Below are 62,433 nucleotides of genomic sequence, written 5' to 3'. Positions count from 1 at the left end.
TGATCTTGGAGAGAGCCAACGCTAAAATACCTCCCCAAGCCAAAGCCTGTGAACAAGGCGTTTGTTTACCTGCCTAAGTTTTGAGGGCCAAACGCTTAAGAACAAAAAGAAATCGTCTAACCAAACTGAACATCTCAAACTAGAAGTGTACACAATGGAATCATACAAAATATTTCTAAATCATTTGTGGAATTTTAAGAGTTTAATACCCTAATATCTTAATATTTTGAGAACCCAAGAGTGCAGAGACTGTAGAAACAGTCTTGGACCTGTCTTCATTCAGCTGGTTTGGACTTTAGTGCCAGTAGCTGTGTAATAACTTTTCGTCTAGTCCATGGAGGCCACTTTTCACTTTTCCGAGGATGTGAAATGAGAACACCTCATGTGCAATATAAGCTGGTACTCTAATAAATTTATTTGTCAATGTCATATACAAGTTGTTCTTATTAAACCTTCAAACTTGTTATTGAAAGTAAGAAATGAGCACACACACACACACACACCTGTGCACAGACATTTTTATTTACCAAAGAACTAAGGTGAGATGAAGAGGACCTTCGTGTCTGGGAGGGCCAGCCTCTTGGCACCTACAGAGGCGGGGCTGGAAGGGCCATGATACACATTCTTCGTGTTTGGCCGCCTCCCTCCGGGGGTGCCCAGCCTTTGGCGTCTCTGGGTTACCCTGGAAGAAGAGTTGTCTTGGGCCACACATTAAATACATTGTGATACATGATCACAAAAAAAATCTCATAATGTTTTAATTAACAATTTTGTTTGGCCACATTCATAGGCACTCTCTGCCACACGTGGCCCACAGGCTGTGGGTTGGACACCCTACGCCTTCGTCTCCTCAAAGCATGTGTGTGCGTACACATGTGACCTGAAAGCAGTGACGGAGCTCTTCGCCTGCCATCCTTGGGAGTGGCACAGAATAAGGCCACTGAGAACCCCAAATCAGTGCCCTGATTTCCAGGAGATAGAATTTGGCCCTGAAACTTTCACTTAATAATTTTAATAACTTTCACTTAATAAATCATATCTACTCAGGCTTAGAGCGGCATCTAGGATTTAGACCTCGTTGAAACCTAAAGACTACTACAAATCTCATGAAACTGGTTGCTTGTTTCTCATAACCCCTTTCCTGTGTAGGATGCCGTCCCCCCAGCAGCTCCCAGTTCCACCTGGGCAATCCCATCAGAAACCCCTGGAGAACCTTGGAGCCTCTACACTGTTCCCCACCATCCACTCACACAGGTGGTTGCAGCTGGCATCTTTATATTTTAAGTAACAGGCACACAAATTTTTTTTCGGAAGTTCATGTATTTGAAAAAATCTGTTGGCAACCTCTTTTTTCCGTTTCTAAATTATTTGGCTTTATTTTCTTCCCTGGATTTTGCTAGGTAGCAGGGCGGCCTCATGTCCCGGGGTAAGAGAAATAGCACAGAGGCGTGCTGATGCTAACCTGAGGACCCGCTGGGCACACTGGCTGGCAGTAGCCACACGCTCTCTACTGATTCATCTAAAGGCAGCTGGGAAGACAGCATGGATGTGCTTCATTCGGTTTGGCTGTGTCTGAAGACGTTTTGACAGGAAATTATGTCTCCTGTCTTGGGCATTCTGCGTCTCAGCATGGGCCCCAGTTCTCTTTCCACTGCAAGATTTCGGGGCAGCCAGATCTGTACCACTCATTAGCCAACCAATGGGGTCTCCTTAGTGGAGAAGGAGAGTGGCTGTGAAAATGCTGAACCATCGGTGTGACTGCTGAGAGTCACAGCCTGCCTGTACAAGGGTGGCTTTGTACCCACCTTTTCCTCCAAATGTTTGCTTCTTGCCTGATTGATGGAAGACCCTAGGATTCATGACTGGTGCTCGCTGAGCTGTCACTCTGCTTGGCAGTGTGGGCAGACAGCACGGAAGCAGGGAATGGAGCTCCCAGGCACTGGCATCAGTTACCTGGTGGAGAGCCAGCCTGCACATTTCTCTGACATGTATCAAGTAAATAGTACAGAAAAATCTCAAAAGGCATTAATGAAATGAAAATAATTTTATTAAAGTTCACGAAAGCTCAAATGTCTTCATTTTACCATTGATTCGAGCACATCCTTAGAAAACAAAATTTGACTAAATAAAACTGAATGCGGACTATATAGTGGGGGTATTATATCAATGTTGAATTCTCTGAACTTGATATTTGTATTGTAATTGTTGGAGAACATCCTTGACCTTAGGAGACACACACTGAGGTTTATAGATATGTAGGAGTAAGGGCGATGATGCCTACCATGCACTCTTGAGTAATTCAGCAAAACAATAACCACGATGATATGAGAGAGCGCGCACACAAATTTGGGCAGGCGTTAACAAGCAGAGAGCTCAGGTGAAGGATATGTAGGTATTTGTTCATTGTACAATTCTCGTAATTTTTCTGCAAGTTTGCAAGTTTTCAAAATATAAAGTTTAAAAAGAAAACAAGTACAGTGACCCCTCATCAAAGTCAAACTTTTGACTGAGAACAGGCACACCAACAGGAGCAGTCAACTGAAGGAGGCCCCCCACCAGGGTGCTTGGTGCATGCTCCATGGGCCTCCTTCTGCTCAGGGCTGTCTTGGAAAGTCCAAAGTACCTGTGGATAGAGGCACAGTGTTAACAGTTGAGTTCCATTAAAGGACTAAGCATTCTCATCCTGACTGGCATGGCTCACTTGGTTCAGCATCATTCGACTCCAGGTCCTGGCCCCAGTTGGGGTGTGTGTGAGAGGCAACCGATCAGTCCATCGATGTTTCTCTCATACATTGGTGTTTCTCCCCCTTTCTTTCCCCCTCTCTTCCCCTCCCTCTAAAAATAAATAAATAATCTTTAAAAACCAAAACCAACCACTCAACCCATGAAGTGCAGTCACAACACCTGCCCAAGGGGCCACCTGGGGCTGAACACACCACCCACTCTGGGAGAGGCTCTGCCTTTTCTCCTCTCCATGGGGAAGCCTCTCAAAAGCCTGCTGTGCTGGGCTTGTCTCCAGTTTGTATGCTATTCTTTGAAGGTTTTTAACCCACCAGTGGAGAATAAATTGTGCAGCAAAGGGGTCGCTGGCTGCCAATTGTCAAGTTCCTGAACTTCTCTTATCTCGTTCTTCAGCCTGTTGGCCTTCTCCTTCACCCAGAAGGGCAAGCTGCAGGAAGAAAATACCCTGAGTTTGCGTCTGTCGGATGCAAAATTTATAAACATGGTCAGTAAGAAGGCCTCCAATTTAGATCAGTGTCAAAATAAAACTCCATGTTAACTGTTCACCACTTGTCCCTGCCCAAACCCAGGTCTATTTTCTGCCCTTTTCTGTCCAGGAAGCTGCCCCTGCAGCCATCATCACCCAGGCTCCTCCCTGCCCCCCCGGTGCACTGGGCACTGGGCTGGGTGAGTGACAGGCACCAGGCACCAGCAGGAGCCCAGAAGGTGAGAAAAGTGGGCTTGGGATATTTCTACCTAGTTCCTGCCCTGCAGCCAGAGGTACCCCAGTTCTGGCAGGGCTGCATTCTCCATGGCCACAACCTCCGTCTCCCACTGCTCTGCGGACCCCGATCCCTCCTCTTGCTGCTCATACCTAGGACTAGTAAGAACTTCCCACTGTCGGGAGCCCCTGGGTATTTTGCCCACCCATGTGAGCTCTCACAACCTGGTCCTCCCGGGCCTGCTGAGATTTCAAATGGCATATGCTGGGCTGCACTGTGTGCAGACATCAGGCAATGTGACTCCTGGGGTAAGTCGAAGCAGGGAGATGAAAAATGCTTTTATGTTTTAGCAGCTAGAACTTTCATCCTTTAAAGCAAAAATGTACTGTGATTGAGGAAAAGCCCTGATAAATTTGCTGAGGGTAGGGAGGTCCTTGCAAGGAGGAAGAGGAGACTTAACATATAGACAATGGGTGAGAGTCAAGGTTATAATTCAAGGCCATCATTGAAGACAAACCAATAGAAGAAGCCCAAATAAAAATAGCGATAATAGCAGGACAAAGAGCAATACATTGACACATCTTTTTCTAGGTTAGAACTTCACTTGGGTAAATAAGTCAAGTTCAGAGTGGAACTAAGGGGAAATATGAGATCAGAGAGGACTGGTACTTCCTTCAAATACAGAATATTCCCATGTCTTTCTCTCCGCCTTTTCAAACTCTAACCATCCTCACTGGCTGCACTCCTCTAAGTATGTGTCTTTCTTTGCCAGCAAACCCTTGTGTTTCAGAAATCAGGGACCCTGTTTCTTAGCTCCACATAACCCGCCCCCAGACAGCGCACACCTAACATACCACACAGCATCTGGTAGTCTGTCAGCTGCATCTTCTGGGCAGCCCAGCCGTTAGGTTCCACAGACACCTGCCTCCAACTGTCTCACCGAGACCCTCATACAAACTGCCCATCCACCTGCCAGGACTCAAAACGTCCCTGTGTGGAGGGTGTCTGTGAGTTCCTCCACAGGAGAAAATAATAAATAACTGATATTTTCATAAAGATAGGATAAGAAAACAATGATGAAAACGCTCACTTGGGAATTTGTGGAGGAGGCTCAAGTGGAATAAATGTATCAAATTTCTTTTCATATGGCACTCTGAAAACAGAAAAGGTGATCATAAAATTGGTTTTCTTCTATGGCAGAGATTGATACATCACTGTGTTCAATAAATGTCTTATCTTCTGTTTTAATCGTCATATATGGGCTTTAAAACTCTAATGGCCATAACTCTTATTAGCTTTACCATTTTTAGTGAACATCATTAAGTCAAACATGCTTAATTTTTTAATTAGTATTTTTAATGTAATACACCAACTATTTTTCTTTTAATTTAATGACCCTCCCTTTCTCCTCAATCACTTTGGTCTGAGTTCAGTTCCAAGTGTAAACAAACCCAACTAGCAGCCACTAACCAACAACCTGACACGGCATGAAACTTAAAGTCTTCAGATTTGTGGTAATAACGATAGGAATAAAATTAACAACCACTCTTTTGTAGTAAAGGTCCTGTGTATAAATTTAATTAAACATATATGTATGTATACACTAACAAAGTAAATATGGATGTTTTCAGGAATTTTCACCAACCAGATTTTGTTGAGCTCTTCCCCTTATAAAATATAATTTACTTGTAGTACAGAAAAATACAATTCCTTTAAATTTAACTAAATAACCCTAGCATTAGCATATACTTACATTGAAAAATTCACTGGTGGGAGAGTTGACCCTATTTTGTGGAAATCTTTACTCTGTTCTGGGTACATATATAGATTATCTCCTGGAGTTAACTTCGGGATTCCATTCCTGGGGTCAATATCTATGAAAGATGTTTTTTTAAAATCACAAAAATGGCTAAAGATATGAACAGATTTGCTCTGTTGACATGACAATGGAAATAAGATAATTTAGGGCTTTATTATGAGGTACAGATAGGTATCTTAAAGTTCTGTTTACAATTGTCTTACCTTGAGAAGAAGAAGATAAAAGTATGAGCCTATGTTTGGGACATTTTCTAAAAGGTGTTGTTATGATTACCTCACCCTGGGAAAGAAGGATACCGAAGGCGTGGATTAAAATGAATGATGAACCAGAGGTATCGCTGCAGCAATGAGCAAGAACTCCGATTTAAATCTTTTCATCCCTGAGCATTAGTGCTCTTTGAATCCCTGAGTCCTATGAAGCTCTAGAAGCTACTGTCATTAAAGCTCTGCCTCTCTGGTTCTCAGGAGGAAACCAGCTCAGGAGAGTCGTCTCCTCCTTCTGCTTCAAGGCCTGGGGCAGTGCAGCGGCAGAGGCGGCCTTCCCGGTGCAGAGGAGCCAGGAGAAAGCCCACCGCTGCTGAGCACACAACGCTTATTCAGCAGCTGCTCCGACACCCGACTGGGGACAAGTAATGAACAAGTAATCACTTACACTTGAAAGGAAGCAGCTGGTACAAGTTAGTCATTTAAACCCACACATCTGACACCAGATGCCCCTCCTAAGAGAAAAAGCCTGGACTGCAAAACTAACCAGCCTTGGGATCACATTACTGGACCAAACGGGTCCGTTTGCCTGTGCTCATCAAAGTGCAATAAGACACAAACAGAAGTTTGCAATCAAGAAAGTGAGGATTTATTCAGGAGATGGTATCATGCCCAGAGTCGCAAGTGAACTAATCCTCGAAGACCTGGCTCCCTGACGGGCTTCCAAGGAATGGATTCTATAGGGAAAAAATCATTAATCGTGGTGGGTGAAGGAGTTAGGATCGTGGTCTCTACTGATTGGTTGCTGTAGGGCAGGGGGTAATTGATCACTGCATCTGGTCCTGATGTCAGCCATGGAGTTCGTCTTTCTGAATCTGCAAGGATTTGTCTGGTGGGATCATTCTGTTTTTCTGGACGTGGAGCAAAACAAAACTGAGGCCAAGATACTATATTTAGTTTGATTGAAAGCTCTGTCTCTATAATCAATAGACCCAAGACCTAAGACGACTGCGTGCTGACCAGAGCTTCGTTGTCCTGAGGGCTTAATGATTAAACAAGGGAGTGGGAGGTGGAGAAATCACAGTGCTGGGTGAGGTGGTCTGAGTCAAAAGAAGGGGAGGGGAGGGGCAAGGAGGGGAGGAGGGGACCAGATTAAAAAAATAAAGTTTCTGAGTGGTGGCAATTAGAAGCAGGATGCATGGCTGGAGGCAAGTCCTCCATCTTAGCCCACGCACCCAATGCACAGGCCTCACTGTCTTCTTTTTAGATGTTCGTTTTGCTGTTACTTAATTCAATCATACCCATGAGGCAAGGCAAAGGGAGAGCTAGGGAAGGTTTTTGATAAGCTATTTTCCTCCAGCTAACTCAGAGAAGCTACCTCACAATAGGTGGAAGTACTGAAGAACTTGTTTTTTAACCATTTTCTTTCAAAAGCCTTTTCGGTTGCTAACACTCTTCATCTGAACTTCTTGCTAGCTCTGAAGTGTGGTGAAATAGCATCGCCTACACCCAAGATGGAGTGCCTGCCGGGTATGAGTGCGGAGGGTGTGAAGCAAGGAGAGTGGAGTGGCCCTGTCTTTTGAATCCCAAACCAGGGCACTGGCAAGTAAAGGTTGGTGACAGCAAGAGGTGGTGAGAAGGGCTGGGACTTTGGATTTAGTCATGCCTGAGTGCAGATTCAGTTCTGCAGTTTCTAGTTCTGTGCTCTTTAGCTATTTAACTTCTCTAAGCCTTGTTTATAAACGGTTTAAACTGTTTCTTTTGAATGTCTACTTTGCAGGGTTATCATGAATACTCCATTAGCATAATCTGGACCATAATCAGCACTCAGGTAACATTTGTTCATTATTATTTGAAGTCAGGCCTAGACTAATACCACCCCCATTCCAAATTTGTTTTTCACTCTGGAAAATACAATTGCCATCTAGTGAAGGTATAAACCAGGGGTGTCCAACCCATGGCCTGCGGGCCACATGCAGCCCAGGAAGGCTAGTAATGTGGCTCAACACAAAATTGTAAATTTACTTAAAATATTACTTAGTGTTATCACTAAGTTTCATACTAAGTTTTATTACTTAGATACGTACATTTTCTATATTAGTGATCACAAACTTGGGACCTGCTCCATGATTTTAAAAGATCATCGAAAGGGCCAATGCATCATTAGGGTTATTACATGAGGACTTTTTCAATTATCTGTGGTGGCAGATATTACGACAATTATGCACAGACCTTTTTTTGCTCATCAATTTTCGTTAGTGTTTGTGTATTTAATGTGTGGCCCAAAAGAATTCTTTCTCCAGTATGACCCAAAGACACGGAGAGGCTGGACACCCCTGGGAATCTTTTCCTAGGGAATCTTATCTAGATGGGGAGATAAGACATGTTTATAAGGAGATTAAATAATATTACACTAGGTGGTAAATGCCATACACTACAGAACAGCAGTCCTAAAATTTCAGCATAGCTCAGAATCCTCTAGGGAATGTGTTAGCAACGCCGCTTCCTGGGTCCTGACCTAAGACATTCTGTTTCGGAAAGTCTGGAGTAGTTCCCAGAACCGGCATTTTGCGTGAACTCTCCAGCTGATTGTGATGCCAGTGGTCTGAGGACAATGCAGGACCTAGGACCCCGCTGGAGTCCACAGGATGAGGTCGTGAGTAGGGAAGAACAAATAGCTGGTGTTCGAGTACAAGGCGTCACCCTTAGGGGAAAACCTCCCGGATGACACTGCTGAGATAACATGTGAGTTTAAGCCATGAGGGATCTTGTATGATTTCTGAATATTCAAAAAAACAGGTATCAGCCCTAAGTGCTGGCCACTGCATATCAAAAGCTGATAGATTCATAATGCATCATGCCTGCTTACACTTTTGGATGCACCATCCAATCTCCTAGCTATGAAGACATTCAGGCAATAGAAAATGGGACAAACATTAAAATCAAAGAAACGGATGAAGGAGCAAACTGTTCACCAAAAGAGCATATTCTGTCCCACGTCTCTCCACCCCGGTGCAGTCAGATGAAGCCATACCCTCACCAACAGGCTGTGAGCAGAGATGATGTGTGCCACATCCAGAAAGAAGCATTTAAGAGCTGACACGTGACCCCCCAGCACTTTCTCTTTCTCCTGCTAGGGCAGCCTTGGGAGCCACATGTTGAGATGGAGAAGTCACAGGGTGAAAGCAAAAGAGATCCTTGAGTCACTGCTGAGAAGGGAGCTGCCCTGGAGAGCCGCTGGATCACAGTGGACTTTACGAGAGGAAGAGTAAACTTTGACTAAGCTGCTGCAGTTTCAGAGGTGGTGTGCTACTGCAGCAGAATCCATCCCATGCTGACTACTACAGTGTGCTCTACCATAGGAAGACCTATACAAGAGAAAAAATATTTTTTCAGGTCTACTTCCCTACAACCTATAATCATAGAAAACGTTTTGTTCTTCCACCTATGACAACAAATTAAGCCTTTAGAGAACTCCCCTCACAGCCTGATCATAGCTGCTGGGAGTCAACTATTAATTAAATATATTTTTTTCTATAATGTATTGATTCCAATTCAAAATGACAGTCCCTGAAGCTGCCTCTCCATCTTGTTCAAGAACTAATGAGAGTTAAATACAGAGAAAAATTGATGGTTGCCACATGAGAAAAAGGTTGGGAGGCTGGGTGAAAAGGGTGAAGGTATTACGAATACAAATTAGCAGTTACAAAACAGTCATGGGGATGTAAAGTACAGCATAGGGAATATGGTCAATAATATTGTAATAATTATGCACAGCACCAGGTGGGGACTAGACTTATTGGGGGAATCACTTCATAAATTATATAAATCTCTAATCATTATGCTGTACACCTGAAACTAATATAATATTGAATGTCAACTTAACTGAAAAAATTTTAAGATTTTTTTTAAAAGAAAATAATGAGAGAGGAGAGAATTTCACAAAGCAATAAGTGTTCAGTGTCAAGCTTAATAATATTAAGTGCTACAGAAAACCAAGGAAAAGAAGAAGTGGGAAAAGACCACTGCATCTGATGTTTAAAGAAGTCGCTGCACCACAGCACCTATGAAGAAGTCACCACCCTACAACAAATCCAGTATCGGTTTACAAGAAATACCCAGGACGAAGGAGCCTGTCACATGGTATCTAGGAATGCAGTCAGCTAAATCCTGACTGTGGCAAACTGCAGACTATGGACACATGACCTAGTCTTTCACCAAATAAACTGCAAGGGAAAAAAGGAGGCGAGAACCTATATATTAAAAGAGACTGAAGATATAGTAAAAGACACTGAAGATATAGTAAAAGAGACTGAAGAGACTTTTCAATTAATTGCTAAGTGTGAACCTTCTTTAGACCTTAATTTAAACAAATTATAAGTATTTTTAATTGGCATTTGTGAAGCGATTGGGTATTTGAACACCAACTATTTGGTGACACTAATGAAATATGAGAAAGGCATGTGATCATGTTGATAAAAATAATCCTTATCTATTAGAGGGACACACTGATATGTTTACAGATGACACTATATGATGTCTGAAACTTGCTTTAAAACAGCCCATGGGGGAGAGGGGCGAAGTGAAACAAGATTAGTGAAACAGGTTGATTCCTGCTGAAGCTAAGTGACGGGTACGTCTGGTTACATTATGCTCTTCTCTCTACCTTTGCACATGTTTGAAAATGTCCTTAATAAAAGGATTTTCTTTTTAACAAAGGTAGAAAGAGGGGCTATCACTGGAGTAGGGGGAGGAAAGGTGCTGTATTTTGGGAGAGGCCTGTTGGAGGCTTCAGATAGAAAGATAATATACCATTTCTTAAACAGAGTGAGAAGCATGTAAGTGTGAAATTTTATTCTATATAGTCAATAAACATACCTCAGCATTTATTTTTAAACACGTAAAAGGAAGGAAGGAAAAGGAACAATCACAAACTTTAGGATGATTTTACTGCTGAGTTAACGAGGGAGTGATGAGTTAGGGTTAGGACTTGGACCATCACGACAATCCCACTCACTTCTTGGTTTTTGCTCCTCATCCAAAGATATGTTCACTGATTTTGAGAGGAGGGGGAGAGGGAGAGAAAAATATCAGTGTGAGAGGAAAGCATCAGTCAACTGCCTCTCGTATGCACCTGGATCAGGGATCAGTCCGCAGCCTTCTGGTAGACGGGAGGACGCTCCAACTGACGGAGCCACCTGGCCAGGGCATAATGCCACTCCCTTTTGATACATACTTGTCATTAGCCCAGTTCTGGTCAGTGAGAAATGAGTGGAAGGAAGTCTCCTAAGGACCATAGGGTAAAACTCTTTCTTCCTTCTAAAAGGGGAAGGCAACAACAGAATTTCCTCTTTTCCTGGTCTTAAAGAGAGACATGATGCTTGGAGTTGTGCATGCAGCAGTTATCTTGTGACCATGATAAGCATTTTTGATAAGACAAAAAGCCAACACTACTGAGAATGACAGCGCATGAGACAGAAAGAGTCTTTCCTTTGATGACATTACTGGGCAACCAGACCATACAGGCTGCCTAGATTTCAAGGCTTATTAGGTGCATAATAAATGTCTTATGATTTAAGCCTCTGATAATTTGGTTTTTCTCTTGAGGCCAAAAGCATTTGTAAGTAATATCCAGCTAAACTTAGTTTCTTCTTGCTTTTTCTCAGTTGTTTCAGATTTAAACCAGTTAAATAAATCCTCCCTGTTCTACCCTATTGCTGCATCTCAGTTGGGAGTGGGAAGGAGGGGTGTGCGCAGCAGGCTTACATGACATCAGGGCTTTAGTGGAAGGCTTTGGGGCCTCAGTTAATGTCTGCAAACCACACTGGTATCTTCTGCTTGCCCTATCTCTGCTATTCTCTGAGAGGTGGCATCTATTTCTGTTGTCTGCTAAAACGTGGCATCCAGTCTGAGCCTCAGGAAGCCATCCCCTTCCACAGTGCATCACGTGAAGCATAAATTTATTCTCATAGATCCCTGGCTTGATGACCCACAGTGCATCATACTGTGGTTTTCCAGTGTGAGACCTGGGCAGCTCCCCTGGCTTGCTCCCTCTTTCTCTCACTGTTTCTCTCTGCCCCAACCTCCATGGCCTCCACAGGGCACAGAAATGCAGTTATTCTTCCACACCTCCCAGGCGAGTGACACTCTGAGGCTGGCTTTCTGCCCACCCGCTGCCCACAGCTATCACTGCTCTCCAGCTCAGAGTAAGGGCAGGCGCCACCTCCCTCTGAGGCTCGAGCTCGTCCACCAGCCAAAAGCCCCAGCTAGATTCACATCCAATCACCCACCAGATTTTGATCTCAGGAGTTGGGCTCCTCAAAGTCCCCGTATCAGTGACTACCCTCCTACCTCCTCCAGTCTGGCATTTCATGTATTCTCTATCTAAACAAAATCCTTCGTTTTCAAAACTACTTGTCACTGATATGAGTTTAAAAGCCTATTTTAAAACTAAAAATGAAAACTTTCTATTTTTTTTCTCTTTGTATTCCTGCTACAGCAATTCTATTCATTCCTGAGGCAGTGGCTGCCTCCTACACAGGTATTTCTATAGAAGAGGGTGCCATAAACAGTCTGCAGTACTCAGCAACCTTTAGGCCTTCAATAAATTATGGATAGGCTGAGACAGAGAACTCACCAAGTTACAAACCAAGGAAATGAACAGATAGGTAAATAGGTAGGTAGGTAAGTAGATAGATACAAATGCTCGTGTCAATTACCTCTCATTAAATAAGCTATGAAATAACAATGTACACTTAAGCTGAGGTTTATGGGAATGCTTTCCTTGTAAAGAATATAAAATACAATTTAAATGCATAAGATAGGCAGCATCTAACTGAAACATAAATGATTTGCTTCAAACTTCACTGAGGTTTCTATTAATAAGTATCTGAGAGAACTTATCTGATGACTTAAATGTCACATTAGCATTTCATGAATTCAGAGAAAAACGAAAATGTGGATCAGCGTATGCTGTGAGTTCTTTGCCAAGAAGTGCAGCCTGCCAACCATCACTTTCATGTTCCTATCCTCCTGGCTGCACTAGGCTGACACAGTGACCCACAGGGCAGCCCCCAGCTGCGGAATGCTGGGGCTGTGGAATCACGACTCAAGGGTATTTGCAGGCATTGCACAGTCAGGGGCCAGGAGGAAAACATTACCATGTTTCTTCCTCCCAAGGCACTTGTCCACTGTCCTCTCCACTAGAGACCTCTTGTTGCTGAGAAAGACCCCCTCAAAGAAGCACTGCTTTCCAATGTGGTAGGTGTGGATGCTGTTACTAAACCTTGGATAAAAGGTCCACTCAGGACGCTGCCCATCTCCTGCAAGACATCAGAAATCCTTCCATTAGCATTGCTCCCAACTTCATGATGCAATGGGATGTGAAAAAGTTGCAGACACTCCCAGGCACTCTCTGGCTGTACAGCCTTTGTCAGTGTGGATAATGCCTTGGTTCTCCACCAAAGCAGTATTAGTCTCTGTGGGGCTAGACACCAAAGGAAGGGAAGTGGGGAGAAAGCTATCTAAGAGGCCTCTTTTCTTTTCCCTTTTTATCCCCTCCTCCAAAAATAAAGAAATTTTTATGGTTGAAAGCGATGTATGGGTTGGGAAGCTCAGAGACAGTTTTACAAGCACCTGTGATCCAACCTTTACTCCGTCACTAAGTGAGTAGGAAGAAGAAAATGCCCATCAACCAGGGAAGGGTGGGGCCAACCATGGCAGCTTACCTGGTTGGCAGCAACAATAGCACATGCATGAACTACAATGACACCAGAGTATGTACACGTGTGATTGAGGCAAACGAGAAAGGCTGCTCTGAGGCCTGGGGCAAGTTACTGGACCCCTCAGTATCCTTGTCTCCCCATTCTATACTTTTCCTATAAAATTACTGAAATAATTTTAAACAATAAGAGATCCACTAACAGCTATATGGTCGCTTAAAAAACACTTGGGTTCTGTGGTGGCTAAGAAAGAACACAGGCTTTGGAGGCAGGCAAGTGTGGTTCTAACCCCATCACTCCATGTCCTAGCTATGTGTGTACTTGCATCGGTCACTGAACCGCTCCAAGCCTCAGTCTCCTTCTGTGTAAAATGGGTAGGTTTCTACTGGCCACATAGATCTATATGAATTGACACAGAAAGAGGTCCAGGATCTATTTAAGTAAGTGAAAATAGTTTGTATACTATTTTCTACTAGTGAAAACATGGTTGAATACTATAACCCACCCATCTATACATACAAACACATGCATTTCAAATTTTTGGAAGAATGTTTTATATATTAAACTCTTCACAGCTCTTGGGCAGAATGGGGATATTGTTGGAGAATACTGGGGAAGGGGTTTCTTTATACACTTTACATGCTTCTTTATTATTTTAGCATTTTGATAGCTCTTTTGTGGTTTTCATATAAAGGCACTTCGTTTTTGAAAAACACATAATGGTGTCTTCCCCAGCGGAGTTGTTACAACAGTCAGTGGTGAAGTTGTTGAATGCCTGGCACTTAGTGGGTCTTCAGTGCATGGCGCCTAACAGTGTGACAGGCTTGTGGGAAGACCCTGAGCATGAAGGCAAGTGGAGGAGGATCTCTGACTTACTCACTTGTCTGTAACTTTAGCATGCTAAACTCCTCGAGATATTTATCCTTTTGGACTTCAGACAATGAGGTTTCAGAGGAGTGATTGGAATGTGAGGAAGAGGATTTCAGATCCAAATCTGCCACAGGGCTGGAAAGGAAGCAGAAGGATTAGATTTTTCCATGTGCTTAAACTGGTATTTAGGACCTGATCATACATATCTTACACTAGAATTACCCTCAACCATGATAACTACGCCTACTCTTCCATACACATCCATGGGCACATAATTTGTTTATTTACAATTTGCAAGACTAAAACACATTCAAAAGATGCATGCTAAAAAGTTTGGTGGGTCCTCAAAAATTTAAATATTGAATTACCACACAACCCAGCAATTTCACTCCTAGGCACTTAAAGTATGCCAAAAGAATTGAAAACAGAGACTCAAACTGATACATGTATGCAAATAGTCATTGCAGCATTATTCATAAGAGCCCCAAAGTAGAAACAACCTAAATGTCCATCAACAGATGAATGGACAAACAAAATGTCTCCTATACATACAATGGAATATTATTCAGACACAAAGTGGAATGAAGTTCTGATATATACTAAACATGGATGAACCTTAAAAACATTATGTTGCTCTGGCCAAGTGGCTCAGTTGGTTGGAGCATCATCCCACACACCAAAAGGTTGTGTGCTCAATTCCTGGTCAGGGCACATACCGAGGTTGCAGGTTCGATCCCCACTTGGGGCACATACAGGAGGCAACCAATCAATGTTTCTCCCTCACATCAATGTTTCTCTCTCTCCCCCTTCCTATCTCTAAAATCAATAGAAACATATCCTCAAGTGAGAATTAAAAAAAAAAAAAAAGACTTGTTAAGAAACATTATGTTAAGTGAAATAAGCCAAAATACAAAAGGACAAATATTGTATGATCTCACTTATATGAAATATCTAGAATAGGAAATTCTAGAATAGGAGACAGAAAATATATAAGGTTAGTAGATTAGAGTACCAGGGGCTGGGGAGACAAGATAATTTGTAACTATTGCTTATTAGATACAGAGTTCCAGTTTGGGGTGAAGAAAATATTTTTAAAATAGTAGTGATAATTGCACAACATTGTAAGTATAATTAACCACCCTGAATTGTGGACTTAAAATAGATAAAATGGCAAATGTCTGGCTATATATATTTTACCACAATTTTTAAAAAAGTCATGATGTACTAATACATGTTACTACATTGGTGAACCTTGAAAACATTATGCTAAATTAAAGAGGCAGACACTAATAACTACATACTGATGATTCCATTTACATGAAATGCCCAGAATAGGCAAATCTATAGAGAGAAAAAGGAGATCAGTGGTTGTCAAAGGCTGGGGGAGTGACGAACATGGGATGGGTGACAACTAGAGGGGATGGGCTTCTTTGGGGGGTAATGAAAATGTCCTAAAATTGTGGTAATGGTTGCACAACTCTGTGAATACACTGAAAACCACAGAGTTGAGCCCTGGCTGGTGTGGCTCATTGGACTGAGCACTGGCCTGCAAACTGGATGGTTACCGGTTCAATTCCCAGTCAGGGCACATGCCTGGGTTATGGGCCAGGTCCCCAGTTGGGGGCATGTGAGAGGCAAATGATCAATGTCTCTCTCACACATCGATGTTTCTCTCCCTCTCTTTCTCCCTCCCTTTCCTTCTCTAAAATAAATAAAGTCTTTTTTTAAAAAAAACATTGAGTTGAACACATTAAATGGGTGAATTATATGATATGTGAATTATGCTTCAAGAAAACTCTTACAAAACAGATGCATGTTCAACAAAATCATTAAATGGAAATTAAAAACCAGTAAGCATATAAAGAAATAATCAAAAACAAACCTAGGCTGAAATGGTTATAATAATGGAGCATTATGTTTGGTGCTGAACTTCCTGGCAGTCAAAAGGGCTGCCTACAACAAAGCACATTGAGTGTCAGCAGCCCTTCTGGTTTAAGCAGCTTTGCATGAGATAGAAGGTCATGGCCAAGGTTTTCAGGTATAAGTTATCTGTTATCAAATCATAGGCTCTTTTTCCATAAGATTACATTACCCCTATATTTGAGTAGTTTCAGAACAACTTCATACTGTTTGCATTTGCTCCCTACTAACAATCTTGTGATAAGTAGGGCCTAATAGAATCATTTCCACTTGAAAAGGAAATGGACCTTCAGAGAAGTTAAGGATAAAACACGCACAGGCAGGACCTGAACTTGATGTGCCATCTCATTTTAGACTATGTTGCCCCAAAATCATAAAGAACCCCAGTTCAACAACTCACAAGTCTTGTATAGCTAGATCTCCAGTTTTAAATGAACATGTATACTAATATCTTCGAACTTTGGTAGTGTGCAGATAGAGCAAAAAAATGCTATGACTCAGACTCCCCCAGTTCAGAACTGATAATTTTGACATTGGGATAAAATAAATCTCCCCTAAATATTTTTGAAAAGGCTTTGTTGAACAAACTGTATAAAAAAGATGGCAAGGATAAAGGAAACTTTCCAAAAGAACTGTAGAGAATTCAACTGCTTTGCTTACTCAACAAATATTTATCTGAGCACATTTTGTGGTGGGCACTGTACTAGATACTGGGGATCCAAACACAGTCCCTGCTTTCAAGGAGCTTAAAGTCGAGGACCAGCGGACATGGACAGATACATAGGTGACTGTGGAAGAGTGAGTAAATGCAGGTTGGTAAAAGGCAGGTTTTAAAAACAGTAGTATAGGGCTTTCAGTCAAGATGGAGGCACAGGCAAACACAGCTCACCTCCTCACACAACCACATACCAAAACTACAAATATAGAACAACCCTCACTCAGAACCATCAGAAATTAAGTTGAATGGAAGTCCAACAACTACAGATTTAAAGAAACCACATCCATCCAGACTGGTAGGAGGGGCGGAGATGTGGAGGTGGCCTGGTACCACACCCACATGTGGTGGATAAAAACTCGGGAGGGATATCTTGGGAGCAGGAAGCCCCACACCAAGCCTCCCAGCCCAGGGTTCCAGTGCCACTAAGATAAATCCCCATTGTTTCTGATTGCAAAAAGCAGTGGAGATTGAGTCAGTGAAAGAAACTTCTGGAGTCCCAAGTAGTTCCTCTTAAAGAACCCACACACCAACTTACTCAGACTCACTCCCTCTGAGCTCCAGCAACAGGGTAGCAGCTTGAAAGGCACCAGTGGCATAGAGGGAGGAACTGAATTGTCTGGCATCAGGGCAAGAGCTGGGGGACAGCTTTCTCCCACACAGAAATGTGGGCACAGGTCATTGTTCCTTTTCTGAGCCCTCCACTCACAGAGCAACAGAGCCAGAAGGTGGGTGCTATATCTGAGACTCCATCAACCTGGCTACCACTGTCTGCCCTGCCCTGGAGATTTCCTGAGGCTCCCACCCAACTTATAAGCCCACCCAAGCTGTTAACAGGGGCTTTTCCATATGAATAGATGGTTATGGGACATGCTTCACAACTTCCTAAATCCTATCAAACAAGCAACAGCAGGCCTCAGTAAGCCCCCAGTGCCCATATGTCTTGCTAAGTGGCCCCAGGCCTGGCATTAGCAATAACCAGCCTAAGTTCACAGCTTGGCTTCCCCTGGGAACCTACAGCCCAGCACAAGTACTGGCCATCTTCAGATTGCTTTGTAGTTCATGCAGGGTGGGCCCCAGGCAGAACACAGGTGGGAGTTGACCTTGGCCTGCACCACCCAAGAAACCCCAGAGCCTATGCACCCAGTGGACAGTTGCAGACCATTTCAGAGCACCACCACCCTGTCCCTGTATAGATGATCCTCCATGAAGGGCAGAGGCTGGTGGTCTATGGTCACAGCCAGTTCTTGCAGCTGACTGGTCTGGGTAAATCCCTCCCATTGATCTGCCAACAGCAATCAAAGCTCAAGTACAAAAGGAGCATGTACTCAGCTCATATGAAGGGTGCACCTCCAGTACCCTGCCTGGGTGATAGGGGAGGCTGTGCATCTGGACCCTATGGGTCACCTACTACATTAGGCCACACTACCGAGACACAGAGTCAAAGCAGCTTTATCTAATACATAGAAACAAACACAAGGAGGCTGCCAAAACAAGGAGACAAAGAAACATGGCCTAAATGAAAGAACAGATCAAAACACCAGAAAAAGAGCTAAGTGAAATGGAGATAAGCAATCTATTAGATGCAGACTTCAAAACACTGGTCATAAGGATGCTCAAGGACTTAGTGAGGACCTCAACAGCATAAAAAAGACCAGTCAGAAATGAAGTTTATACTAATTGAAATAAAGAACAATTTACAGAAATTCAACAGTAGAGTGGATGAAGCCAAGAATCAAATCAATGATTTGGAACATAAGGAAGCAAAAAACAATCAATCAGAACAAGAAAAAAAAAGAATCCAAAAAAATGAGAAAATGAGGATAGTGTAAGAAGCCTCTGAGATAACTTCAAGCATTCCAATATCTGCATCATAGAGGTACCAGAAATAAAAGAGAAAGAACAAGAAATTGGAAGTCTATTTGAAAAAATAATGAAAGAAAACTTCCCTAATTTGGTGAAGGAAATAGACATGCAAGTCAAGGAAGCACAGAGTCTCAAACAAGATGGATGCAAAGAGGCCCACTCCAAGACACATCATAATTAAAATGCCAAAGGTTAAAGATACAGAGAGAATCTTAAAAGCAGCAAGAGAAAAGCAGAGTTACCTGCAAAGGAGTTCCCATAAGACTGTCAACTGATTTCTCAAAAGAAACTTTGCAGGCTAGAAGGGACTGGCAAGAAGTATTCCAAGTCATGAAAAGCAGGTACCTACAGCCAAGATTGCTCTACCCAGCAAAGCTGTCATTTAGAATCAAAGGGCAAATAAAGTGCTTCCCAGATAAGGAGTTCCTCATCACCAAACCATTATTATATGAAATGCTAAAGGGACTTATTTAAGAAAAAGAAGACCAAAACTATGAACAATAAAATTGCAATAAATACATATCTATCAAAAATTGAATCTAAAAAACAAACTAAGCAAACAAGAAGAACAGAGATAGAGCCCTAGCTGGTGTGGCTCAGTGTTGAGTGCCAGCCTGCGAATCAAGGGTCATTAATTCGATTCCCAGTCTAGGACACATGCCTAGGTTGTGGGCCAGGTCCCCAGTAGAGGGCGTGAAAAGGCAACCACACATTGATGTTTCTCTCCCTCTTTCTCCTACCATCTCCCTCTCTAAAAAATAAATAAACAATATCTTTTTTTAAAAAAAAAAGAACAGAGATAGAATCATGGATACAGAGAATGTTTTGATGGTTACCAGATGGGAGCGGGGGGTGGGGAATGGGTGAAGAGGTGAGGGGATTAAGAGGTACAAATAGGTAGTTACAGAATAGCCATGGGCATGTAAAGTACAGTACAGGAAGTGGAGTAGCCACAGGACTTATATGCATGACCCATGGACATGAACAATGGGTTGGAGATTGCCTGAGGGTGTGAGAGGTGCTGGGTGGTTGGGGGTAAATGGGGAAAATTTGGGACAACCTTAAAAGCATAATCAATAAAATATAATCTAAAAAAATTAATATCACCAAAAGATCTTATTTCAAATAAATATATATTTATATGCATAAGAAATTTCTTTTTATGCATATTAAAAACATTAAAATGTTAACACTGATTCTCTAAAGAGGTGAAGTTATTGTGTTTTTTTAATACTGCTTTTATATTTTCAAAATTTTTACAATGAATTGAAATTACTGTCATTATAACAAAATTTGTTAGAATAATATTTTCAAAAATTTTGCTGTAAAAAAAATATAAACAGAATGGCACACAAAACATGTAATATAAATACAGCTTTACAGCTAAGTATAAAGCCAACATCCAGGACAAGAAACAAACACGAGGCCAGCCCCACCCTCCCCAGAGCCCTTTCCCGGGAGGTGGCCACTTCCCCGACTCTGACCCTCACAGCAGTCATTTCTTGTCGTTAAGACTCACCACCTACATACATGTGCATGTATGTATTCCTAAAAATATAGAGTTTAGTTTATTTTCACCAGCTTTTTAAATTTCTTTTTTTTTATACATTCTGAATCTTTCTGTGATTATTTTTATTTATTTATTTATTTATTTATTTATTTAGAGAGGGAAGGGAGGGAGATAGAGAGAGAGAGAGAGAAACATCAATGTGCAGTTGCTGGGGGTTATGGCCTGCAACCCAGGAATGTACCCTAGCTGGGAATCAAACCTGGGACACTTTGGTTCCCAGCCCACGCTCAATCCACTGAGCTATGCCAGCCAGGGCTAAATTTCTTTTTTAAATTAATTTATTGTTGTTCAGTTACAGTTGTCTGCATTTACCCCCCACTATTACATTGCTTTTGAACTTCACAATAGCAAGCACTTGCACAGCACATATGATATGCCAGCGAGTCACCTAATCTGACAGAACGGATTCTCTTTCATGAAGCAGTAATTATGTGGCAAAGTGAAGACAATGGGTAAACTTCTCTGTCGGTCATGGCCCTCCCTGACTTGTAATTGTGGTGCCCGGGGAGTTATAATTTTTTTCATATATTGAACATATAAACTTTGCCCAAGTTCACACAGAGGCTAAGTGGTAGAGCTGGGCTTTAAACCCAGACTGGCTCCAGAATCCATGTTCTTGGCAAAGACGTCTAACTACATCTCAGACCGTTGGCTCCTGGTCAGAATTTCCCCACCGTTTATGGCCTTTTGCTGGACCCTTACTTACTCTGGGAGAGCAGACACTCTGCAGGGGGCTGGAGGTGTGCTGACGTTTCCACCTATTACTGCAGAACATGAGGAGCTGCCCCTTTGGTCAGAGGATGTTGTATTGACGAAAAATCCCTCCGATTCCAGGAAATCCTTGTCTTTAGTACCTACAACACAAAGACACCGCAATTTGATTATGTTAATGAAAATACTTTCCACTCCATCTTGTTCCCTAGGCTACAATTTTTTAAATTAACATTTTTGAGCAGTTATTGTATGTACTGGGGATTGTGTTGACATCTTACACATATTTTCCCTTTTTATTCTCATAACTACCCACAGACATAGGTATTTATCCTTCCATTTTACAGATGAGGAAACTGTGGCTCAGAAGACTAAGCAACTTGCTTAAATCACACAGACACAGACATCTTGGCCTAGATTTGACCACAGTTCTTATGACACTACAGTCTAAAACCCCAACTGCCGCGCGAGACTGCTTGTGCCTCCACAGAGTGTGCTCTGAACTAAGTGAAAGAATTAAGAGCTGACTCGAACTATATATCACTGTCTGTTTACTGAGCATCTCAATACAATTTTCCAGAGGATTTGTTCATAAAAGACTAATGAATGTAGCTGGTGATCAAAACCCAAAGAACTGTGTCTCCAGAAACTTCCATGGGTTCCCCTCACAACATAGTGTCGTCATTCATTTCCGTACACAACTTCCTCACCAGGCTGTGTCTCGGTTATTTTAGTAGCACCCAGAACAGGGCCTGGCACAAAACAGATGTTCACTAAGTGAAAAAATTATAACTCCCCAGGCACCCCAGTGACAAGTCAGGGAGGCCTATGACTGACAGAGAAGTGTACCCATTGTCTTCACTTTGCTATACAATTACTGCTTCATGAAAGACAATCTGTTCTGCCATCATTGTACATGAGTGTGTGCCTTGTCCATCCACTTTTTTAAAAAGGCAGGTAAATGGATAGTGTATTTCTTCATGCATAACTTCACAGAGCACAGAAGTCAATAGACTTCTATCACAATGTAACTTCTGGTTATAAGAATACCACAAGCATTAAGATTCAGACTTCTCTGACTCCTGAGTGAACTTTTAGGTTGACTGCTATTCCAGCTCCGGAGTATCATGCTGCACGTGAACGTATATACAGGGGTCATCTGTAAATTCCCATCCTCTGTCGGTGGGATTGGTAGTCATCTGGCTCCCTCTCAAATGCATACAGCAAGTGGATCATACCTTCTACATTCTCAAGTCTCAACTCCATCACCAAACCCTTTATTCTTTTTTAAATCCTCACCCAAGGGCATTGTTTTGTGGTTTTTTTTTTTCTCATTGCTTTTAGAGAGGAAGGGAGAGAGAGAAACATAGATGAGACAGAGAAGCAGCCATCGGTTGCCTCCCGTACGTGCCCAGACTGGGGATTATATGTGCCTGGATTCGAGATCGAACCTGCAACCTAGGTACGTGCCCTGATCAGGAATTGAACATGCAACCTTTTAATTACAGGACAACACTGCAAACAACTGAGCCACACTGGCCAGGGCCAAACCCTTTACTTTTAAGAGGACTGTCTGTGAGTCTACAACATTTGAAGGCCAGCTGAGCTACCTCCTCCCCTCACACTATCCTGATTCTAGGACTGTCTGCATTAGAATGAAAAGTACAGATTCCAAAATTCCATCACAGAGCCTCTGAGTTAGAATCTATCCAAGTTGACACCTGGGAACCCACATTTTGAAAAAATGCCCCTCTCCCGGTAGCTCCTGGGCTCCCGTCTCCCACTGATTTTCCTCCTCTGCAAGCCTAGCTCCACCAGAGCGCTGCATTCCATCCCGTCCCACTTCCTGACTCCCAGCTGCGCAGTGTTCCCTGTATTTGCCTGGTCAGGAGAACCACCTTGGAGCACTCGTTCAATAACATGCAGATTTCAGAGCTCTGACCCAGACCTACCAGGGAAGATCTAGGAATCACTGTGTTTAAAAAGCACCTCAGGTTACTGATCCTCAGGAGCAGCCAAGTGTGGGAAGAACTGTTCTGGAACATGCTGGAAGTCCTAGAGCAGCCTCAGGTATAGTGAAGGTCAACTGGTTCCTTCAGGTGTGAGTAGTTGGGATGGAGTGGAGCCCAGTGGAGGGGTGAGAAAGGAGCAGAGTTGTAAAGAGGGGAACACAGGTCCCTGGCAGCCAAAGAAGAAACCACCCATATACTGAGTCACAAAAGCAGTGTCAAATACAACACATTCCACACTCTCTGACCACAATGCAATACAATTAGAAATCAACAATAAAAAGACAGCCAAAGTATCCATGAGCATGGAAACAGATCACACTTGTAAATATTTCATATTAAAAAAGAAACTATAATGGGAAACATGAAGTACTTAACAACCAACAATATAAGTACTATATATCAAAACTTGTGGGATTCAACTAAAGCAGTGCTTAGAAACCTGTGCCTTAAATGTATGTACTGTTTTCCACCGAATATAAGACACTATCCATTGTGGTAACATTATTATTTTATGCACCTTAAAAAAAAAAAAAGGCTGCCAATTACACTGTGGCACAGGGGTCCTGGCCGGTGTGTTCCGGTCTGGTCGGAACATCATCTCACAACTAAAGGTCCCCTGTCCTGGCACCTACAGGAAGCAACCAATTGACATTTCTCTCTCACATGGAGGCATCTCTTGCTCCCTTCCTTTCTCTCTTCTTGTCTCTCTAAAGTAATGAAAATAAAACGTCCTCTGGTGAGGATAAAAAATTAAAAAATAAACTATGGCACAATCTTTTATCACTTAGAATTTTTACTTTATACTTACTGAAGCAGTCTTTTAGAGATTTTAATCACATATTGCACTCATGTGCATATTTAAAGAAGAAAAATATAAGCAAAATAAATTGGTTAAGGCATTCTTCAAACCATACTCACATCTGAAAATCTGATACTAACTCACTTCTCAGCTCAGTCACTGATGTGCACATTTTCCACCTCAACTGGCCTCAGTGCACCAACATGGGTGATGCAGCATTTCTAAACGAGTGCTCCTCTACTGCCTCTGGAATTTTCCGAAGCCACAGATACTTCCTGCATTGTTCAGTCTCACACAGCAAAGTGTATGACAACTACTTCACACCTGCTTCTGGGCCCTCAGCACGGCTGGACCAATCCAAATTCAGAGACGCAAACTGTGAAAAATGTTCTTCTTGGAACTGATGGGTTAAAGTGCAAAAAAAAAAACATTCCAAAATTAATTAACTAAGCTTTCAGTTCAAGAAGTGAGAGGGAAAAAGAATAAATCCTCCAAAATGACAAGGAAGTAAATCATAAAAGAAAAGCAGAAATGAATGAAATGAAGATCATCAGTTTTGTCATGGGGAAAAAACTAATAATGTAGATAAGCAAAGTTCAAGAAAAAATCTGAACACAAGTATACAGTGTTAGGAAGAAAAATGAGGTCATAATTATTGGTAAAATGGAAATGATTTTACCTATAAAGAAATTGAGAATCCAAAATGTCAAACAACATGTTCAAGATTACAGAGCTATGAAGTGTAACTTATAAAATGTAGTTTAATGTTACAAGTTATGTCCAGAAGGTAACCAGCCATGTAATATGAAAAATAGAGACATTTATTGAAAAAGGAACAAGATACAAGAAACACTGTAAATAAGACAATGACTCCTCAGTCCCCTTCAAGTAGGCACCTTGGGACCTCACACACTTCTCCCAGTCTCCATCAGCTGCCCCATCATATTTTCCTGAATCTCATCGATGGTCTGAAATCTCTTCCCTTTCTAAGGTGATTTTAGTTTTGGGAAAAGCCAGAAGTTGCAGGGTGCCAAATCTGGGCTGTAGCAGGGCTGAGTTACCTGGGTGATTTGATGTTTTGCCAAAATCTCTGCACCAGGCTCTGGCAGGTGTGGCTCAGTGAATTGAGTGCCGACCTGTAAACCGAAGGATTGCTGCTTTGATTCCCAGTCAGGGTACATGCCTGGGTTGTGGGCTGGGTCCCAGTAGGGGGTGCGTGAGAGGAAAGCACACACTGATGTTTCTCTCCCTCTCTTTCTCCCTCCGTTCCCCTCTCTCTAAAAATAAGTAAAATCTTAAAAAAAAAATCTCCGCACAAGATATGAAGCTGCCAATCACCATTTGTCCATAGCTGTAGTCTTCTGAATCATCTGAATAGTTTCTGTGGAGGAACGTTCAAACTTTACACAAAATCTGACACAGATTCATTTCTCTACTCACTCAGTCATTTTGAATGCCATGGCCACAGAGTGCACATGCTCACTCAACAGCATCTATCACCCCCACTGACTAGTACAGTGAAGTCGTCATTGTTCACACATGCACATTCCAGTGCACTCTCCTTCACTGCCAGGTTACATGGATGTTGTGCAAACTGTTGTCATTATATTAACAATGGCTGGACTTTTTCTGGACAGACCTCACACATTTAAAACTTCCAAAGCAAGTTATAAGCTAAAGGGAAACTTGTAACATACATGATAAGAAAGAGTTAATCATGACAAATTATAAATTTGTATAAATTTATAAGGTGAAAATAAATACTCAAAGAGGAAAAAATGGGCACAATACTCAACTAGGTAAATCATTAAATAAAATACACACACATACATACAAATAGCCAATATACATTTGGGGGAAAGTTTGTCTTTCCTAATACCCAAAGAGCTGAATTTAAAATGAGATACTATTATTTGCTATCAGTTTGCACAGCCCTAAATTGGTCCAGCTTGGAGGAATGGCATCCTTGCACACTGCTGGTAGGAATGTCTCCATCTCACTAAAGAGCAACTTGGCCGTGTGTCTCCTCCAAAGTCTATGAGAAGTGTACTTTTGATCCCATGGTTCTACTTCTAGGAACATATCTATGTAAAAGGTACACATTTTATCTGTGTGAACGCAGAAAGGACCCACACATGTAGAGAAGAAATAAGATCAAGGGCAGATATGTCATCTAGGTTCTTATATATAGTTCTGAGTTATTTATTATAGCACTGACTTATGATAATTTTTGCACATAGGTTTTAATTGCTGTTGCCTTTTCATAGCATGAAAACATTTAATTGTATATTTCCCACTAAAGGACTTGAAAGTTGACCAAAGCAAGAATTGAGTGTTACAGATGGTATCAGAGGAACCTCTTCAAAAGATTTTTGATTTTGTTTCATTTTGTTTTTTCATTTTTAGGGGCAAAATTTGAATATATTACATAACCCTGAGCAGTGAGCAGTGAAATCACACCTATAGATTTAGCCTATTTCCTTGTTTGCTGAAGAAGTCTTGTGTGGCAACACTCTAGAAAGTGGCCTGTGGCTGCTGCAGCAGGGAAGACATGTGACAGGCAAGGACAAAAAGGGCAGCCTGTGTTAAACTGGCAAACAGCGTATCCTCCAGATGGAAGTGACTACAAGATCTTTCTAGAGGTAACTCAGCCTCAAACACAACATGGGAACACTTAAATGAAGCTCAAGCTGCCCCCCCACACCTGCTCAGGTAGAAGAGTCTGTGCCTTCCACTCTGGTACCAGTGCTCCCACGCCTAGAGTGAAAACAAGGAACTTCAAGCAGGTCCATTGCCTCCCCATGCTCAGCTCCCAGTGCCAGACCCTCCTCTCTGTCCAGCTCTCTAGTTGTGGTGAGGAGCCAATAAGCGAAGGTACCTCTTCTTGAAAGGGTCACCACTTATCATGATAATTGTTATTCCAATGCAAAAATGTTCGGTAAGCCATAACATAGGAAATTCTAACAAGCCGCTACAGCACTATGAGATGAGGAAAGATGATGCAACCGAAAGGACAAAGTGAAGGTTCTGGTGACTAGAAAGAAATTCAGGGGAAAAGGAGAGTTTACAGAAAATCCTGCTTCTTTGGTACCATCTGTAGAATCCAGGATAATTACTGCTATCTCTTCAGGTAGGAATAACATCTTACACAATCAAGGCTCTTTCACACACTTGTCATCTGAGCTTGTTCAGACAATGGCATTGTCTGGAAAGGAGAAAATAATACATCAGTCCAAGTTTGCTTAATATGGATACTCTTTAACTAGACGTTCAGTTTCCCACTCCTGTCTATCTGTCTGGCAAATAACCTAAGGATCTGGGACAGCAGTTTTTAACTCCATTTTGGGTCACAGGCTCCCCGATAAGGAATGTCAGCAATGGGCCCTCTCTGCTAGAAAGCTGTGTGTATACCCACCGTTGTGCACTCATCTTCGACTGGTTTTTGGAGCCCTTCTTTCCTGAACCCCATGAGCTCAGGTGTGGTCTCCTGAGTGACACATCTACAGAGCAGAAAAGGCAGCCACCGATCTTTGGCTAAATGTGGTTTGGCGATCTCAGGGGCTGGTGCCCCTAATACAGAAACATGGAGCCTCTTGACCCCACCCTTAAAACAGCAGCTCCCTCCTGAACCCAGATTCACCTGCAGAGAAGTCTGGGGCTTCAAGTTAGAATTCCAGAACCTTTTTGTCCTGCTGACCTAGGCATATTGGGCAATTCACAATTCTACCTCCTAGTGCTCTGAAGGCCCCACTTGTAAGTGGCTGTTGTGAGTCATAGCTCTCTCCTCTCCCTGCACTTGTCAAGAAAAATGAGGGGGTTGCAGACCTGGATACAGAAGACCAGGGACCAAGCTAAGATCTGATGGAGAAGAGATAAAGGATTTTACAAACCCTTTTTGCAGCATACAGGACACTCACTTATAACAGGTAAATGCCAACCTGGGCATATACTCTGAGGTTTTCTGAGACACTGTGGTTGTTCTGCTCCATGACACTGTTCTCTCAAGGTAAATGTGCCCCAAACATCTTCCACAGGCTTAAGAACCAATTACAGAACTACCATCCATTATTTAATTTACATCTTTCCTTAAAGTGGTCATAATTTCTACCTGACCCATCCCATCCAATACAGTACTACAAACCTACTAATATATAAGCAAAGGGGAAAAATGAAAGAGCATGGACTTTGGAGACCAGAAGATTCCTGTCAAATCTCAGCTTTGCCATTTATTGACTGAAGCACGGGGCAGGTCAAACTTCTGGCTCCCTTTACTCATTTGTAATATATAGGGCAGGGTGGGGGCGGGAAAGCCATGGGAATGTTATGAGGTCCAGGAAGGTCATTTGTGAGACTCTGCTTTGAATCTGCTCTTTACCTTGTTAGATCTTGGTTTAATATGACACAAGTAGTTGTTTGGTTTTTTCCAGTATGTCCCAAGCTAGCCCCCTTTTAAACTTGAAATGGTGTCTCCTGGCTTTAGTATACTTGGATAGGAAGATCAAATCCCATCCAGCCCTCCTGATTTCTTCAATTTAACTGTATCTCCTCTCTCCTATGGTCATACCGGAGTCTACTTTCTCTGGAACCTTCTCCACCTCTCTGCTGCAGGTCGTTCTGGCGATGCAGGAGCTCTGACGGCCTTGTGGCCCGTTTCCGGTGTATAGACTCATCTGTGCACGTGTTAACTTTAAATATTAAAAGCAACCTGGAGACAAAGAAAAGACCTTTTTAAGAAAGGCAGCAATCAAAACAAACAAACTCCACAGCCACGGAAAGTCAAGAGGGCAGGTCTGGCCTCTTCATCAGTTTCCCTGGCTCCCTCTACCCGGTGTTTCTCGTTCGGAGGGCCCCAGAGCTCTGGTGAGTTCTCACCCAGCCCCCGCAGGGCTCACTGCCCCACGCACCTTCCCTTTTCCACCTATGAGTCTTCCCTCCCCTTCGCCTAAGGATGGCCCAGCTTAATTAACGCTGGGAGGACTACAGGAAAGACGCGGTGAGATCAACGCACCAACTGGCAGCCGAACTGCCTCAGATGCGGGGAGGAACCCACAGCCAAACGCGAGAGGAACGCGGCCGCCGCCCGCTCCTCTCACCCCAGAAGCGCGTCGGCGTTGCCAGGACACCGACCCAGCTACGCGCAGCCTCGCGGGTTAGCACCAGGCGGGGCTTCCAGGTCTTCCGCCCTCTTGGTCTCAGGGCCCAAGGGTCCTTGGCTTGTGGTGGAGTCTTCTGAGATGGGCAGAACTAGAGCTCCAGCCATGGTAGGGAGTCGTGGGCAAGGACCACTGGAGAGTTTGCTCAGTGTTTTGGGTTTTGGTGTGTGTGTGTGTGTGTGTGTGTGTGTTTAAACAATTGTGGCTCTTATGGCAATTTCATTATTGGAACTATAGTCTCTGGTGGCAGTGAAGGATGAGCCCTCCACGAAGTTTGCAGATGCCCGCTTATAATTGGCATTGATTAGACAGGATCACCTACCGCATCCAGAGCGGCTTTTCTGGGCCAGGCCCCCTGGTGGATGTTATCTATTCCTTAGGCAGCCAGCTGCATTTTTCAAAATAGAAAGCTGAATCTGAGCAAGGCTTGCTCAAGGTCACTCAGAAAACTGACATTATTTCCAAGTTTCCTCAGTCCAAATCTACCACTCTTCCCATCAAATCTTACTTCTCCCTAGGTGAAGTGAACAAATTTAGACTATGTTTTTATTTTTAACATTTTTTTTTACAGATTATAAAATCAGTGGTCACTATAGAAATCTTGGAAAACATAGAAAAATAGTGTTAATACCCACAGTCCCACAATCCAGATCAACCACTTTTTCTGGGTACCTAATGCTATATGAAAAATCACCCCCAAACCCTGTCGCTTTAAACAACTGTCCTCATTATCTCATGATTCTAGGGGCTGGCTAGGCTCAGCTAGGCTGTTCGTGCTGGGGGTCTCGGACATGGTTGCAGTCAGAAGGCTCAAGTCTCTTCATTCATGTCCAATGAGCTGTGCTGGCCCTCAGCGGGGTCCTTGGCTGGAGCTTTGGCCAAATCACAGACAGATGGCTTTTCCGTGTGCTTCCTCACAGCATCTGGCATTCCAAAAAGGAGCATCCCAGGGCCACTGGGCAGCAGCTGCCCTGTCATGGATGCAGGAAGAGGAGACCTTGACCACACCTCTCAATGGGAGGTAAAGGTCACATTGTATGAAGAGCCTAGGGTGTGAGGGACCTTGTTGTCACCATCTTAGGAAACAGGGTCTGTCACCCCACTACTAATACTTAGGGGTTATTTCCCACCTATCCTTTTTCTACACACGTATATATTAACATAGTTGGAACTAGAGCACATATACAATTTTCTCTCATGTTTTTCTTATTTAACATTATATCCAGGGCATCTCTTCTTACTAAAGTTAAAAAAACACATTTCATCTGTTTAATTCTCTTATCACATGAAAAATGGTAACTTTTGCAATAGAATTGTTAGCCGGGCAACAGCATCATTATTAATGGCATGACCCGAGGTGCTGCAATGCCAGGAGGGTGGAGATTTTTGTCTGTTCTACTCACTGCTATACATCAAGTACTTGGCACAGTGTCTAGCACATATAAGCATTCAATAACCATTTGTTTAATGAATGAATAAATGGATGGATGGATGGATGGATGGATGGACGGATGGATCCTACCATGGCCTGAACTGAGACCCTCCCTCTCCTGTTTGGATACTCCTGGGAGGAAAGAGACCAGGCCCCTAATCTGCATCACCAAGTTCCAAGACACCAAGACCCATCTGTTAATCCAAGGATTTCAGGGCTGGTGGGTGAATCCCAGAGTCAAAATGTAATGGGGTACAGAGCAAGGGTCCCCTGAAAATAGAAGCCCCACAATCATTGCTTGGGGAAAGGGAAGAGTAGATGATGCAGCATTTAAGATACATCGCATAACAATGGCTAGTTAACAGCCGTGTCTTCCTGAAGGGAGGAGAACTGACACTTAGCATAAATGGTGCACATGATGCTGAAAATACTCAGGGACTCTTGACATGTAGGGGTTGCTTATACTGTGCCTGCATGAAAGGCAAGTGATAGATGCCAGGTCACTGGGAACTCTTGCCCTCACTAAAGATGGCAGCCAAACTGGCAAAAATGGCGGACACTAACACAACATAGGAGGGGCCAGATATGAGGTCACAAAGGAAGTTCTGGGCCGAGCATTTAAAATGAGGGCAGGCTGAAACAGAAGAGAGAGAAGCTACTCAGTCTGGAGTAAGAGAGGAGGTACTTCTGCTTCTCTGAAGGACGTATGGAGAAGCCACTCTCTTGGGACGTGTGCCTCCCTGGACCCCACCATGACCCAGTGTGGCACAGCACATGGTTTCCTGAGTCACTGCATGGAGGCTGAGAAGAGCACATCCCAGATCCCAAAGGAGAGCTGCTGCTGCGAGAGGATGGGACTCTGAAACCCACAAGGGCACATTCCAGAGAGGATGGAGACTTGTTTGCACGACCAGCTTAAGGACAGATAAGGATATGGGGAACTTCTGGGCATGCTTTTAGCTTGTAGTTTTTCAGGGAGCAAGGGACTCTGAGTCTCATGGGAAAGAAGGGCTCTGAGCAAGAGTGCTCTCCGTCTCCCCAAGGTTGGAATCCTGTTAATAAAAACCTGTTTCCTTTAACACTAATTGCTGGGTCATATGTCAAGGTGCCAGGTGGCTTACTCAGTAACAAAAACTCTGTTGAGTCCTGTGAACTGCTACTCATAAACTGCCTGTGACTCTGCAGCTTTAAAACCTCCAGGGCTACTTTGCCTTCATCCCTTGGGCAAATTTTAGATGCCTCCTGTACCGTGCCTGCTCCAGCGGCAGGCCCTGAGGTTTGGAGGGGCACAGGAGCCACCTGAGAAGTCCTGGTGGCACACGGGGCTCAGGCTCAGTCCACAGGCAACCAATACCAGCCGGGCCACTGGGGTTGGACAGCAGGGGTGAGGGTCAAGAGTGCTGGGAGTGTCCAGAAGCCCAAGGCTTCCTTCCCTCCTGAAACCCCGCAGTCCTTGCTGGGAGGGCGAGCACCACCCTACAAGGACTTCTCCAGGGTTCCCTTGCCACCTGGCCGTGGTGCTGGAGGCTCCTCCCTTGGTTGCATGTCCCAACCAAGCCTGGCCTGGAGGTCACTGTGGAACCTGCGCAGGAACAGAGGGGCCTGATGCATTGAGTGAGGCCAGCCCCAGGCTTCTGAGGTCAACTCAACATTCTCCAGGGCCCTAGAGCTCAACAGTCTAGGATCCTCATGTGCCATGAGCCTGGGTCTAAACGAGTCCAGGAACTTTGGGCTCCAGGGCCACCACTGGCACACAAAGGGTTTACATGGCTAAGTATTACATCAAATCATATGAAGTTGTTGTTCTTGTAGGTCAAACATGGTTGCACATGGAAAATTTCATGATTCAGCCTAATGGTAAAAAGTGTATGCTTCTAGCAAGTTCTGTGGCGAGGTCAGCAGGTGTGCTGGACTTAAGCACCATTGCCCCCCTCTGGCCTGCAGGACCCCACTTCGTGTTCACTGGCCCGGGGCTTGACTCTGAGAAGGGGGAGGAGGCAAGGTGATGGATGCAAGTGGACGTGCGGGCTGTTGCAGGCACGGGGCAGAGAAGCTTGGTTCTGGGTCTCTCCTGGCTCCCATGCCTCCCGCAACCCCAGACCTTTGAGAGCAGCTAGGGCAGCTCTAAGAATTAGGTGCCCAGGGATCAGAGGAAAACAGACAGCAGATGGGGAATGACATCAAACTACCTGTTCCTTTTGGGTCTTGGCCAAACACGAATAACCTGCCATAGAGAGAAACTTGAGCCTAGAAGGATGTTGGTATTTGATAGCTGAGTGGTCTGGAACATTGGTAAAAAGCCTCATGTTTGGCAAATGTTAGGAGCTGCAAACTAAATTCCAGAGAGGGGTCTTAAACACTACCTCTCCCCCCAACACTACTGCCAACAGCCGCTACAGGGGAGCCTCTTCCTCAACACCAAGAAAAGTCACCAGAAACCCTTACTGACCATGCTTGTCCCATGAGTACACACCAGAGGGCAGTGTAAGCCAGGACACGCGATGGAAGTTTTGGCCAGAGATTCTCCACTGCAGCCTTCAGGCTCGCATCACAAGGACTCATCCAAAGAGGGCGCTGGGAAAATAGGTGCTGAGTAGATTACAGACTCAAGATCAGCTCTGAAAATCTTCAGCGGCAGGCAGAGGGGCTCTGGCAAAGGTGTGGAGAAGGAGCACTAGCTACCTCCGAACTCGCTGACACCAAGAGCTCTCAAATCCCCAAAGGGCCTTCCCATCTGTTCAGGGCAGGAAAGTTCCCAAGACCCTCAGATGTGCTCAGCACTGAGCTAGGGGCAAAAGTTCTAAAAAGCTCAGCCCCTTCCTATGGTCTGCCACTCTTTCCACGTTCATTCTCTCACTTACTCCTACAACAGTGAAGTGCTGTAAGAATCATCCCCATTTACAGATGATGAAAGACAGACTCAAATGCATTGAAGAACTAGTCCAGTTAGTAAATGGCAAACTTGGAGTGTAACCCAGTTTCTCCAGATTCAGGGCCTGGGCGCTCACCACTGCACCAGAGCCCTCTTAGCATGTGCTCTCAGCAGCGAGGGGGTCCACTTGCCATCTCAGCACCAGGCAGGAGGTCGCGACTCCTGTCACAGGCTGTCAGAACGCCCAGGTGAGGCCTAGGTGGTGCTCATCCTCAGAAGTACAATCCCCTTGGCTTAGGTATCAGAGTAACAGAAATAAAATTTAAAAAAATATAGGTACTATATATAGATATAAAATAGACACACAGAGTAAGGACACCGGTATGTGAGTGCAATGTCTATCCTCTACAGATTTAGAAGTGAGAAGGCTGAATTTGATGGGGCTGTGAAATTTGTTGAATACAAGGTGTGGCCCAAGATGGAATGAGTCACTGCAAATCCCTCAGCAGAAGAATGACGTGGCATATGCTGTGCACCCTCACACTCCCCCTCCGCCCCTCCAGGTTCAGGCCCCACTGTTCCTGCTCTCTCTGTGCCCAGCAGGCTGACCTATGTGGACTACATCCCTCAGCTCCCCTGGGAGGCACTGCAGGAAGGGAAGAGGGAAGGAGTTAAGTGAAGTCAGAGTTTTTATTCCCCTGCTCCTTCCCCATTGGGACTTAGTAGTCTATGCTCCTCTTCCTGAGGCACAGCTCCCTTCAGGGGCCCTCTCCACACACTAACTGCTCCCTTTCCGGGATCCTGGGGCCCAGGGCAGCAGTACCCCGCCCCACACACACACTGTTACAGGCCTGGGGTCTTGCTCCATCCCTCCTTGCCTTTCCTAAACCTCGCCTGCACCTTTGTGACTAGTCCCTTTATTACACTCTGCAACTACCAGCTTGAGTGCCATGTCTTTCCGGTTGGAGCCCTAGTGCTCTAGGCAGATTATCCGTCTGATGAGATGGAAAGGCAACTGTCCGGGGAGGAGAGCCAGGCCAGAAGGGACTTACCCGATACAAGAATCCAATCAAACAGAAGGCATTTGTAGCCTGAGGGCATCAGATCACAGAAAATGAATCTAATTGTACAGTAATTCCTGTGTGAGCTAGAAAGGTGACAGGGGAAATGGTTAACTTGGTTTCAACCAAGCTGAGAGTAGAGAGATGTTGGCATTACAATAAGAAGTTGAATGGACTTTTTGTGTTTCCTGGAATAGGTACCTGGGGCTCAAAGCTGAAGACAAAGAGGCATTAAGTAACCCATATTCTAAAGAGAAAATTTACCAGTGGAGGGCCAGATTCTTCCTAGGGCCTATTAAGAGTCTGCCAATTTTCATGACATTGCTGAATATTTGTTACTTTTCCAGAAAAAAAAAGGTAAATAAATGTTCTGACCTTCAAACCAGCCAACACTGTGCAGATGAGCACTGGGACAGTGTGTAAAATGGCAGGCCCCACAGCCGGACCCTTTCAAGTGCAGTTCCTGCCACTTCCACTTACCAGCCACGCGTCCCTGGGCAAGCTAGGTTCTGTAAGACTCAGTTTCCTCATCTGTACAGGGAGATAACAGTAGTACTGGAGGGGAACTCATTCAGAGATGCAACAAGTTGGAATTAGAGCTCCCAGCCAAGATGGAGGCATAGGTGAATACATTCTATGCCTCTTCACACAACCAAAAGAAGGACAACAACAAATTTAAAAACAAAAAATAACCAGAACAGCCAGAAAATCAAACTGTACGGATGTCTGATAACTAAGGAGTTAAAGAAGAAACATTCATTCAGACAGGTAGGAGGAGCAGAGACAGGCAGCTGGAGCAGAGAGGATATATGGCAAGGCAAAGGTTAGAGCAGGGTGTCAAACTCATTTTCACTGGGGCCACATCAGCCTTGTGGTTGCCTTCAAAAGGCCAAATGTAATTTTAGGACTGTATAAATGTAACTACTCCTTAACAGTTAAGCAAAAGCTCAGCTCAGCAGTGCTGCCAGATAGAAACAACATGCCAAGCTCAGATAAAACAAGGTGGAGGGCCAGATTGGGCCCGCAGGCCTTGTGCTTGCCACCTGTGGGCTAGAGGACCAGGCAGTCCCACATTTGCGTGCAGACAACCAGGAAGAACAACTGGAGAGTCAGACATACTGCACAACCCAGGGTTTCAGTGTCAAAACCTCTGGGGATAAAAACCTGTGGGAGTTGCAGCAGTGGGAGAAACTCCCAGCCTCACAGGAGAGTTGGTTGGAGAAATCCACAGGGTCCTAGAACATACACAAACCCACGCACCTTGGAATCAGCACCAAAGGGGCCCAATTTGCTTGTGGGTAGCAGGGGAAGTGACTGAAATCTGGCTGAGAGCCAAGCAAGAGGCATTATCCCCCTGGGACCCCTACCCCACATACAGTGCCAAAATGCAGTGATGTGGGTGGACCTGTCCTGGCAAATACCTAAGGCTCCGCCCCTTATAACATAACAGCTACACCTAGACAAAAAAAAAAAAAAAAAGGCCTAAATGAAAGAACAGATCAAAGCTCCACAAATAGAACTAAGTGATGAAGAGATAGCCAACCTACCAGATGTAGAGTTCAAAACACTGGTAACCAGGTTGTTCACAGAATTGATTGAGTATAGTCACAAAATGGAGGAAAAAGTGAAAGCTTTGCAAAATGAAATGAAGAGAAATATGCAGGAAACCAACAGTAAAGGGAAGGAAACTGGGACTCAAATCAACGGTTTGGGGAAGAAGAAAGATATAAACATTCAACCAAAACAGAATGAAGAAATAATTCAAAAAAAAATGAGAAGCTTAGGAACCTCTGAAACAACTCTATAAACATTCCAACATCTGAATCATAGGGGTTCCAGAAGGAAAGGAGGAACAGCAAGAAATGGAAAACTTATTTGAAAAAATAATGAAGGAGAACTTCCCCAATCTGGCAGAAGTAACAGACTTCCAGCAAGTCCAGAAAGCTCAGAGAGCCCCAGAAATTGGACCCAAGGAAGCACACACCAAGGTACATCATAATTACATAAGCCAACATTAAAGATAAGGAGAGAATCTTAAAAGCAGCAAGAGACAAGGAGACAGTTACCTACAAGGGAGTTCCCATCAGCCTATCCGCTGATTTCTCAAAAGGAACCTTGCAGGCAAGAAGGTATAGGAAAGAAGTATTCAAAGTCATGAAAGGCAAGGACCTATATCCAAGACTGCTCTACTGAGCAAACTATCATTTAGAATGGAAGGGCAGATAAAGTGCTTCCCAGATAAGGTCAAGTTAAAGGAGTTCATCATCACCAAGCCCTTATTATATAAAATGTTAAAGGGACTTATCTAAGAAAAAGAAGATAAAAAATATGAGCAGTAAAATGACAACAAACTCACAACTATCAACAACTGAACCTAAAACAAAAACAAACCAAACAACTAGAACAGGAACAGAACCATAGAAATGGAGATCACATGGAGGGTTATCAGCGGGGAGGGGCAGGGAAGAGAATGGGGGAAAAGGGAAGGAATAAGTATAAATGGTAGGTACAAAATAGAAGGGGGAGATTAAGAATAGTGTAGGAAATAGAGAAGCCAAAGAACTTATATGTATGACCCATGGACATGAACTAAGGTGAGGGAATGATGGTGGGAGAAGGGATACAGGGAAGAGGGGAATGAAGAGAAAATAGGACAACTGTAACAGCATAATCCATAACATATATTTAAAAATTAAAATAAAATAAAAGAGATGCAATGTGTCTCCAGCAGCAAAGGTATCTGGGAAATATTGGACTCTGTTTAACCTTCTTCAACTGTTTAACTCTTGTAGCCTCAGGTCTGGCTAACTACCCAGAAAATCAGAATGCCACCCAAAGATAAACATCATGACCCCAGGAAGGAGTTTAATGAGTGTCCAGAATGTGGATAACTGCTTGATATCATCTGTTAACTTGGACATGTATCATTCTCTCTGGTGGTCTACAGGACTACCCACCACATGGCTTTCTATTACCTTCTTATACAGACAAACCCTGTCCTGGGAGGGCTGTGGATTTTTTCCTGGCCCGCCACCACTGGGAGAAGCTGCTTTGCCCATTTATGTAAGTTTCTCCTATTAAAGCTCTTATGAATTTGAATAGGCTGTGTGCCAGTTCTTCAGAATCAATCCTGAATTTAGACTTTTGGGGCTTTCCCCCAACAAGCACCCACCTCACAAGGTGATTGAGCAGATTAATTAATAAATACATATAAAGCACTTAGAATGCAATGCAGATTGTAAGAAGCCAATAAGTGTATGCTTTTGTTAAGAACATTTCCTTCTATGACTGATTTATATCATTGTGAAGAACAAATTCAACCTGATGCAAGAAGAATGAACAATATTTGGCCTGTTCTATTGGGGAATGGGCAAGGAGAAAAAACAATAAAAGCAATGTTCATTTTTGCAGGTTGTTAAAGGGCTGGACTACAGGCCTTTGGGGAAGGGATTGGGTCGTCCCCCTTTCCCCGCTCACCACATGCTCTGAGAGGAGGGATGCTAAATCCCCTTGTATCTCCACTCAGGTATTTGCACCAGGACCAGGGGACAGGCAGAGCCTCCAGAAAGACTGGCTTTAGGAAGCAGATGGGGAGGCCGACAGGCTCCTCCACACAAACTCTAAGAAAAACAGAAAAATGGCTGGGCAGGGAGCCCGCTGGTCTGGAAATTCTCCCCTGGAAAAGGAGAGTACAAGACAGAACTGGAGCAAATATATACAGCAGATGCACACATAAATGCAAGTTAGTGTTCAGAGACTAGTCTGGCTAAAAACACCCCAGCTGAAGGTCATCTGATGCATCTCCCAAGCTGTAAGTGTGGCAGTGGAGTCACCGAGATCGCGGTGGAGGGGCAGCTAGACTGCTGCACTGCCACAGCCCAAGCTGGTGGTAAGGTGGGGTGTCCTACGGAGCTCTGCCAGCTGCTCCTTTGGGCCCACCTCCACTTTCCCCCCACCCCTACAAGCATAAGAATAAACAGACTTCCCAAGAAAAGGAGAAAATCAGAAACCAAAGCCAGCAGGTTGGCTGATGGGGGCTGAGGATGAAGGTGACCAAAAGTAAAGGACTGCTTTCTGCTTAGATTATAGGAACTGAGAGTTCAGGACTTGGGCCGGTGCTACAGCTCATTTGGAAGGACTCCTACCTTTATTAAATATCTAGGCTCAGAGAAACAAGTAATATCTGTCCTAGCCAGTGTGGCTCAATTGGTTAGAGCATCATCCCATGACTAAAAGGTTTAGGGTTCGAGTCCTGGTCAGGGCACATACCTAGGCTGTAAATTCAATCTCCAGTCCAAAAACATACAGTCCCTGGTCTAGGTGCATACGAGAGGCAACCAATTGATGCTTCTCTTTCACGTCAATATTTCTCTTTCTCCCTTCCTCTCTCCAAAGAAGCAATGAAAAAATGTCCTCGGGTGAAGATTAAAAAATAGACTAGAAAAACAATATATATCAATTTCTTACCGACCATCAATTATCAGTTCTTACTACACACTGGAAACACAGTTATCGATATTAATGTGCAGAGGGCTTCGCCCTGTGCGAGGATCTCGCTCTCACCTAACTATTCATGACTGTCTCAGTCTGGAGAAATAAAGTACTGTATTTTGCTGGGTACAATGCACTCCTGTGTACAATATGTACCCATGTTTTTGGCCCAAACATTTGGGGAAAAAAATCTTTCACTTTAATTTTTTATTCAATTATTTTTTTATTTACATTTAGAAACAAAACCGATTATCAGATTCCAGGATATTGCTATTGCTTTCTGGAGTTACACTTTTAAGGCATAAGTAAAGAATTAAAAACATATATAGATGCGGAATTAGTATTACCCATGTATAATGCACATCCTAATTTTTCCCTCAAAAATTTAGGCAAAAAAGTGTGCATTATACACGGCAAAACATGGTAACTTCCCCAAGGTCACAAGACCTTACAGAGCCCAGCTCACAGAATGTGTCTGTGCTTTGGAGAGCTGGTTCCTGTGCTAACGACTTTTTTCAGTTAGGGAACATCCCAGCTAGTGGTTAGTGGTGCCAGTGCCCATTTGGCAGAGTTCTGTCCTTAGATCTCACATGCCTGATGTTTTTATTGTCATTCTAATGACATAGTGACCATAAGCCTAGATACCCCAAAACTGGAAGTCTAGACCCTGCTAAGAATCAAGCTTCTACCTTCCAGACACTGGCCACACTGAACAAAGACACCAGAAAGGCCCAGTGCTCACCAGAGGCACAGAGGAAGGGGGTGTGTGTGTGTCGCTCCTCCTCCCCACTGCCCATCCAGCATTTGATGGGGCTGCAGCTGCCGTGTTCCCTTCCTCTCATCTCTACCTCATCTTCTTCAGGCCCCTTCCTACTTGTTCTGCACTCAGACCCCACACCACTTCCTTCCTTATTCCTACATCAATCATCAACTTCACTTGCCCTTTTACTCTCTGCTTCTGCATTTTGGTCTTTGCATTAGTCAGCTATTGCCACAGTAATGCTCTATAACAAATTTCCCTAAAACTCAGTGGCCTGCCCTAAGCATACATTTTGATTACTCTTGGGTCTGGAGATGAGCAAATATCAATCTACTGCAGGCCAGCCTGGCTCTAAGGTTCAGTTTAGATGCAGGTTTACTGCCTGGGACTTCTCTCATTCTCCTGGTGTCAGCATGTTCTTCTCATGTCATATGTTCTCATATCACACGGGGGGAGCACAAGAGGGGCAAGTGAATTGGCACACTGTCACTTCCACCTATATTCTGTTGGCCAAAGCAGTTTCACGGGAAAGCTCACAATCAGTGAAGTGAGGACATATGCTCTACCCATGCCCCTGGGAGACAATTCAAAGTCTGCATGTATATAGTTCTAACACATGGAGAGTGTGATGAGCTGAGAACAAGAATTTAACCCAGTGAATTTTTTTTTTTAAGATTTTATTTATTTATTTTTTTTAGAGAGGGAAGAGGGGGGAGAGAGAGACAGAGAGAGAGAGAGAAACATCAATGTGCGGTTGCTGGGGGTTATGGCCTGCAACCCAGGAATGTACCCTGGCTGGGAATCGAACCTGGGACACTTTGGTTCCCAGCCCGCGCTCAATCCACTGAGCTACGCCAGCCAGGGCTAACCCAGTGAATTTCATCATTCCTCAGCAGTTCCTCCAAAACATGCAGGGGGTATGTGGCTATTGGTCCTTGTTATTTCATTTTTATTTTTAAAAAGATTTTACTTATTTATTTTAGACAGGAAAAGGGAGGGAGAAAGAGAGGGAGAAAAACGTCAATGTGTGGTTGCCTCTTGCGCACCTTCAATGGGGATCTGATCCGCTACCCAGGCATGTGCCCTGACTGGAAATCGAACCAGTGACCCTTTGGTTCACAGTCCACTCAGTCCACTGAGCCACACCAGCCAGGATGGTCCTTATTATTTTAAAATGGAGGAAAAAATAGATTCTTGTTCTGTTTTCTCCAACTCTTAGGACAAACTTATGGCCCACTTTTCTGACACTTGCGAGGCTGTGGAAAGAGTAAGGCCTCACCTGCAGGACTACCTGCTTCCTCCGAACCAAATGTCTCCAGGATTTTCATGCTCAGGAATAAAGCTTGGACATGTTCTTCCAACACATTGCAAGCTTTCCAAACTTCTATTCTGCTTTTTCATTTTCCAGAAAAACTCTAATCAAACAGGCCTTTCTCCTGGATGAAACAGGCTTTTAAAAGTTTCAGGTGGTCCTGACTGGGTAGCTCAATTGGTTAGAGTATCACCCTGATACACCAAGGCTGCAGGTTCAGTCCCTGGTAAGGGCACATGCAAGAAGCAACCAGTGAATACACAAATAAGTGGAACAACAAATCAGTGTTTTTCTTCTTTCTCTCTCTCTATATGTAATCAATTAAAAAATTTTTTAAAAGAAAGTCCCAGATGTTCCTTGCTCAGCTAAACAGGGTTCAGATTCAGGGAAGAGGACAGGGTAGGAAAGGGGCAGAACTGCATACGTAACACATTTTTCTTTTAAACATTCTTGAATATGAAACCTTCATATTTAGAAAGCAAGTCTTTCAGAGCAAATGAAGAAGCAACATTCAGAAACCACCACTATTGGAAGCAGCATCCTTCAAACATGGCTTCAATTTATTCTGAGATGGCATTCATACCACCACTGAGCACTTAATTGAAACCACTTATTCCTGTAACAGGCCAGGGAAGTTAACCAGGAAGCTGGCAGTTCCTTTTACTCACAGCAGAGACAGCGGTCTGACACTGAAACTTTAGCTGCCTCACAGTGTCTCATGGAGATGATGGGAAATGAGAGAAAAATCTGTAACAGTCTTCAAGGCACCATTGCCAGCTGAGGCTTGTCATCACACAGCAGGACAATTAATAAACTTACACCAAATAAAAAGAAATGGGAGGCACATGGCCCTCAGGGCCACAGCCAGTCCACTTCACGGCAAGAACCCACCATCCCTGAGGTGGTCAAATTCACAGAGACGGAAAGCAGAATGACGATTACAAGGGGCTGGGAGAGGGAGGAATGGGAAGTTTCATGGGTGTAGAGCTTCCATTTGTGATGATGAAAAAGATGGATGGAGGTGATGGTTATACAATAATGTGACTGTACTCAATGCCACTCAGCTGCATACTTAAAAATGGATAAAATGGAAACAATTATTTTCTGTATATTTTATAATAAAAAATAAATAAATTTTTTAAGAAGTCCATGGTCACTGGAAAAATCCTTCCAGCAGTCACCTAAGTTCACCTTTCAGCACCTATGTTACACTTCAATGACAAGTTTTGAAATGGCAGAGAAATAAATGTGAGAGACAGAAATAGTGCTGTGAAGAAAATGAGCCCTGGCTGGTGTAGCTCAGTAGACTGAGCACACACTTCAAACCAAAGGGTCACTGGTTCAATTCCCAGTCAGGGCACATGGCTGGGTTGCAGGCCAGGGCCCCAGTGGCCCCCACGTGAGAGGCAACCACACATGGATGTTTCTCTCCCTCTCTTTCTCCCTCCCTTCCCCTCTCTCTAAAAAATAAATAAAACCTTTTAAAAAATGAAGCTGGGGATAGGGATGGAGAATAGAGGGAGCAGGGCAGGGCTCAGCACACAGGGCTGGCTAGACTTGGTTCTGGATTTTATTCTCTCTCCTAAGAACATCAGGAAGCAATTTTATACTTTTTTTTGGCACAGAAAGATTAAGTTAAAATTCAAATAACTGGTACAGTGTGCAAAATAGTTACTGCTCAATATATTTATCTATTATATCAAAGAGGACAATGTTAGCTTGCTCAGACTAACTAGAAACTGTCTCATTTACCATTGAAATTTCATTTCAGCAACATTCCAGGGCTTTTGTTTTGGTATTTTATTTATTCCATTTTTAGTATCTTTTTTATCTGGTCAGTCACAAAGTTTTACATGGAAAGCAAATGTAATTAATCTTGTTAAAAGTGAAATAAAGGGGGAGGGAGTATAAGGGGATTAAATAGTAATAGAAAAACACAATAAAAAGTTTTTTTAAAGTCAACTAAAAATATTTACATGTATACATAAAGGGTGGGGCAAAAGGTTTACAGTTGTTTGTACAGAAAATAATACAATAATCAATAAATAATAATACAAGAATAAACTGTTTTCTCCATAGTCATAACTGCAAACCTACTTTTGCCCCATCCTGTATATATACATGTGTATATGTATATGTATATGTACATGTACATGTACATGTATATGTAAGAAAAACAGTTTCCCATCCTGGCTGGTGTGGCTCAGTGGTTGAGCGCCAGCCTGTGAACCTAGGGGTTGCTGGTTCAATTCCCAATCAGGGCACATGCCTACGTTACAGGCCAGGTTCCCAGCCAGAGGCAACCACACATTGATGTTTTTCTCCCTCTCTTTCTCTTTTCCTTGCCCTCTCTAAAAAATAAATAAATACAATCTTTGAAAAGTTAAAAAAAAACAATTTTCCTTAAAATAAAATTATAGGCAGTTTTGTAAAGGTCCATGCACCATGTACTGCTAGATTTTGCTTTGACTTAGGACTCAGCTAAAATCAGACCCAAGTCTTAACTTTGGGGACTGAATAGATGAGCAAAAAATTTGGGCGAGCCCCCAGGGAAGCTGGCCAGCCTCACCACACAGATCAGGGGAAGACAGTTCTCATGACTGGCTCTACTCTCCCTTCTCTCGCTTCTCCTCTGTGTTCTGCAACTCGCCCTGCTACCCAGCTGTCATAATCTGAACTCTTTTCCTGAGTTAATACTGTCTGGGGAAAAGAAAATGTCAAGAATCCTTCAGGCATCAATATTTCTGCAAGACTGTTCCAAAGTAATTAATTGCTGACTTTCTTTCTCAGTCCACCGAGTGCCATCTAATACCTTCGATTCATCATTCCCTATGGTCCCCTGCTCAGGTAAGGGTAACATCATCGTCCACAGAGCTGACAACTGGAGTTAAGTAATTTGCCCATCATCTCTCAACCTGGCATTAAGGACAAGAGTGAGTGGGAGCCAACTCTGCTACTGAGAGCACTGTTCTAATTCCCCCGAGCTCCTGGCTACTGCTTCAGGTTTTGCCACTACTGAAAGATGAAAGAAAGGACACAATTAGCTAAGTACAACATGAAATATACAGTCAATAATATTGTAATTACTATGCATGGTGCCAGGTAGGTACTGAAATACCAGGGGGGACACTTTGTAAAGTATATGATTATCTAACCACTATGCTGTACACTTAAGACTAATATAAAAGGTAAACTGTAATTGAAAAAAATAATAAAACAAAAAGTAAAAACTGAACTATAAAAAAAAAGACTCTATTAGCCAAAGCCCCTTTTGATTCCTGAATGATATTCCTAGGTAACATCTGTTTACCCACATTCCAAGAGTGCACACTGGCCACCCCAAAGTTTGCTGGAACACTTCCCATGGGTGGGAGGAGCTTGGAACATGAAGGAAATGAGAAAGGGGGAAGCTCAAGATGCTAGTTTCATGGGACACAGTTCTCAAAGCAGAGAAGCCTCTGAATGGCCTTTCCAGCTCGTTTCCATAAGACTCAAGTCCTCTTCTTTTTAAGGAAAACTCAACACTGCCAAAAACTAGGACACCGCCTAGCACAGCTTCTACTCAGTCTTAGGTCTCTGCTTGGATGTCCCGCCAAAGCTCCTTCCCTAATGCCCCAAGTCAGGGTTGAGTGTTGTGCCCACTAGTGTTGACCACTTTTCATATGCATTAGGGCCTACGTCCCTGCACCTCACTGCCTGGGGGCTCCCTGACAGCAAGGAGTCTACCAGCCTCGCCTGGCACATGGTAGCCATCCCATAAATATCTGTGGAAGGACTGTGGATCTGTTTAATTCAATCTGTTGAATTAAATTTACCTCTTCTTCTTATAACACCAACCTTTTTCTGCCAGCATTTAGAAAATTCCAAATAATCAAAGTTGCCTCTATGAGGCCTCAAAGCTTGTCATTGAACACTAAAATGCTTTCAGCCCTGGCCAGTGTGGCACAGCTGGTTGGAGCATCATCCCATAACCGGAAGGTTGTAAGTTTGATTTCTGGTTAGAGCATATGCCTAGGTTGAGGGTCCAGCTCCCAGTCTGGGCACATATGGGAGGCAACCAATCTGTGCTTCTCTCTCGCACTGATGTTTCTTTTCCCCTTCCTCTCTCTCTCTCTAAAAAACAAACAAAAAACTATGAAAAAATGTCCTTGGGTAAAGATTAAAAATAATAATAAACAAAATGCTTTGACTTCCTTGACTTATTAACAAAATACAGCAAACATAATGTAACCTTTCCTTGATGTCCAGTGTCTATACATAGGTTTTGAGTTTGGCTGCTCTAAGGGAAATTTGAAGTGTCTCAAACAAGGGAGTTTGTTTCTCTCGTAGGTAACACTGTGGGAATGAAGAGTCCAGGATGCGCATGGCGACTCCACAGGGTCAAGAACCCGAGCCCTTCTCATCCTTTGCTGTTACCCTTGGGTATTTCCCTTTCTACCACCTGATCCCCAAGACAGCGTCTCAGCCCCATGGAGAAGAAAAGGCAGAAGGGCAGAGCTTGTCTGACCTGGCATATCTCACTTCTACTCTCGTCTAGGGGCCAAAACTTAGGCACTTGGCCACACCTAGCAGCAAGAAACTCAGCAGCTATGGTCCATGGAAAAGTTAGGAGCTCGATTACTAGAGAGAGAAGGGGAAATTGAACACTGGGGACAGCTTATAGTGTCTGCCACAGCCATCTTTATAAATCTTAATCATGGTACTATGCTGTGTTTCCGTGGCTCCTACGAGAACAACTGAAATGTGCAGGACTGACCCTCAGCAAGGACCCAGGCTGCTTGAGCTTCCAGGTCTCCATCTCTTCAATCACCACGAGGCTGCCTGTCTGTCTCTTGGTGTTACGAGTATGCTTGCTTCTAGTGGCCTCGCTTCCTAATCTGCTTAGGAGTCAGAAAATCAAATATCCAAGCTTTTTAGATTTATGTGTGTTGAGCACACACACAATCAAGTGGGATGCAGTAGAAATGGTTAATAAGATAGGCTCTGGAGCCGAGTTGCCTGGGATCAAACTGCTGCTCTACCACCCACTGTCTGTGTGACCTTAAGCAAGTCAGCTAACCTCTCTGTAAAATGAGAATTACAATAGTAACTTAACTCACTGGGTTATTATAAAGATTAAATAAATTATTATATAGAAAGCATGTTAGCTGGCACAGAGTAGTGCCCAATAAGGGAGAGACATTACTATTAATATAAAGAATAAGCTACTGATTCCACAGGCCCTGAGTGTGGGAAAGAGCCTGCTTCGATTCAGCGTCTTGAGCTTCATGGCAGCACTTTTCACTGTCCGGATGCCCTTTTTCACACTCCCACACTCTGGGCTGCATTCCAGATGCTAAAGTGGCTGGAATCCAGAAAAGCCAGAGAAATGGAGCCAATGTAAATTGGAATCAACTTGAATTTTGATATGTTTTATCTCACTCACATCCTGCATGCATTTTTAATAGCATCTCAGAGACAACAGAGTAAACTAGCAACAAATGAAAATTGCATTAATGTTAGGATTCCTAATTCTGTGTTTATTTTTCCATTCTCCAGATATCCTTACAGATAGACAAAGGCCCCATTTCAAGAAGGGATAATGCAAGTCTGTGTTCTAATTTATTAGATATTTATTGCATAAGGGCTTTTCATCATAAGCCTCCAGATGAAAGCCAGAGTGACTACCATCTCCACCCCTAAAAGCTCAAACAACAAGACAGAAAGAAGCCACAGGGAAGGTAGGTGAGCTAATTTGATTCCCATCACATGATGCCTGGCTTTGCAGAATGTTACTCTGCACCCCCAAATCCCACCCTCAGGCAGGGGTATGCCCAATACCTTTGTGAAAGGAGAAGGATGTGATGATAAACTTATCTATAGAATAAACAAACAAAATAAAAAATAAAGCAAAGGGAAATAAAACCAATATCAAAATAATGAACTTTGATGGCAGAGTCACATGTACCACATTTTTACAGTCTCCATTTCATTGTGTAGCGCTGGTCTTTGCAACCGAAACTATCATTAATCAGGGAATGCCACAGCCTTAAAATTTCCAATTTCACTTCTTCCAAGGAACCAAAGAGCATTCCTCATGGTATTCTATATTCTCTTTTTTATATTACATTTAATCAAATCTCAACAGGAAATTAATTCATTTACAGAGCTGACAAAATAAAAAACTATAAAGGTACACAAGGAAAGCCTCTCTCCCACTGCATCCCCCCTGAGGCCAGGCCCCAGCGCCCCCCACCCCAACAGAAACCACTGTCACTGCTGTGGAGCCACAAGTCCAGAGCTGTGCAAGCAAATGTGAGCATGTGTTCTTTCTCCATCTCTCTGTGCACATACACTCACACTATTCTGAATGTTTTCTTTTCACTTTTAGAGATCTTTTCACAGCATTACATACATAACTTCTTTATTCCAGATTCTCTCAATGAAAGAAAGAACACTAAACAGGACCCCCGGTCTTGATCAACTCTGAGGAGAGAACAGACTCAGCTGTGCAACCCCTTGGAAAGCTGCTCGGACACCTCCGCCAATGAGCATCACTGCCGAGCGACAGGGTGGGGCTCACAGACATGCTCTTTGTACATCACCCCCCCCCCCACCGCCAGCACCAAAGCATCTTAGACCCGCAACCAGAATGCCCGCAGCTGTGTTGTCCTGCGCGACACACCCTGTCATTCACAACCACACTTAAGGGAAGCAGCTCAAAATCTTCAGCATTTTTATAATACACACATACCTCTGAAATTTAAAAAATAATAATAAATACTGCTTTTTAAAAATCAGTGAATGGTGCTCTGTGAGCAAGTGTCCAACAAGTTGAGTCCTTTTCCCCCACTATCTAAAATAAATGCCTCTAAATTCATCCTATTTCTGATGCATTTCACAGTAAGTCACAAATATCAGAACACTTTACCTCTAAACAGTTCAACATGCATGTCATCAAATAGACTGAACATTGGTTTAGGTATTTTTTTAATTACACACCAAGCAATGTTTTGACGTGTGTTTTGACAAACGCCTACACTGCGTTGGTTAGCCAGGGTAACGATATTTTACAAGTTTCTATCTGCCAATCTAGAAAAGACTGCTCGGCCAGGAACTGCTGCTGAGACAATGACACAAAATGCCATCAGACTCAAGGTTAGTGACAAGTACAGTTAGTGACAAGTTTAGCTCCAACCAAAGATGCATAGTAGGAGTTGAGTATAAAGGAAAAAATGCCACTCTACAAGGTATCCAAATGGTTCCATGTACCAGCTGGGAAAGTAAGCAGGAGGCATGAAAACTCAGGATTGGAGATCCAAGATGGTAGAGGAGTAAGTGGAAGCTACACTAACCTTCTCCCAGTACCAATCTGGAATTACAAGTAAATGGTAGAGAAATAATCCTGAATAACCAACTGAACACTAGCTGGAGAGAAACCTTATAACCACGGACAGACAGAAGAAACCACTTCACCACAACAAGACTGGGAGGGAGTGAGGAGGAGGTGTGAGAGCCATGGCCAGGCTCCCATGGGCGACAGCTGAGGTTCTGGAGAGATATTTCAGCAGCAAAGGGGTACCCCCTGAGCAGTATGGGGTCTAAACCCCAAGCTGGGCTCTCCAGCCTCTGGCACCAGAGCCAGAAAAGAATCCACATAACATCCAGCTATGAAAAGCAGCAGGGTCTCTGTCTATTAGGGAAAGACAGCTGGAGACTCAGGGAGCCTCTTAAAAAGCCCAACACACAAAATTTCATTGCAGCCACTTACCCTGGATTCTGGCAGAGGAAGGACAGAATGGACTAGAGATGCCTGAGGAGAGTCTGGGGCTGGTGGCCCTGAGGAGAGAACTGAAGGGACATCCGCTACGAACCCTGTGCTGAGTCATTCTCCATACTACAGAAGCCATCTCTCTCAAGCAGAGCACTCCTCTCTAAGTGGCATAAACCTAAAAGGAAGCAGTAGCCCACAGGCAGGAATTACTCTGCCCTACCCTGTGGGGCTTAAGCCAGGCTGCTAATTAGAGCTTAGGGCCATATCACTCTTTATCAACTAAGGCACTTCAGCTGACCCTGCCCTGGGCCTGGTACTGATAAAAGCTGGCCTTGGTGTGCAACCTGGTTCTTTCTGGACCTAAATAGGCTCAGCAGAAGGAGCTACAGGCAGAGAATCACTGATAGCTCCAAACAGGTTGACCAGGGCCAGTCACAAGCAGTGTTGATGAAAGCCTACACTGGAGTCTTTGCAGAGCTACCTTATACATAGAAACAAATACAAAGAGGTAGCCAAAATGGGAAGACAAATGAAAGAACAAGAGAATTCTCCAGAAGAGCTAGATGAAATGGAAACAATTTACCAGATAGAGTTTTTATAGTAATGATTACAATAATACTTAAGAGCATAAAAAAGACATAGAAACCATAAAAGGGACCAGTCAGAAATAAGGAAGGCAATATTTGAAATAAATAATACACTGGAAGGAATAAACAATACATTAGATGAAGCAGAGGATCAAATCAGTGATTTGGAAGACAAGGTAGGAAAAAACACCCAGGCAGAGCAGCAAAAAGAAGAAAGAATTTTTTAAAATGAGGAGAGCTTAACAAACATCTTGGACAACATGAAGAGTAACAACATCTACATCATGGGAATACCAGAAGGAGAAGAGAGTGAGCAAGGGATTAAGAACCTATTTGAAGAAATGATGACAGAAAATTTCCCTAATCTGATGAAACAAAAAGACACACAAGCCCAGGACGCTCAGAGAGTCCCAAACAAGTTGGACCCAAAGAGGTCTACACTGAGACACATCATAATTGAAATTACAAGGCTGAAAGACAAAGAGAGAATCTTAAAAGTCACAAGAACAAAGCAGGTAGTTACCTACAAGGGAGCACCAATTAGATTGTCATCTGATTTTTCAACAGAAACATTTCAGGACAGAAGGGAGTAGTGTGAAATATTCAAGGTGAGAAAAGCAAGGACTCACAACCAAGGCTACATTACTGAGCAAGGATATCATTTAAAATCAAAGGAGAAATGAGCTTCCCAGACAAGAAAAAGCTAAAGGCATTTGTTAACACCAAATCAGTACTGCAACAAATGTTAAAGGTATTGCTTTAAGAAGAAGAGAAAGAAATAACATAGGAAAATAGTCTAACAATAAACCAGCACTAAATAAATATCTATCTTACACTTAAGCCTTAAGTATAAATGGCTTAAATGCTCCAACCAAAAGACAGAGGGTACCTGAATGTATAAGAAAACAAGGCCCATATATATGCTGCCTCCAAGAGACTCACCTAAGGTTGAAAGATATACATGGACTAAAAGTAAACAGATGGATAAAGATGTTTCATGCCAATGGAAAGGAAAAAAAGCTGGGATAGCAATACTTACAAAACCAAGGCTATAGTAAGAGACAAAGAAGGACACTACATAATGATAAAGGGAACAATCCAACAAGAGGATATGACCCTAGTAAACATTTACACACCTAAACTAGAAGCACCTACATATGTGCCACAAATCTTGATGGACATAAAGGGAGAGATCAAGAGGAATACAGTCATAGTCAGGGATTTTAATACCCCACTGACTTCAATGGATAAATTTTCCAAACAGACTACCAGCAAGGAGACAACGGCCTTACGACACACCAGATCAAATGGATTTAATTGGTATCTTCAGAGCATTTCACCCCAAAACAGAAGAATATATATACTTTTCAAGTGCACATGGGACATTTTCTAGGATAGACCACATGTTAGGACACAGAACAGCCTCAATGAATTTAAGAAGACTAAAGTCATATCGAGCATCTCCTCTGACCACAATGATATGAAACTAGAAAGTAATCACAAGAACACTGAAAAACATGCAAAGATATGGAAGCTAAATAGCATGTCATTAAACAATGAATGGGTCAACAAAGAGATCAAGGAAAAAAATCTAAAGATACCTTGAAACAAATGAAAATGAGGACGCAACAATCCAAAATCTGTGGGACACTGGGAAAGCAATTGTAAGAGGGAAATTCATAGTATTACAAGCCTATCTCAAAAAGCAATAGCCCTGACTGGTGTGGCTCAGTGGATTAAGCACCAGCCTGCACACCAGAAGGTCTCCAGTTCGATTCCCAGCAAGGCAATGTCTGGGTTGTGAACCAAGCCTCCAGTTAGGGGCATGTGAGAGGCAGCAGATAGATTATTTCTCATACATCTGTGTTTTTCTCCCTCCTTCCCCTCTCTCTACAAGTAAATAAATCTAATTTTTTTTTCAAAATGCTCATTAGAAAAAGAATTTACAATGCCAAGTGTTTTTTAAAAAAAACAAGAAAAAGCTCAAATAAACACCTTTAAACTTAAACTAACTTGAAAAAGAACAACAAACAAAGCCCACAGTGAGTAGAAGGACATAATAAAGCTCAAAGCAAAAATAAACAAAATAAAGTCTTAAAAAATGATACAAAAGATCAACAAACCTAAGAGCGGCTTCTTTAAAAAGATAAACAAGACTGACAAACCTTTAACCAGATTCATCAAGAAAAAAAAAGAGAGAGCACCCAAACAAATAAAATCAGAAATGAAAGAAGAGAAATAACAACTGATGCCAAAGAAATACAAAGGATTATAAGAAAATATTATGAACTATAAGCCAACAAACTTGACAACTTAGACAAAATGGATAAATTCCTAGAAACATACAGTCTTCCAAAACTAAATCAGGAAAAAATCAGAGAATCTGAATAGTCAGATTACACCTAGTGAAATTGAAGCAGTAGTCAAAAAACTCCAAACAAACAAAAGCCCTTGACCCGATGGCTTCACAGGTAAATTTTACCAAACATTCAAAAAAGAACTAACACCTCTCCTTCTCAAACTATTTAAAAAAAAATTGAAGAGGAGGGAAGGCTTCCAAACTCACTTTACAAGGCCAGCCTTAACCTAATTACAAAACGAGATAAAGACACACACACACACACACACACACACACACACAAGTGGAGGCCAATATCCCTGATGAACACAGATGCTAAAATCCTCAACAAAATATTAGCAAACCATATACAGCAATGCATCTAAGAGATCATACACCATTATCAAGTGGGATTTATTCTGGTAATGCAAGGTTGGTTCAACATTTGCAAATCAATAAATGTAATTCACCATACAAACAAAAAGAAGGAAAAAAACACATGATCATATCAATACATGCTTAAAAGGTATTTGATAAAACCCAGCACCCATTTATGATAAAAATTCTCAAAAAAAAATTCTCAGCAAAGTGGGAATAGAGGGAACATGCATAAACATAGTAAGACCAAAGATGACAAACCCACTGCCAGCATCATTCTCAATGGGCAAAAACTACAAGTGTTCCCCTTAAGATCGGGAACAAGGGAGGGATGTCTGTTTTCACCTCTCTTATTCAACATAGTACTGGAAGTCCCAGCCACAGCAATCAGACAAGAAAAAGAAATAAAAGGCATCAAAATTAGAAAGGAAGAATTAAAACTGTCATTTGCTGATGACATGATACTGTACACAGAGAACCCCAAAGATTCCACCAAGAAACTACTGGAACTGATTAATGAATTCAGCAAAATAGCAGGATACAAAATTAACAACCAGAAATCAGTTGCATTTTTATATGGAAATAACAAACTAACAGAAAGGGAAATTAAGAAAACAATCCCATTCACAATTGCAACAAAAAGAATAAAGTACCTAGGAATAAACCTAACCAAGGATGTAAAAGACCTGTACTCAGAAAATTATAAGACATTGACTGAAGAAAGAAACTGGAGAAGATACAAATAAGTGGAAGCACATCCTATATTCATGGATAGGAATAATTAGCATTGTTAAAATGTCCATACTAACCAGAGCAATCTATAGAATCAATGCAATTCCTATAAAAATTCCAATAATGTATTTCACAGAAGTAGAACAAATATTTCAAAAATTTATATGGAACCACCAAAAGCCCCACATAGCAACAGTTATCCTGAGAAATAAGAACAAAGTTTGGAGGACTCACACTACCTAACATCAAACTATACTATAAGGCCATAGTAATCAAAACAGCATGGTACTGGCATAAAAACAGACACAGAGATCAACAGAACAGAACAGAGAGCCCAGAAATAAACCCCCATCTTTACGGTCAATTAATATTCAACAGAGGAGGCAAGCATATACAATGGGCTAAAGGTAGTTTAGTCAATAAATGGTATTGGATAAATTAAAGATATATGCAGAAAAATGAAACTAGACCACCTTCTTACACCACACACAAGAATACATTCAAAATTTGACCTTAAGTGTTAGACCCCAAACCACAAAAATCATAGAAGAAAATAGGCACCCAAATCTCAGACATTGCTTATAGCAATATTTTATCAGATATATCTCCCCAGGCAAGGGAAATAAAAGAAAAAATAAACAAATGGGGCCACATCAACTAAAGACTTTTTGCACAGAAACAGAAATCATCATCAAAGTAAAAAGACAACAACAGAATGGGAGAACATTTTCACCAACACATCTGATACGGGGTTAATACCCAAAATTTATAAAGAACTTACAAAACTGAACACCAAAAAAACAACACAATTAAAAAATGGGCAAAGTGAATAGACACTTACCCCAAGAAGACATAGAGATGGCCACTAGACATATGAAAAGATGCTCAACATCATGAATCATCAGAGAAATGCAAATTAAAGCCACAATGAGATATCATCTCACACCTGTCAGAATGGCCATCATCAATAAATCAACAAACAAGGGCTGACGAGGATGTGAAGAAAGGGGAAGACTTTTGCACTATGGGTGGAAATGCAGACTGGTGCAGTCACTGTGGAAAGCAGTGTGGAGCTACCTCAAAAAATTAAAAATGGATCTGCCTTTTGAACAAGCAATCCCACTTCTGGGAATATATCCAAAGGAACCCAAAACACTAATTCAAAACAACATAAGCACCCTGTGTTCACTGCAGTGTTATTTACAATCACCAAGATATGGAGGCAGCCCAAGTGTCCATCAGTAGATGAGTGGATAAAACAACTATGGGACATTTACACAATGGAATACTACTCATCCATAAAAAAGAAGAAAATTTTACCCTTTGCAACAGTATGGATGGACCTGAAGAACATTATGCTAAGAGAAATAAGCTGATCAGAGAAAGACAAATACCATAAGATTTCTCTCATATGTGGAATCCAATGAACAAACTGAACTAGCAAGCAAAAGAGAGACTGATAGATAGAAAGCAGGCTGACAGTTGAGAGTGGGGAAGGAGAGGGAATGGAGGGACTGAGCAAAAAGGAAAAAGGACTCATGGACATGGACAACAGTGGGGTGATTGCTGGGGAGAGTGGTGTATAAGGGGACTAAATGGTAATGGAAAAAACATAGTAAAGATTAAATTTAAAAAAGAAAAGAAAAACAAAACTCAGGATTAAAACCCAAACAGTAGTAATAGAAACCATAAACTCTGAAAAGGGTCTGACAGTCTGGGTATTCGACTGGCTATCTATCTCTACCATCACCTTGTCTACTTTCTTAGCACCTCCCACTTCCCAGCCATCGGTTATTTTATGTGTCTCTGATGCCTGTGCAAAGGTGTGGTGTTAACTCATGGAAAACACCCATTGGATAACTAGGTGTTTAATGTCACAACCTAATGTACTGTCATGTGAAGAATAAAATTTGTTAACAGAAAAAGCATGGAGTCTAGAAAGGATAAGACCAAGGGTCAAAAATATGAGTGTCGGCCCTGGCTGGCGTAGCTCAGTAGATTGAACACGAGCTGCAATCCAAAGTGTCGCAGGTTCGATTCCCAGCCAGGGTACATGCCTGGGTTGCAGGCCATAACCCCCAGCAACCGCACATTGATGTATGTTTCCCTTTCTCTCTCTCTCTCTCTCTCTCTCTCTCTCTCTCTCTCTCTCTCTCTCTCTCTCCCCTTCCCTCTCTAAATAAATAAATAAATAAATAAATAAAATCTTAAAAAAAAATGTGAGTGTCTTCAGCCCTGTCAGGGGACAGTGTGGTAGGTCCAGCCATGATAAACCTCCCAATTGAATTTGCAGGCATGCATCTGGCCACTCTAAGTCAATGTCAGCCCTGACGCCATCACCCCACTCACTCCTCTTGCTACATTGCTTTGCTCCCTAAGGAGGCTTCTGAAGAATTTGTTTCTCGTGCCCACAAGGGAGAGGATGCAATGACCATCTGCCCCACACATCTGATCCCTTTGGCACTTCCCTATCTCATTATTCTGGTTTGCGCAGTGATTCCCACTGAAGTGGGCAGGCATGATCTGGACACACATGGGGCACTCAGATGTTTTAGTTTTCACACTTGCAATCCTGAAAACCCAACCCTAGCCCTGGTACTTCGGGCATTTTGGAGATCCTGCCCACAGGGCCAGCTGACCTCCCCTAGTTCACATTGCTACCTTGACCCTCTAGTGTTAAGTGCTCTAAACAACAGAAAAAACTAGCAATTTATGTGATCTCCTGTCTAAAGACAAGTCCATCCCAGACAAACATTCGAAAGTGGATTTCAATTGCCCTTCTGTCCCACTCTCCATCACTGGTCCCCTGAACTTTTTACTCTTTCCTCCTCCTGCCCCAATATACAACTACTTTCAGGGTCCTAGTTCTAGGTCAATTGGTTCTAGGCAGTTTCCCCTGAGACTTCTGAATTGCTACAGGGGTCCTTTCAGCCCTTCAGGTCCCACACTTTCTGAAGGAGTCCTGGTCAGGAGCAAAAATTCTCCAAGACAAAGAAAATTCCCCCAAAAAGATTTATTATGCAACTCCAAACACACACAAAAAAGTTGAAAGAATTACTAGTAAGCACTCATATACCCACCACCTAGATTCTACAATCGTTAACATTTTCCTATATTTGCCTTACCACACATCTATTCATCCATCAATCAATCCATCCCATTCCTGATGCATTTCAAAGTAAATTACAAATATCAGAACACTTCACCCCTAAACATGCCTATCATCAACTAGACACTGTATTTGTTTAGGGTTTAAAAGATTTTAAGAACATTTTCACCATTTACTCTTAACAAAACTGGTTCAACTCGTCTTGCATATTTAGTTTTTTTTTAATTATATAACACTTAACATCCATTAGGATGATTCTATCAGAAAAACAGAAAATAAATGTTGACAAGTATATGGAGACATTGGGACCCTGGTACACTTTTGGAGGGAATGTAAAATGGTACAGTCACTGTGGAAAACAGTGTAGTGGTTCCTCAAAAAATTTAAAATACACTGCCTCCCCAGGCCCCTGGGGGCACCATCCCTCCTTCCCAGAGACAGTGGGATAGGAGAGAAGGCAGTGTAGACAGGAAATACCTTCACATTAGGACATGTTATTAACCATGTGGCCCTGGCAAGTCACTCCTGCTGTGAGCCTCTAGGTCATTATGGGTGGGGGAGGGGTGTGTCAACTAGGTCCCGGGAGCCCTGGGGCTCCAGAGCTGTGCAAAGGCCCTGGGGCTTAACTCTATTTTCCTCTCTCAGAAGCTCCCTGTCTGTCTTATATATTGAGCTTCTGCATAATAGTTCCTACAAATAAAGTCTTCTTGGCTTTAAAAAAAATAAACTAAGAAAACTTTGATCCCCTCCGGCTGCTCTGTTTTTCCCACAGCAGTTTTATCTCCTAAGGCACTATACAACTTACATATTGTGTTAACTGTCTGTTTCTCCACTTGGGTCCCTGAGATGTTGGTCTGTTTGGTTTACTTGTGTATCACTGATGTAGTACAGAGCCTGGTACAAAGTAGGCACTCAAAAAATACACGAATGAAAGGAAAAATAAATAAATAGAATTACCATATGATCCAGCAACTCGATTTATGGATATATGCCCAAAGAATTGACATCAGGGTCATTATTTATATACCCATGTTCAGAGAAGCATTATTCACAATAGCTAAAACATAGAATAAACCCAAGTATCTATCAACAATGAATGGAGCCCTGGCTGGTGTGGCTCAGTGGATTGAGTGCCAGTCTGTGAACTAAAGGTGGCCGGTTAGATTCCCAGTCAGGGCACATGCCTGGGTTGCGGGGCCAGGTCCTTGGTAGGGGGTGCATGAGAGGCAAATACACATTGATGTTTCTCTCCCTCCCTTTCTCCCTCCATTCCCCTCTCCAAAAAAAATAATAAATAACATCTTTTTAAAAATGAATTGACAAGCTAAATGTGGTATACACATGCAATGGAATATTACTCAGCCCTAAAATGGAAGGAAATTCTGCGGTATGCTACAACATAGATGAAACTCATGGACACTATGCTAAGTGAAATAAACCAGATACAAAAAGCCAAATATTGTATGATTCCATGTGATACTTAGTCAAAAATCATAAAGACAGAAAGTAGAATGTTGGTTGCCAAGGGCTAGAAGGGATATGGAGAATGAAACATTATTGTTGACATGTATGGAGTTTCAATCTTGTGAGATAAGAGTTCTGAAGATGGGTGATGGCACAGGTTGCAGAACAACATGAATGTACTTAATGTCACAGAACTGTACATATAAAAAATGGTTAAGATGGTAAATTTTATGTTGTGTTTTACCACAGTAAAATAATTGGAATAATTACGTACCATTGATAGGGGAACTCAAGAGTTAAAGATTTCAGCTTCAGTAAATAGTTGACAGGCTTAAGTGATTACTGCAGGTAGAAAGCTGTTATTCTAGGAACTGGAGTACGTGACCTACACGACTCCAGGAGGTTGACAAGCAATTCAACCTTTGTGCCGCAGGAGGTCTGCAAGCCGTGGAGACGGTATCTGAGGCATTGTGGTCCAGGGAAGGAACATCCAGGGCACAGATAAAGAATTGGTGACCAACAGATAAAGAAGTACTAGGAAAACTGGCTCCAGGCTACAACTCTTATCCAATTAACCGTTTTTCCAAACCCCTTACCTACCCTTTTTTCTTACATAAAGGTCAGCTTGAGATGAGATGTTAAGATTTTTGTGTGTGTGCATATCCTACCATCTTCTCCGACTGCTGGCATCTAAATAAAGCACCCATGAAGATTCAACCCTTGTCTCCACTTTTTGGTTCTTGTAGTAACAGGCAGCACAAATGCAACTTTTCCAGTTTCACCATGAGATGTTTTCACATGAGTTTTTTCTTAAGATTTTATATATTTATCTTTTATTTATTTATGCTTATTTATTTATTTTTAGAGAGGGAAGGGAAGGAGAAAGAGAGAAACATCAATGTGCGGTTGCTGGGGGCCATGGCCTGCAACCAGGCATGTATCCTGACTGAGAATTGAACCCGCGATGCTTTGGTTTGCAGCCTGCACTCAATCCACTGAGCTATGCCAGCCAGGGCATATTTATCTTTTTAAGAGAGAGGGGAAGGAAGGGAGAAAGGGAAAAAAAGCACCAACGTGAAAAAGAAACACTGACACTCACACACCACCAACCAGGGACCTGGCCTGCAACCCAGGCATGTGCTCTGACTGGGAATCAAATTGGCAACATTTCAGTTCACAGGCCAGAGCTCACCCCTTTAGCCATACCAGTGGGGTTTGACATGAGTTTTGACAAATGAATAAAATAGTGTAAACCCAGCTTCTATGAAGAAAGAACATTTCCATCACCCAAAAAGTTCCTTCAAGTCCATCCATGCCTCTACCCTCCAGAGATGACCACCTAAAAAAAATATTTTAAAAATCAGATCTAAAAACAGATTATTTTCCCTTTTCTAAAACTTTATAAAAATACAATCATCAAGTATTCTTCTATGGAAGGCTTGCTTCACGCAACATGTTTTTGAGATTGGTTCATGCTGTGTACATGCGTAGTTTGTTCTTTCACAATGCTGTCTTCCTTCATCATAAGAATATACAACACCATAATTTGTTTATCCATTCTCCTATTGATAAACCCCTGGACTGTTTCAAGTTCTTGGCTATCACAAGTAAAATTATGAATATCTATGTACAAATCTTTGGAAATGTATTTTTATCCCTTTTAAATAAATATCTACAAGAGGAGCTCTGGTCAGTGTGGCTCAGTTGGTTGGAGCATTGTCCCATTAACTGAAAGGCTGTAGGGTTCAATTCCCGGTCAGGGCGAATGCCTGGCTTTCAGGACCCATACCTGGTTAGGGTGCAAATGACAAGCAGTTGATCAATGTTTCTCTCACATTGACATTCCTCTCTCCCACCCTCTAAAATCAATGGGCATGTCACCAGGTGACGATTAAAAAAAATAGTAATAAATATCTAGAAGAGGAATTGCTAGGTCATAGGATAATAATGTAATTCTTGATATGGTTGGATTTAAGTCTACCGCTTGGCTATTTGTCTTGTTGGCCCCATTGTTTTTTGTTCCTCTCATCTTCCTTTCCATTCTTCTTTTGGGTTAACTAAATAGTTTTTATAATTCTATTTTAACTTCTCGACTGGCTTTTTAACTATACTTTGCCACATTTTTATTGCGATGAAATTTACATCATATAAAATTAGACATTTAAAAATAAAACCATTTAATACAATACGGTGCCATTTAGTACATTCACAATGTTGTGCAATCACCGCCTGTCTAGTTATAAAACATTTCCATCTTCCCAAAATAAAACTCCACACCAATTAAGCATGACTATTCTCCCCTCCCTCAATGCCTAGCAACCAGCAGTCTACAATGTCTTTATGGATATACCTATTCTGGACAATGCATACAAGTAAAATCATATAACATGTGGCCTTTTGTGTCTGGCTTCTTTCATTTAGCATGTTGTCAGGGCTCATCCACGCTGCAGCATGTGTCAATACTTTGTTCCTTTTTAAAGTTGGATAAAATTCCATTGTATGCATATACTACATTTTGTTTACCTATTCTTCCATTAATGGGCATTTAAGTTGTCCCCACCTTTTGGCTACGGTGAATAGTGCTGCTCATTGCATTCTTTTGAGTGTTTGCTCTATAGCAGCAATTTTCAAGTGTTTTAATTGCAGAAACATTTTATACTCCTAAAAACTACTAAAGACCCCCAAAAGTTTTTATGTGAGAAATATAATTCAATTAAATTTTTTAAAATATACTTTAATTAAAAAATAAATCCATTGTTACCATAAACATGGTATTTTATATATATTTTATTGATTATACTTTTACAGTTGCCCCAATTTTCCTCCTTTGCCTCCTCCTCCCACAGCCCCCATTCCCTCCAGCATTCCCCTCCTCTTAGTTCATGTCCATGGGTCATGCATACAAGCTCTTTAGCAACTCCATTTCCTATACTGTTCTTACATCCCCATCTATTCTGTACCTACCAACTTTGTACTTCTTAATCCCTGCACCTTTCCTCCCATTCTTCCCCTTCTGCTTCCCAACTGACAACCCTCCAAGTGACCTCCAAATCTATGATTCTGTTCCTATTCTGCTTGTTTGCTTAGTTTGTTTTTTAGATTCAATTGTTGATAACTGTGAATTTATTGCCATTTAAACATTCATAATTTTGATCTTTTTCTTAAATAAGTCCCATTTAACATTTCATGTAACAATGGCTTGGTGATGATGAACTCCTTTAGCTTTACCTTGTCTGGGAAGCACTTTGTCTACCCTTCAATTCTAAATTATAACTTTGCTGGATTAAAGTAATCTAGGTTGCAGGTCTAGTATTCATCACTTTGAATACTTCTTGCCAATTCCCTGTAGATTGTAGATTTTGAGAAATCAGCTGACAGTCTTATGGGAACTCCTTTATAGGTAACTATCTGCTTTTCTCTTCCTGCTTTTAAGATTCTCTCTTTATCTTTAACCTTTGGCATTTTAATTATGATATCTCTTGGAGTGGGCTTTTTTGTGTCCATCTTGTTTGGGACTCTCAGTGCTTCCTAGACTTGTACGTCTATTTGCTTCACCAAATTAGGGATGTTTTCTTTCATTATTTTTTCCAAATAAGTTTTCAATTTCTTGCTCTTTCTCTTTTCTTTCCAGCACCGCTGTGATTCAAAATGAGAATGTTTGAAGTTGTTCTAGAGGCTCCTTAGCTTATCCTTTTTTTAAATTCTTTTTTCTTCTTGCTTTTCTGATTGAATGTTTTTTCTTCTTTATGTTCCAATCATTGATTTGATTCTTGGCTTCATCTACTCTACTGTTTGTCCTCTGTAAATTTTTCTTTCTTTCACTTAGTGCAACCTTCATTTCTGCCTGAGTCTTTTTTACGCTGTCGAAGTACCTAATGAGTTCTTTGAGCATCCTAATAACCAGTGTTTTGAACTCAGCATCTCCATTTCATCTCCATTTTATTTAGTTATTTTTCTGTAGTTTTGATCAGTTCTTTCATTTGGGCTGTATTTCTTTGTCTCTTCATTTTGGCAGCCTCCCTGTGTTTCTTTCTATGTATTGGGTAGAGTTTTGACTCCCTGTCTTAGTAGCATGGCCTATTGTAGAAAAGCACCATAGGATGGGGTGGAGCCTTAATCAATCACTTGGGCAGCCCTGGCTGCTGTGGCTCAATGGATTGAGTACTAGCCTGCAAACCAAAGGGCCGCCGGTTTGATTCCCAGTCAGGGCACATGACTGGGTTGCAGGCCAGGTCCCCAGTAGGTGCTACACAAGAGACAATCACACAATGATGTTTCTCTCCCTCTCTTTCTCACTCCCTTCTCTGCTCTCTAAAAATAACTAAATAAAATCCTTTTTAAAAAAATGTATGTCTATTAAAAACAGCATTAAAAATAATCACCTGGGCAGAGCAACCCATGTGAACTAGGTTGATGGAGTCTCCAATATGGTGTCACTGCTCTTTAGCCCTGCATGGGGGAGGGCTCAGAAGGAGGAAAATTCCACTCCCTGACCTCTGGAGTTTTGTCTAGAAGGAAGATATCCCCTGGCACTTGCCCTGAGACCAGACACTTCACTTCAATTTCTCCCCATATGCCACTAGTGCCCTTCCAGCTGCTGCCCTGGTGCTGCAGCCCAGAGGGAGTAAGTCTGCATAAGTCCTAAGTCTATTGTGGGCCCTTTAAGAGGAGATTCCTGAGACTCCCACGGTGTCTTCTGTCACCCCAACCCCCACTGGATTTTACAGCCAGAAGTTATGGGAACTCATCTTGCTGGCATTGGTAGCCTGGGCTGGGTAGTCTGGGGTGGGGCTGGGATCTCTCACTCCCAAGATATCCTTCCCGAGTTTTATCTACCACACATGGGTGTGGACTGCCCATTCCGCACCTCTGTGCCTCTCTGCGTTATACTCACGTCTCCACCCCTCCCGCCCATCTGGAAGAATGTGACTTCTTTAATTCCTTGGTTGTCAGACTTCCATACAGTTAGTCTCTGATGATTCTAAGTAATAGCTGTTTTATAGTCTAGTTGTAACTTTTGCTGTGGTTGTGTGAAGAGAAGAGCTGTGTTTACCTACGCCTCCATTTTGACTAAAATTCCATCAACATAAACATGTTTTTATGAAAAATATATTTTCAAAAAAATAGCAGTAAGAGAGGCATTGTTTTACATTTTTGCAAATCTAACATCTGTCTTAAAAGACAGATGGGTTCTCATATCTACTTCTGCATTCAATCTGTTGTGATGTGTTATTCTGGTTGGCATTTATGAAGAAAAGCCAAGCTCATATAGATATATAACTGGAAAAGCGAGGACTCACAGATTTCCTGAATGGATTTTAGGAACCCCCAAAGTCTGTACC

The 62,433-nt window shown here is 42.5% G+C and overlaps 1 protein-coding gene across 1 annotated transcript; it reads right to left on the bottom strand.

Moving 5' to 3' along the window:
* Positions 1-2,143: 2,143 nt before the first annotated feature.
* Positions 2,144-28,867, bottom strand: SPATS1 (spermatogenesis associated serine rich 1). Its single transcript, XM_045843835.1, has 9 exons — positions 28,743-28,867; positions 28,214-28,354; positions 20,834-20,981; positions 14,067-14,191; positions 12,626-12,787; positions 5,197-5,317; positions 4,534-4,596; positions 3,054-3,169; positions 2,144-2,623 (listed from the first exon to the last, which is right to left on the bottom strand). The coding sequence occupies exons 2-9, from the start codon at positions 28,317-28,319 to the stop codon at positions 2,595-2,597; spliced, it is 870 nt and encodes a 289-aa protein (XP_045699791.1). The 5' UTR covers positions 28,320-28,354; positions 28,743-28,867; the 3' UTR covers positions 2,144-2,594.
* Positions 28,868-62,433: the final 33,566 nt, after the last annotated feature.

Source organism: Phyllostomus hastatus, unplaced genomic scaffold (assembly GCF_019186645.2).
Source record: "Phyllostomus hastatus isolate PE091 unplaced genomic scaffold, TTU_PhHast_1.1 phas_contig_40, whole genome shotgun sequence".
Taxonomy (NCBI): Eukaryota; Metazoa; Chordata; class Mammalia; order Chiroptera; family Phyllostomidae; genus Phyllostomus; species Phyllostomus hastatus.
This window is presented reverse-complemented; position numbering and strand designations above follow the sequence as displayed.

Bases quoted from the DNA above. Each gene is read 5' to 3' on its own strand.
- SPATS1 (XM_045843835.1), bottom strand. From the start codon at position 28,319: ATGAGTCTATACACCGGAAACGGGCCACAAGGCCGTCAGAGCTCCTGC. The intron at 5,318-12,625 runs GTAATGTTTTCC...CATCTTTCATAG, and splicing joins CCTTGGGAGGAAGAAACATG to ATATTGACCCCAGGAATGGA. The intron at 2,624-3,053 runs GTGGGTTAAAAA...CTCTATCCACAG, and splicing joins GCACAATTTATTCTCCACTG to GTACTTTGGACTTTCCAAGA.